General features: G+C 42.8%; 2 protein-coding genes and 1 pseudogene across 5 annotated transcripts; all 3 read right to left on the minus strand.

Annotated features, from left to right (window-relative positions):
- Positions 1-3932: 3932 nt before the first annotated feature.
- Positions 3933-14870, minus strand: LOC114082489 (phosphatidylinositol 4,5-bisphosphate 3-kinase catalytic subunit delta isoform-like). Of its 3 annotated transcripts, none has more exons than XM_027923688.2 (22): positions 14727-14870; positions 12944-13172; positions 12614-12846; positions 12031-12210; positions 11728-11790; positions 11256-11345; positions 9964-10185; positions 9227-9323; positions 9008-9138; positions 8575-8625; positions 8335-8502; positions 8127-8248; positions 7788-7931; positions 7539-7638; positions 7243-7421; positions 7031-7143; positions 6792-6870; positions 6153-6320; positions 5471-5594; positions 5154-5299; positions 4676-4808; positions 3933-4070 (listed from the first exon to the last, which is right to left on the minus strand). In XM_027923688.2, the coding sequence occupies exons 1-22, from the start codon at positions 14868-14870 to the stop codon at positions 3933-3935; spliced, it is 3054 nt and encodes a 1017-aa protein (XP_027779489.2). The 3 variants fall into 3 exon arrangements, with proteins under 3 accessions (XP_027779489.2, XP_027779488.2, XP_027779487.2); XM_027923687.2 differs by having other exon boundaries at positions 8335-8499; positions 11728-11877; XM_027923686.2 differs by having other exon boundaries at positions 11728-11877.
- A 16448-nt stretch (positions 14871-31318) lies between these two features.
- On the minus strand, positions 31319-31465 carry LOC114082490 (small nucleolar RNA SNORA70; annotated as a pseudogene).
- A 32534-nt stretch (positions 31466-63999) lies between these two features.
- LOC114082487 (glycerol kinase) lies at positions 64000-66254 on the minus strand. Of its 2 annotated transcripts, XM_027923685.2 has the most exons (3): positions 66047-66252; positions 64484-65895; positions 64000-64396 (listed from the first exon to the last, which is right to left on the minus strand). In XM_027923685.2, exons 1-3 carry the CDS (start codon positions 66196-66198, stop codon positions 64386-64388), a joined length of 1575 nt encoding a protein of 524 aa, XP_027779486.2. In that variant the 5' UTR covers positions 66199-66252; the 3' UTR covers positions 64000-64385. The 2 variants fall into 2 exon arrangements, with proteins under 2 accessions (XP_027779486.2, XP_027779485.2); XM_027923684.3 differs by having other exon boundaries at positions 64000-65895; positions 66047-66254.
- Positions 66255-72089: the final 5835 nt, after the last annotated feature.

Consider the following 72089-nt stretch of genomic DNA (forward strand, 5'->3'; position numbering starts at 1 on the left):
CACAACTTGGTGAGCTAGGATCCCCAAATCCAAGGGGGTAATCTGAGGCTCAGTGAGGCCTTACTGAAGTTCATACAACCTAGTAAGTGTAAGTGCAGAGATGAGCTGGCTTCAGGCTGGTGCTCCTCCCACTCCATGCAGTGACAGTGCTCCAAGGAGGGAACTGAGCAGCCCCATCCAGGAGCTCTCTGCATGCTTGGACTCCATGAAGAGGCCACTTCCAGTGAGGCCTAGGCCACTGTCCCTGGACAGTCTCCCTCATAGGTAGACATCTCCCTTCTGCTGCTGCTCCTGGATGGTGTACACAGGGTGACTTGGCCATGACCTGGACTCGCTCCTCCCTCTCTTTGCAGATCTACCAGGACCAGCACAGTGGTGAGGAGGAGGAGGAGGAGGAGGAAGAGCAGTGTGAGGCTGGAGAGGAGGAGGAGGAAGACATCACTATCGACCAGTGGGAGAGTTGTGAGGAGAAGGAGGGTGGCCCTGGGGACAGCCAGAATTTCAGCCAGCATCAGCAGCTGGAGTGGGAAAGCTCCACACTCAGCTACTGAGTGCAATCTGGACTCTTGCATCCCCACCTCAGAATGTCTGCTACCTGTCTCCCAGCCAGCGGGTCCTCCTTGTACAAAATCTCTTCAGCCAGCAGGTCTGAAGACCCCCATTGCTGATTATCCTCCCATGCCCAGTGTGTGGGACTGTAGGCTCCCACCATCTGCCCACCCCTGCTGGATCTCTTTTCCCCAAAGCCATGAGCTGACTCTTCCTCCCTGCCACCTCCTGACAGCTCAGGGTCTGCATCACTCCAGGCTCCTGCCATCCAGTGAGTTGCCCACCTCTTGCACCTCCAGAAAAGTTGCAGTGACTAGACTAGATGACAAAGAGTAAAACTTGGTAAACATTTTTTATTTTTCTTTTTGAAGGTCTTTATTTATTTTTTCCAAACTAGTGCTTTTACAAGTGGAAGAATGGGGTTAATATGTAGATGATCAACTGACTTTTTAATGCTTTGTAAATACATTGTTATTCTCTGTGTCCTTTGTGCTAGTGTACTCAGGACTAGGATGCGAATTGCAATGACCATGCTTCTGTTCCCTCTCCCTCGGGAAACTAGGAGGGGAGGCCTACTCACTCTGGTCTAGGCATGAGGCTATGTTAGATTTGGTGTGCTGTTTGGGACCAGAGTAGTGGTTTGTGTTTGAAGTCTGGAAATGGGTCTTTGTCTTTGGGGTTCTGCACACTTCTAGCGTCATGTTTGGGATGGGAGCTGTGGGGTCCCTGGCTTCTCATGCACTCCTCTCAGGACCAGAAGCTTCCTTTTCTGTCACCCAGGCTTTGTGTTCCTGTACTGAGGCTTCGTAAATGTCCATTTTCCTGCTGGTGAAGTTCTCTACAGTTCATTGAAACTGAAAGCTGTGGTGCAGATCCCTTGACCACTTGGTTTTGGAGATAGCAGTGGTTTCCTGAGGGATCTGCACTCATAATGGAGGAAGGCAGAGTGCTACAATGTTCCAAAACAGTCTGCATCTACCCCACCCCAGCCCCTGTGGGTTGCTCCTGCAGAATGCCCCTGCATTGGGGTCCGATGCTCACTCCAGTAGCCAGGAGTCCTGCTGCTCTGATCCATGGGAAGGTCAAGGAGCGAAAGAATTGGGGCTAGAGCCACAAAGAACTTTAATCTTCATGTACATGTCAGATGCTAGACTGTAACCCTGGGGGTCATCCTGCACACTGCCCCTGTGTCCTCACTGCCAGTCTTAAGGATGGCTGTGCTGTTGTGTGGCTGCCCATCCACATGCAGTCTGTGTAGATGCTTTCTAGACAATGGTAGAAGCTAACAGAGAGGGATGTCCTCATATGGTTTGTAGTGCCTTGGTGTTCCTGCCCAGATGCATGTATTGATGCTAGGTGGGAAAGTGTGTACACTACAGTAAAGTTCTGGTTCTAACTCCAGCTGGAGTGATGCCTGTTTACTGCCTTCTTTAAACCTTGTTTTCCCTTGATTTCTTTTTGAGCCAAGAACATAAGACCATAGAAAGGCTTTAATTTCTTTCCACTTGCCTTTCTGCCTTGTGACAAAAGACTGCAGACTCAACCCACATCAGTGATATTTAACTTGCAACATGAAATGATTGAAAACAAATAGAAGCTGTTCTCTCTGGGCAACAGACCATACACCCAGAAATCGCTGAGGTTGTGAAGGTCTGTAGCCCATGCCTTGAAGCATAATACATAGACATGTGTGTGGTTTTTCCTATTATAAAGGAGGCAGGTGGCCTGATTAAATTCAGCATTTATTTGGGAACAAAAGTGTCATCTCTGGCTATCGCAGATGAGATGGGTGATCTGGTGACACAACAGCTATTGAAAATGCAGAGAGCTGGCATCTGGAATTCCTTTTAAGCTGTGCACCTCTGCTGCTAAGGGCCAGAGTCTGCTGGCTCTGCCAAGTCTTGGGAGTCACCTGAGAGATCATCAGTGAGCCCAGAAGGTCCTGAGTGAGCTAACTGTGCATCAGGATTACCAGGGGCTTCTTCATATTTTTTTGTTTACACTGCTAGAGATCAAACCCAGGGCCTCATGCATACTCAGCACATGGTCTAAGACTGGGCTCTGGCCCCAGCCCACTGTGTGTTTCTAAAAGCCCAAGTCCTGGATGCTTCACTACTTCGGGCTTCAGAAAGCTGAAAGAGGCACAGGAACCTGCAGTAGGGACAGTTTCTCTTGTGTAGCCCTTTCGGATTACTGAGGCTAAGCTTGGACTATTTCAGAGTAAGTGCCCTCAGAGAGAAAGACCCCGCCTCACATGGCCCAAGATTATTCCCAGATGGTTCCTCAAAGGTGAGCCCTGGGGGGACATCAAGCCCCATCCCTCCCTTAAACCTGCCAGAGCAGGCAGCCTATTCACACATCACCACACAGAATCCCTCTGACCTTTCACCCTGACCAGGAGGAGCTCTGCCAAGCTCATTTTTTATACTATACATAGGGGAGACAGGCTCCTCTGCAGCTGTAGAGGTTCAGTAAATAGAGTGGTATTATTTTCTTACCTGAAGGTGAAAAAGGAGAGGGCATCCTCTACCTCAGAGTCACTTTATCAGTGAAGAAAAAGCATCCCTGTGTCTACAGGATACCCTGGCTTCTCTGGGATCTGCCCAGGACTTGGTCAATGGAGAACATGAAGGGCGGGCCACACAGGTGGCAGAAGGTGATCTGGGAATTGAGGTGTCCTAAGTGGACAGGAGGCCAAGTAAGTGCTAGGAGGGGAGCCTGGGAAACAAGGCTTCCCCAAGAGGAGGTCAGACTTTGCTGGGCAAGATCCACCAACTGGAAGACCTGGAATGCCCATCCAAAGACAAGAGCAAGGTACAACCTCAAGGTGCAAAACTCACAGTGCTTGGACACAGTGCAGCACCCCTCCTCTGCACGAGGGTGCATTTGCATTTATGGTGTTTTGTTCTTTTTGTTATTTTTCACTTGTAGATGGACAAATACCTTTATTTTTAATTTATTTTTATGTGGTGCTGAAGATTGAAACCAGCGCCTCACACGTGCGAGGCAAGCACTCTACTCCTGAGCTTACAACCACAGCCCTGGCTGTTTGGTTCTTTATTATAGTTTTTTTTATATGACAGCGGAATATATTACAATTCTTATTACACAAATAGAGCACAATTTTTCATATCTCTTGTTGTATACAAAATATATTTACACCAATTTGTGTCTTTGTACATCTACTTTGGATAATAATGTCCATCACGTTCCCCCATCATCTTTAAACATTTCCTGTCTGTCTAAATAACTAGTGTAAACAAAAGGCAATTGTGTTGTTCTTTCCCATGAGGTGTAGTTCAGGTGTAGGCCCCATCTAGGACAACCAAGGGTAGCTGTCCTCAGAACAGGTTTGTCAGCCTGTGGCGGCTCAGAGGTGGCCACTATTGCCGGTTGTCTTTGGTCAGGTTGTGTGCCAGCCAGTTCACTTTGGTCTTCCAGCTCTCCCTCAGGGCTTCATTGAACTTAAGCTGGAAGTGCTTCAGCCCCTCCTCCTCCGTCTTCCCCAGTGCCAGAGTGTCCTGGGACAGAATCATCACAACTGCATCAACATTCAGGGGTACTGACCCTGCTGCATCTGCAATCCCTTCTGCCTCCCTGTACTCCTGCCCCCTCAGGTTGTTGACATTCCTTCCTAAAAGAACTGCAAGCAGATGGTCAGGTGGCCTCACCTTAGCTGAGAGAAGGGCAGGAGAAGCTTTAGGGAATGCACCCCCTCCCACTCTGCCTCTCACCAACTGAAAAGACAGGAATGGAAAGTGTCTTGCAAACCTACAAGACACTATATCTCATGCATGAAAGACACTGAGGACACATGGGATGACCAAACAAGATCACAGTTCACCTTCAACTGGGCAGGACTAGGCCCAGGGAGTGCAACATTCTGGCCACTTCCCACCATACTGCACTGCTGGGCCTGGGATGGCATGAGGGCCCCCATCTGTGAGGTGAATCTCCTAGGTCCCTGAGCTGTTCGGGCAAGATGCACTCTGACCAGGATGAGCTCATTTTTTATACTATACATAGGGGAGGCAGGCTCCTCCACAGCTGTAGAGGTTCAGGCAGGCCTTGGGAAGTGTATGGTGGACCCTAGCCTCTAGTCTGGTGTGGCCCTGTGCTGGCATACCTTCAAGTACTGGATGTCTTTGGAGGAGCTGAGCTCAGGCAGGCCTGCTGCCCGCATCAGAGCAAAGAGTTGGAGGAAGAGGAGCCCATGGCGCCGCAGAATGCAGTAGGCCTGTTTACAGTAGCCTCGAAACCTGCAGAGGAGGAGGACATAGATAAAGCCCTGGGTCCTCCCTGCCACCCCCAGCCCCAAACAAGCAAGGGTTCTGCATGCAGCCAGCACCTGCCCTGAGTGTCTGCCCCTGGTCTGGTTATGGGTGTACCCAGATCCTCTAACCAATGCCCCTGCCTGGGCCTGCCTCCTACACCTCCCATGGACCTCCTGTTTGCACTGCCCAACAGGGTACTCTGGGGTTGAGGTGCACCTGCAGAGAAGGCAGCACCCCCAGGCTGGAGGCAGGAGTTAGTCTGAGGGCTATGTCCCCATCCCTGCCCCTGGCTGGACACTGTCCCCTCACTGGGGCCCTGGGCAACCTCACCTTTCAAACTTCTCATTATTACTAGTCTTGCCCTGCTGAATCACGTGGACAAAGTCATGGGTGAGGATGAATGGGACTCGCTCACGGTTGATTCCAAACTTGGTCTTGAAATTCCCCAGAAAGTGGCCAAAGTCAATATGAAATAGCTGAGGGGAATGAAGTGCAGCTACTGAATAGGCTTCACAAAGAGAGATTCTGTTTAGAGGAAGTCAGCAGGACTTGGGGCACTCTTCTGGGAGCTGTGGGCAGGGCAGAAAGGCCCCTGGGCCAGGCATGTAGGACAAGCTCACTGGGCAGCTGAACACAGTGCCCCTTACCTGCCCATTCTCACGGATCATGATGTTGTCACTGTGCCGGTCACGGATGCCCAGCACATATGTGGCCACACAGTAGCCGGCACAAGAGAGGGTGAACTCCTCAATGGCTCGATCCAGGGCTTCTCTGGGTGGGGAAGATTGAAAACCAGGGCTCCTTATATTTTCCCTCCTCTTGAATCTGGCCATGTGTTAATCAACAAGGAGGGCATTATTCTGGAGCATAGGTCACCATGCCCACCTTGAAATTGCCCGCTTCTTCCACACAATACCATGCAGAGAAGCCAAGGTCTATGTGTTAGATGAAGAGAGGCTGCATAAAGAGGCACAACTGACAGCCAAGTCCCTAGGTGTGTGACTGGGCCCTTGGTAGATGCTCTGGGCCCAGGCAATATCACAGATGCTAGCCATAGCACCAGCTATTTCAAACCACAGCAGAAACACTCAGCAGAACCCACTCAAGCTACATATTTGTGACTAAACACTGCGGTGGTTTTAACGCCCAAAGAGTTGAGTAGCATAACACAGCCATGAAAATGGACACACGGGAACAGTGACCTTCTCTGTCCTGCCCCAAATCAGATGTGGGCCAGTGCTCAGCTGAGCCAAGCAGCCATGGAAACTGTCGCAGGCCTTCCCTCACCTTTCACTCTATCGAGCCTCTCCCAGGAATAAGAAAGCCTACCCAGGGTTCTTGGACTTGAGCCAGTTGAGCAGGGCATCCCTGTTGAAGGCAGCTATGGCAGCCAGGTTGCTCTGGTTCAGCTGGATGTTGGCAATGGTGTCCGAGTGCTGCACCGCCTCAATGAGGCCCATGCAGTCACCAGTGGGAAGGCAGCCGTAGGGGGTCATCCTAGCACATGAGAGGAGGCACAGGCAGACACTGTGGTTAAGGACATTCTCTGGGGCTACTGGAACCCCCAAGAAATTGAGGCGCCCAACAGAACCAGAGGGGACACTACTCAAGTTCCTGAGGATGCGAGAGGGGGTGTGGGGCCCTGGGGAAGGTGCCTCAGAGACACAGAACTGGCACCCAAGATGCAGAGCACACCTTGGCTGGGCTCATGTTTTCTCTGAAGAGAATGAGTCAGCGGGCTTGGAAGAAGGTGGCACAGCTCCCCAAGGGGTAGGAAGCCCGGAAATAGGAGCTGAGCACCAGGAATGGCCTTACCCAAACCCCTCCAGCTGCCCTACCCCTCTTATGAGAAGAGCCCCTCTCACAGCCAACATGGAGGTGTCAGTTTAGACCAGGAACTCCTCCAGAGGCGCAGGCTCTGAGGCCTGTTAGAGATCCAAACAAACAGGTGATGGACAGAGGCCCCACCTTAGGTCCAGGCCTTCCTGCTTCCACAGGGCGTCCATGAGCTGGATCATCTGCAGAGTCAGCATGTCCTGGCGGAGGTCTGGAAGGGCAGGAGTTTCTAGTGGGTTATACACCCTGCAAGGCTCAGAGTATCTGAGCTCTGTCTTCTCAGGGAACCCCCTGGGGCCCTACCACAGAACAGTATGGGCCTAGGTGAGAAGGCCAAGGCCTCAGCATGTCCCCTGCCCAGCCTGGCTCACCATCCCCGTTCTTAAAGATGATGCCAACGCTGTCACCACTGCCTGCCTGCTCACTGCTGTACATGATCCACAGGGGTTTCATCTTGGAGTCCATGAAGGTGCACCTTTCCACACTGCAGGCAGAGGGCAGTGTTGGCCTGGGCGGTTGGGGGCTCAGGGTGGGGGAGGGGGCTTAGGGCCTGGCTCCAGGTGGGGCTAGGCTTGGGGCTCACCAGACTTCTGCCAGCATCGTGCTGGGGTCCAATGGGGACTGCAAGTGTGAAAGGGCTTCTAGGTAAGTATCCTGGCGCATGTACCAGTGCATCAGCTCCTTAGTTTGGGGCTTGGTGGTCTTCTGGGAGCTCACTTTCACAAAGTCGCTCAGGGCCTTCAGCTTGCTCAGTGCTTCTGCCTGGTGGGCAGAATGGAGTAGCAGCAGTGCACATGAGCCTGAGCCAGAACCAGGAGTATGACTGTGAAGGGGCCTGGAAGGGGAGCCCGCCTCAGGCACAGGCACTCTTAGCCTCACCTGCTTCATCAGCACCTTCATGTGGTGGGTGCTTCCCCTGAAGTAGGCCTCCATGATGAGGCCAAAATGCAAGGCCACGGACGGCACATGCATCTCAGAGCTGGAGGGAGAAGATGGGGCTGAGAATGGCCAGGAGTGGCACATAGACCCTCCCCAGCCCAGTAAACATGAGGTCAGCAGGCCAGGAGACCCTCATCCCCCATGGCCTTTCTAGGTTCCCAAGGAATCAGCAGGGGTGCATCCAGCTACCGAAGATGCCAGAAGAGGAAGTGGCCAATCTTTCGGTTGGCCAAAGCCCGGTCCAACAAGAATTGGGTCAGTTCACAGTCCAGGTAGGACTTGTACTTGAGGACCTGCACCAGCTGCAGCAAGCACTGGAAAAGCTCATCGTCGCTGTAGGGGAGGAAGGCTGGTTGAGTCTGGGGTTCTGAAACTCAGGACAGAGGTCTCCAGCTGGCAGGTGACTGGAAAGAGGGTGAGGCCAGCCTGGGCTCATCTCCACCCAGCACCCACTTCCAGGTTGCCAGGGCAAGCTGTCTTAGTGAGGAGCTGGCAGCCCGTGGGCCTCAGTGCCCAGCTGGGACTCACGTCAGTTTCCGCAGGGACCTGATGGCAAAGGAGCCCACGTGGCAGTCGGGGAAGCTGAAGTCCAGCAGCTCCAGGGCATTCAGGACAGGAAGCTCAGGCCAGGAGCACAGCAGGTAGAGCATCTGGAGGACGCTTTGCAGTCAGGTGGTGGGCGGCCCACTGCTATCTCTCTACTCCAGCTGTGCCCCTGGTGCCCCTCTCCACCCACCTGGGCCACATCCTCGTGCTTGTTCCACTTGGTCACGAGCAGCAGGTGGGCCAGAGCCTCTGGGAAGTGCTCCTGCACTTCATGCCGCATCTTCCACACCAGGTCCTTCTCATGCTCATAGAGCTCTCCTGACCCCCGCTGATCCAGGATTCCCTGCAGCTGCAGCTTCTAAGGGGCACAGGCAGAGTGAGGCCTCCAGCCCAGCACCTGGCTCCATGCCCCACCAGCACCCCAGCTCACCTCCTCCTTGGTGGTAGGCCCACGCTCCCCGTGACGTCCCAGCTCTAGAATCTGCAACAAGTGTACCTGCTGTGAGCTCCCCAGGCCTGGGCCAGCACTGGCAGGGCTCTAGGCAGGGCGTCTGCACCTCAGCACTACTGCCAACCACTCTTGCTGGTGAGAGCCCTCCTGCACACTGCAGGGCATTCAGTAGCATCTCCAGGCTCAGCCTGCCACAGGCCAGTAGCACCTCTCCCATTGGCTGTGACAGCAAAATGTCATCAGACATCACCAACATCCCCTGGTGGGCCACATAGCTACTGGAAGGCCTCAAATCAGCATGATGACCCAGCCCCCAGCAATGGGCAAGGCCTGGGGTGGCCAGGGACCCCCTCTGAGGACCTCCAGGAAAGCTCCTGGTTAGCGCTCAGCTTCCAGGAAGGACCTCACTGACCTTCTCCAGGGCAGGGTAGTACACAGGGTGAGGGGCCACCTCGGGCAGGTAGATGACCAGGGTGACAGCACTCTCTGTGTTGGGATTGCTATGCACGGTACCCATGGGGTTCAGCAGGTCTCCTTTCTCATCTGAAGGCAGGGAGAGATGTAGTTGTAGGGGAACCAGATCTGGATGTCTCACCCTCCAAGAGCCTCTCCCTGCTGGGCCTGGGTCCACCTGGGACAGAGGGCCACATGTAGAGGCAGAGCTCCCCAGTCTTGAGCTGGTCCTTGTAGTCAAACAGCATGAGGTTGGCCCAGGCGATTGGGCAGTCCTGGAGAAGGATACTATAGATCAGAGTGAGCCTCTTCTTGTTCATATGCAGAATGGAACCAGTCTCCAGGCCAACCAGGAGAGAAGATCCAGACTGCATGGAAGGTCTCCAAGTTAGACCCAGGAGGAGGGGAAGGACCCGGTATCTCTTTCCTGTCAGAATTTCAGTAATTAAGGCAGCAAGATCCCTTCCTGGCTGCCTGCATCTTCACACCCAGCATCCAGAGACACTTCAGTAAGCCCACCAGTCCCATAGCTGGCCCAGGTCAAGGGGCAAGTCACATCCTGGGTCTAGTGACTTGGGGCCCAGCCACACTCTACCCAGGCAGCCACTAACTCATCATTTCTGTCCCCCAGAGAACACTGTCCTTCCACCAAGGGAGCTTCCTCCAGGACCCCTAAGGACCACAGGTCTGGGCTAGATATTTCAAGTCAGGCAACTCATGAGCTGTTACTCAGGCAGCACAGGAAGCCAGACTAAGGAGCCAGACTAGGGCGGGCAGAAAGACTGGGGTCCCCAGGCTCTCCCAGGACCCCTGTCCTCAGGGTGCCTGCCTGTGGGAGCAGGATGGCAAGAGGCCCCAGAGAGGGGTTTCACTGGGTGTCTGAGGCCTGGGCCTCTCCCAGTCAGCCCAACCCACCACCTTCTTGGACTTTTTCTTGCTGGAGCGCGCCTTCTTGGCCTTCTCCATCACCGCATAGAGTGCAAAGCAGAGCCGGGACATGCGCGGCAGGTCACAGATGTTGATGTCAAACTCCAGATGCTGCTTCCACATGGGCTCTGAGCACACGCTCACCTCCAAGCTGGACATCGTCTTGCACAGCATCTCATTGCCATGGAAGAGCCCGGCCTGCACCACCAGCTGGGGAAGGGGTACAGGGCATGAGTGAGGGAGCGAAGGCCCCACCCCATCTAAAGTTCCAATCCTCTCCTTGAAGGTCCCCATTTACACAGGGGTCCAAATCTACTTCTTGCATTGAGAGTGGTCCAGCAGAGTGTAGGCTGGCAGCTCAGTGGTACAGGTGTCTTGGGGCATTGGTACCCCAGGCTGTACTGGGGCAATCCAGTCTCAGTACACTTGACTCTGTGGGTCAACTCAGAACCTCAGTTTCCTCATCAGAGTTCAGAAGTTCCAGGGTCCCTTCTGCTTCTAACAGCTCTGGCTACCTTCATGCCTAGCATCTAATGAGCCCCATATGGCTCGTAATACTGCCTGACCAGTCTCCAGTGCACCTGTTCCAGTTCCAACCTGCCAGCCCATCCCCAGAGCTACTCCCACCCAATCCTCCCCGACTCCTGCAGATGCACCCCCCTTCCCAGATTGTAAAGTAATGCCAAAAAAAGAGACCCAGACAAGACATGCTATGCTCTGTGGACCCAGACAGGCATCACCTCCCAGAAGTGGGACAATAAATCCACCTCTGCAGGTGGTTCTGAGTGCAGAGGAGCCATGAAAGTGCTTTTTGAAGAGACAACAGGGCACTGTTCCAAAAGCCCATGGGGGCTCAGCTTCCAGGGGGAACCATGTGCAGTGTCCTCCAGACTCTGGGCACCCCTGGATGGGTAACCCCTGGAAGCACCTCAGCCCAGCTACAGCCAGCTTCTATGGTGCCTTACACATCTCTGACTGGGCCTCCTACTTCAATGGGCTGTGCCTGATTCCACAAGCTCCATCAAAGTCAAATACCCACAAGTTGCTTGGCCCAGGTTTCCATTAATTGGCCTCCATGGCCTGCTGGCCTGCTCCCCTCCCCTCTTATTGTTTGGATGTGGCTTACAGCCAATCCAGGCAGAGATAATGAGTAATGTGTCCAGGTGACTTTTGTGTGACACCCTCCCACTCTTCTTTCTCTGCTGCCCATCCAGGCCACAGCACACCCTGTTTGTGCAAAAAAAAACACCTGTCCCCTTACCTGGTACCCGAGCCCCTACCTTCATCTGCTCATCAGCATTGATTTTGCTGCCCTGGATCAACTCAATGCAGAAAGGCTGCCCCAGCGACCACAGGGACACAGAGGAGGGCTAGAGAGGAGAGGAGCGGGGCTTAAATCCCACCTCATTCCCCTGGCTGCTGAAAGGCTGGGGAGAGGGGGAGAGGGTCACAACTTGGTGGCAAGGTTCAGAAACTTGTCACCAACACCATCCTTTACCAATCTGCCACACAGGGGCCCAGGGGCCCCAGTCCCCCTGAGATCTGCAGAGAAGTAGGCAATCTGGGATTGCAGTAGCTCAGATAGGACCCCACCCTGAGTGTCAGCTCAAGGCCCTGACTCTCCAAAAGGACTGCACCATCCAAAGTCCCCTGGATCAACGCCTAGCCCTGGTGCTGCCCAAGAGGCTCTAGGATTGGCCAAAAGGAGGGAGGAAGAGAAAGAGGGTAAGAGAGGGGAGGACACCATCTCACCTTCTTCATGGGAATGGGGGGCAGTTTGGTGTGTGGTTTCTGGACCTGAGGGGCTGGTTTGCTCTGCTCATCCCGCATGGCAAGGATGGAGGAGGAATGCACCATGGTCAGGTGGGGAGTCAGTCCACTGTGCAGGCAGCTGCATATGTACTGAGATGAGAGTGTAAAGTTGAACTGTCAATGGGTGGCATATCCATTCACTGGAACCAAGAGAGACCCACAGTACGGCTCTCCCACTCCTATGCTGGCCCCTTCTAGAGTGGTAGGGATCCCAGAGTGCAGAGGGCTCCTTGCAGGCCTCACCTTGAACTGACAGAGCAGGTAGCTGCCATAGAGGTACTCATGCCGCCCATTCACCTGCAGCACATAGTCCTCAGGCTGCTCCATTGTGAGGTGTTGGTACACCTTGGCCTTCTTCTGGAGGGCACAGGCCATCAGCGCTAGGGGCACATCCTTGGTGGACACCTGGATGATGAAGCTCTCCTGTGGGGAGGAGGGAGGGTTGGCATGCTGCTCTCAGGCCCATGGGCTTCTGGGGAAAAGGGGCAAGGCCACCTGCCTGCCTTTATTGTGTATCCCCAAGTGTGAGCCCCACAAGGGCAGGGCCTGGGTCATTCACCGGTGAAAGTAACAGCAGACACCCAGGAAATACTTGTCCAGTGAATTAAGGGACCAATTCAGCCTTGGTGAGCTTACCTGGTGGGATGCTTGACTACACCCCTTGCATGCCTGCATACCTGGCAAATGCTGTGTGATGCCAGTGAGAGAAGAGAAATTTGGGGGCCTGGGACACTGGAGTGTTTTATCAGTGGAAGGTCCCCATGGGCACAGCAGCCCATGTGCCGCAGGTGGGGCAACCTCCCTAGGACATGGGCTATGGGCTCACCCTGCTGCCCTCAAATTTGACATTGACCAGCAGGTCTGGGTTGGAGATTTGAGAGGTGTTGCTGTCCCCCCAGCTCCTGGTGGAGGGCTCCAGGTGAAGGGGAAAACTGTATTGCAACCAGGCCTCCCAGCCCAGCTGCTGCCGGCGGGCCGCCGCCTCCTCGCTGAACTGGCGCATCTTAGTGCGGAAGTCATTCACTTCTGGGTCTTGCAGGCAGTCAAACTCGTGGAGTCCTGTAGGGCAGGAGCAGGCTCAGTGCAGGTGCATGTGGCACCAGCCACCCAGGTGTGCCCTACCTTGCCGAGGCGGGGGCTAATCTGTGAGCCCTACCTTTGCCGATGAGGAGGCTGATCTGTGAGTTGATGAGCTTCTCCATGCGGTCACCCTGGCGGGTCACCAGGCGCAGCATGGGCAGGAAGGGCCGGACATCACACAGCCGCTGCTGCTCATCCTCTAGCTCCTGCTGCTCTGCGGTCTGGTTGACACAGGTGAACACGTAGGCCTCAGGGTCACTGAGCATGTAGAAGAGGGGCTCATTCTGGGCTTGGTCCCACAGCATCTGGGAGGAATGGTTATGGTCAGCCTTGCTGGCCATGACAGCTACTGGGAGGCAGGCAGAGGCCTCTAGTCTGGGGATCCCACTCTGCATGAGCCACATAGAGGGCAAAGGGAGACCCCAAGCATCGCTTCCTAGGACCCCTTTGGCCCTTGGGACCAACCAGCTAGTCAGCAAGCTTCCTGTCCCTGTGCTCTGTGAAGGACTTGATGTGTGGAGATTGGGGACTGAGCAGCCACACCCGCCTCAGACACATTATCTAGGGCTGCTTTCACCCCACCAAGTTGATGGTGGCCTTGAGCCGTGGCAGAGCTGAACCACTGTGACACATAATACGTAGCCCACAAAGCTTCATATCAATAAAAATATGAAGAAATCAAAACCACAATGAAGTGAGAGATGGGACCCCAGGGACAAGTCTGCTACTGTAGTGTTTCAACTTTAGGCACATTGTTTGAAGTTCTGTAAGCACATCAAGTGAACCATATAATGATGTTTACAGGAACTAGAATATGAACAAGATGTTACTGTGGTCACTCAGAAAAACAAGTCATGAAAGTTCATAATCAGAATTTAGTTAGAATGTAGTTAGATAACAGGAAATGGCTCAGGTAGTGCCTGTGGCTGTCTTCTATGGCAGGATCACAGGCAGGTCTCTTCCTTCTCATTCTTATTTTCCAAAATTTTATGGGCCATTATTATTATTGAATTCAGGGACATTCAACTACAGAGCCATACCCTCAGCCCTTTTGCCTATTTTATTTAGTGACAGGGTCTCACTTAATTGCTTCGAATCTCACTGCGTTGTTGAGGCTGGCTTTGAACTTGCAATCCTCCCGTCTCAGCCACCAGAACATTTGGGGACACACCCAGCTACTTTTGAAGTAGAAAAATTTAAGAAAGGATGGAAGGAAGGCAGAGAGAAATCTTCCAGGACATTAAAAAAGTCCCTCAAGTGTGGTCCATTGCTTCTATCATTTTTTTTTCCTGTTCTCAATAATAGCTTCTAAAATTGTGAAATAAATTCTTGCCCTCGGGCAGTCCAAGGCATGACCCATTAAACCCGAGTTTGTAAGTGGCACAAGGCCATTGAAAGCCACAGGACAGCATCTACCAAAGCAGATGTTCATTGCTTTGACTCAGTAATTCATCCTGAAATTTATTCAATGAACCTGAGGACCCTTTCCAAGGATGATGGGCACTATGTTGGCAACAGTTTTAAAGACAAATTCCTGCAAGGCCCTTATGTGGCTGGGAGCAGACTGTGGTCACTAAAGTGACAGACAGCATAATGTGAGTCAAACTTTCAAAGTTCCATTCCAGCACTGGAGGCTTAAGGGCAACTGAGGCTAGTAGCTGGCCCTCTGGTAACTAGGGAGTGGAACACATTGCCATAGGGTAAGCTGAATTCGGATAGTAAGTGGAGGTTAACCACACATTTTATACAAGTTCTTGACATTGTATATCTTTCAAAATTTACATCTGAGGTTCTCAAGTGTGAGGAACAATGCCTCTGTCTTTCTGAGCTCCCAGGGCTCCCAGGAGACCAGGCAGTACCTGCTTGATGGTGCTGAGGTTGGCATTGCGGGACACAGGGAAGCTCAGGTAGATCCCTGTGGGCAGAAGGAAGTCAACCACCACACTCTGATTCTTCTCCTCCTCGGTCCAGAATTCCATGGGACAGTCAATCCCCAGGGGCATTCTGCTTTGTTATTTCTCTGTGGCTACGAGACATGTAAAGGAAGCAAAGGCAGAGAGTCCTTTGAGAATAGTGTATGGGTGCCTTGGGCAGTGTGAAGCTCAGGGCTGAGGGCTCTCAGGTGGGCCCATGGTGTTCTCCTCCCACAGGGCCCCCACTGCCCAGGTAGCTGCTGCTCCTACTGCCCCAGATAACTGTCTGCACTCGGCTGCCTCTCACCCTGGTGGACACATCTGCCTCCCTCACCGTGGGCCCAGAACCATAGACCAAATAATTTTCCTCTGGAAAGTATGCATCAGGGAGACGCTACCATCATGGCCACCAGCTAGCAAGGACAGATGGCAGTGTGCCTGGGTGTACAACTCAGGATTCGCGAAAGGCCAAAGGCTATAACTGGACAAAATTTGTATTTTTATTTTTTGCACTGGGAATTTAAACCAGGGACACTCTAACACTGAACTACATCCCCCATCCTTTTTATTGATTTTTTCCTCCACAGGGATAGAACCCAGGGGAATGAAACTACTGAGCCCCATCCCCAGCCTATGTTTGTATTTATTTAGATACAAGGTTTCCATGAGGCATTTAGGGCCTTGATAAGTTTCTGAAACTCTCTTTGAACTTGAAATCCTCCTGTCTCAGCTTCCTAAGCAATTAGAGTAACCGGTGTGCACCCCAGTGTGTGTGTATTTGTGTGTGTGTGTGTGTGTGTGTGTAAGATTTGGTGAGATATATTGATTGAACTGAGCCCCCAACCTGCCTCCACCACATACATAACAAAACATTACAGAGAAATTTTGTCTTCCATACACTCCAGAACCAGGTCAGCCCCTCATTTCCCTCACCCCCAGCTTCCCCTCCAGGTCACCACCATCTGGAATCTGTTTATCTATAGCCTCCATCAGTGTTTTTACTACTAATTTGTATCCACAAAGAAGTCCTAATATTTTTGAATGCCTTCAACCTTCCTAAACTAGTGAATCTTCTGCAACCTGCTTTGGCCACACAATTTATGTTCCTTAGATCCATCCACATGGATGAATACATGTAGCAGTAGTACATTCATTTTAACTCCTGCAAGGTATTTCACTGTATAAAGAAAGCACCATATATTTGCCCTGATCATGGTGATAAACTGTGAAGGTTTGTTTCTATTTTCTTTAGTTGTTACAAAAAATGCTACAATGTATATTCCTATACTGGGTTCCTAGCCTGCACCTGGGAGCAGAGAGGAGGCTGGTCCAAGAGCAGTAAGTGAACCTCATGTTTGCTGTCAAGGACAAATATTCAAATTAAAAGGGAAAAGACAGGTAAAATTAAGGACAGAATGCATTTTATTTAGTCCAATGTATCCAAATTATCATCATGTTGACATGAAATCAACACAGGAAAAAATACTAGAGATATTCCAACTATTTTTAGTATTGAGCCTTTGAAATCTTTTGTATAGTTTATGCTTATTTCATTGCCAGTTTTTCTTTTTCTTTTTGTTTTCTGCCATTTCCCTTTCAGATTTTAATCAGAAATAACTGGCCTTGGATGGTGGTTTAGCTCAGTGCCAGAGCACTTACCTAACATGTTCAAGGCCCTGGGTTCTATCCCCAGCCCAACCTAAACAAATACCACAAGAACTATTTTGTCTACTCAAAATTTTCACGCTATTTACAGGTTAAAAATATTCACCAACCCAATTTTTTCCAAACAAATAAAGCTTTTCTGATAAATACCAGGTATCAATTTCTAAATTTCAATTAATGTAAATTAAATAAACTGTGTTTTTTTTTGGGGGGGGGGGATGGAGGTGCAATTCTGAGGATGGCACCCAGGGCTTTTTGCGTGTGAAACAATTGCTCTACTACTGAGCTGCCTCCCAAACAAACAGAATGTTTTGAAGTTCATTCCTCAACTGTGCACTATCTACATGTCAAGTGACCAAGAGTCCCATATAGTGAAACCTATGATAGGTATAAATCCATCATTCACTTGCTCAAGTACCCCCATGTTTTCCTCAAGGTGGTGCTGCCCATCGTGAGCTCATGCTTGATCTCCAAATTACCCTCAGCATTTACTATTGTCAAACTTACTCATTTTTGCCAATCTGATGGGTATGAAATTGGCTTACTTTGCTTAAATTGCTTCTCGCTGATAATTCACAAAATGTTTAGTTTCTGCAGAAAGCCTACTTATAACCTTGGCATGGGTCCTGTGGGGTTACTTATCTTATTCTTGTTAGTTTATAGAATCTATATATTCTACATTCTATTCCTTTGTGGATTAAATGAAGTGGAAATGTTTTCTTCGTACTCTTGAGTCATCTTTTCTCTTTGTATATGATCACTTTTTGGTGAAGAGAAGTTTTTATTATTAATGCAATAAAATATATCAATGTTTTTGGAGGAGGTCACTCAGTATTAGAGATAATTAGCATGCACAAGACCCTGGGTTCCATCCCCAGCACTACAAAAAAAGGAAAGCAATCCCATGAAACTTCCCTACCTACTGTAACATCACAGTCTCCTGTATTTAAATGACTTTTGAAAGTAGTTGAAAGGACATTTAGTTTTTGTTTGTTTTGAGAGAGTGCTTCACTATGTTGCCCAGGTTGAATGCAATCTTGCGATCCTCCTGCCTCAGCCTCCTGAGTAGTGGGGATGACAAGCATGTGTAGTGGTACCCAGCTATAGACATGTTTAATCTAAGAGTGATATTCTCTGGTGGCAGTGCCAGCTGGGGCCAGGCATCCTTAGTGGGATGCGCAAGTGGCTTGGAGCAGTGTGATTCACACATTGCCTTGTCATCCCAGGGCACTGCTGCTGGCAGATGATTCCTTGGATTGTGAAACCACATCCTATTTGAGGTTCCTCTTTCTTAGAATGGCCAGGCCAAACCCTTCCTTTATTATTCAAAACCTGGGGGACGATCAGGAATCCTGGAGAATATGTCTATGATGCCATATGTTCTTTGGCCAAGTGGGGAAGTCAGTGGGACACACTGGGTCAACTAATCTGGTGAGGCCAAGATGAGCACACAAGGGAAGCCCTACCAGGAGCTCTGAACAAAAGGCCTGGGTTCTGAGAAAATGCACTCCTGCTCCCCTGCCCTCAACACACTGGAAGTGAAGTCTTCAACCACACTTCCCCAGCTAGGTGGCAGGGAAATAATTCCACAGAAAGTGAAAAAGTGGAAGACCCATGAAGGCTTGTGCAGGATAGAGAGTGAACAGGAGACAGGACAGGAGAAAGCCAGATCTCCTTCCCTCTCTCTGTTCCCAGGACTCAGAATTCATCAGCCCAAAAGCCTCAACCCTCTGCTCTGGACAAAGCCTAGACCCATCACTCTCCCTCTCATAGATGTCAGCAAATTCAGGGACTTCAGAACTGTGCAAGAATGCAAACTGATATAACCACATTGGAACACTCTCTGGCAGAATCTATGAAAGGTGAACATACCTGTGCCCTGCACCAACACATCCACTCCTCAACAGATGGGCCCAGAGACACGTGAGAGTGACTGTGACATCACTGCTTGTGACAGCCCTGACAAACTCACATCAGCAGTAGGGTGGGGAAATAAACTGCGGTTATTCTTTCCAAGTATAATGTTATATCACAGGGAGGATGAATAATCTGCAAAGGCACACACAATGCCACAATGTAAATGAATTTCATAGACAGAAGGGTGAACAAAAGGATCCTGGAACCAAAACCATGTGCTCATGATTTCAAGCACATGGAGAATGACAAGGGAGAACCGCTCATATATGTTGGCAGCAGAGTCACCCCAGCTTGAGGGCCTGGGGGGCTTCTGGGTGTTGAAATAATTTAGTTTTTCTATCTGGAGACTTTTCACAAGTGCCTCACACATTGGTTCACATGGTTCAGATGGGCTGACTTCACTCCTAGCCACTAAGATGGCATGAGACACAGGCCCAGCCAATCAGAAGTCAGAGTTTCCCTCAACTGTGGGTCAGATGGGACACAGGAATGGAACTCAGGCCCAACCCATCCCTGGATGTCACCTCCCTGGCTCCAATAATCCCAGGAAGGGCATGTGAATATCAAGTCCATTGACTAGGTTTCAATGTCCAAACTTCCTTCTGGAGTAGCAGAAAAGATATACTATTGACATGAAGCTTCTAGGAACTGTCCACTGCCCTTAGGGGCAGAAACCGAGAAGAGACCCACATAGGAAAGCAGAACTCCAAATGGAAATGGAGAACACAAGCATGGGCATGAGGATGTCACTGAGTCCCTGGACCTGGCCATGTCTGTAGCTTGTCCCTTCTTCCTTTCCTGTCTCACTCTCTCCTCTCCAGAGAAGTTTCAGTTGGGTTTTCTGCCACTTGCCGTATCTTTCCATGAGTGCAGCCACATTTCCTTTATGGAAGTTTCTAGTGTCTAGAAAGTCTTCTTCTGGGAAGGTGCCCTGCCCCTGTGAGCCAACCTGTGTCCTCTGTACTGCCATCTAGAGGCAAACAGGCAATCCGCCTGACCACTGGCACTGATGGAAGACCTCATCTAGAGCATCTGGTTAGCTCAGAATTCAAACTTTGCCCAAAGTGTCTGGAAACAGTTTCATAATGAGAACAGGGAAAGGTAGTGGCAATGTGTGGCTGGAGAGAGGCCTCTAGGGACAAATTGTAGAAGAATGTTTCAGGTACCAAGCTCCTGCAGAGTCTAAAAGTGTGCCACAACACCTCCCTAGTCCCCAGAAAACTTTCTTGCTGGCCGCATCGCTGAGTTTGCTGCCAGCCCTCATGGCATTTGTCAATGTAAGCCACGTTCTTTACACCTGTCCAGGAACAATTGCCTGATTTATGAATTCAAGAACTCATGGTTATCTTTAATAGCTTCATCTCATAACTTGCATTCATGCATTACTGGGTTTTTTATTTTATATGTATCACTCAGTCTTGGATACATTCCTTAATTCCACTAGTAAGTATGAAGCCTGATTAAGTGCTAGGGATTGCAGGAGGAGCTGGGATTAGGGTGGTGATGGCCCTGAGAGAGCTCACACTCCACAGGGAGACACTGGTCCACAAGTACATAGGCAGGGAAGCAGAGTGCCCACACATGGCCCAAATGTAGGGGAGGACAGTGCCACATGGTGCTGTCATGGAGAGTAGCTGGGGGGCAGGGACACCACATGTAGTAGGCTAGGAAAGACCCCAATGGAGAGGACCTGGAGTGAGGGCCAGAGAGTGGAGGGGAGACGTGATAGAGATGGGGGTCAAGGTCATGAGGGACCAAATCCTGCACATCCTGGAAAACAGGTCAGCACCTGGGTTTCTGCTCTTAGTGAGATGGCTGACCTAGGAGGGTTTTTTGGAAAATCAATGATGGGATGTGACTTTCATCCAAGACAAAGCCACTGGCAGTGCTATGGAGGGACTGATGAGAATCAAGTCGAGGAGGCAGTGGGTGAGCATCAGTGAGTTTTCTTGACCCAGCACTGAACATCAAGCAGAATCCAACATGCTCCCAAGAGGAAAGGGTTCAGGTGGAGAGGAGCCATAGATAGCCGAGGGATTGGGCCTGGGAGTCTGCAGGGCTGATGGTCATTGCCTGCCCAGGGAAGCCGAGGGTGATACAGAGCCCTGGTGATGAGGCAACAGGTGGTCCACCTCAGACAGATGAAATCTGAACTGCTGATTGACACCAATAAAGACAGGTGTGCCCCTGTCAGAGGCCAAGTGACCCGGTCCAGAACCCATGGGAGCCATCTGTGGGGTTGCAGAGATTTAATCTGGACAAATGGAGACCCATGGGAGCGGGTGAGATGGCCTAGACAGAGGGTCAAAGAAGGCCAGGGGCACCCCAGGAGCAAGGGTGGCATCATTCCAGGATGAAACTTTAGCAATCCCTCCCTCCCAGGCCTCTGCCTTCCCAAGATGACTGTTCTGTCCAAGCCTGACATTCAGAGAGCATCAGGGAAGTAGCAGAGCACAGACTCAGTTCCTCCCACCTCTTGGCCACTAGGTCCAAAAAGGCAACTGAAGGACAGCAGAGATACTTGTGGGTCTCCATCTCAGGAAACCCTGTCATCCCTTCCTGTGTCCTGGAGTGTCCCTGTTGGCTGTTCTTTCTCTAGCCCAAGGCTAAGTAACATGTTGGGGTCTGACCTGGGCCTTACACAGGCCGCAAAGTAATCTCCACAAACATCTTAAGGAACACACTGTGGCCCATGGGCCTCACTGCCAGGAGCACGAATGCTTCTGTGCCTTCTGAGGGAGGGCAAGTAGGGACATACACCAAAACTGAACATCCTTCCTCCAGCTGAAGCTACAATCATTGACTGCCCCTCTAGGCTGACAGTCCCACTGCCTGGTGGCCTGGCTGAGCCCCGGATACCTGAGGGAATCCCTTTCTTTATCCTAAACCTCTGCCAGGGCTCTGGGCCAGAACCTTCCCAGTCTGGTAGACTCTACTGCTTTTCCCTGGCCATTTCAAACATGACTAACTGACCAGGCAGTGCCGCCCAGCCTCTGCTGATGTAAAGACAGGCTTTGGGACCTTCAGTTACACGTCCTGGGCAATGGATTTCCAGGGGAACACATGAGCCCTGAGAGAAAGAAGTGAAGATGTGTCCTGCCCATTTGTGTGACAAACATCTCCCTGAGGGAACCCCAGGCAATGTGTGCCATGTTCCCTCCATGTCGCCTATGGAGTATCCATGAGCTGCTCAAGCACAGGAGCCATGCCTGAGTCTGAACCCAATGACAAGATATCATCTCCCTTCTGGATACCAGAGCCAGAATTCACAACCCAACTAACCTGAGAAAAGGGGCCTCAGTCACAGAAACCTCAAGAAGGCAGAAATGCACACAGTCCAAGTGTCTACCCCAAACCCAAGCTGGGAGGATACAAGACCAACAGCCTCCTCAACCAAGGAGAAAGAGAAAACCCTGCAGAGGTACTTGTGAGGGACATGACCAATGATCGCGGAGGCCAGCCTGTTGCACCATGCTGAGCCAGCAGTGTCTGGGCTTGGCTCCTTGAGCTGGGTTCAATATATAGAGTCCCTTCTTAACTGAAATTGACACTTTTCCCATTGTCCAACCTCTGTGGACAAGTGAGTGGGCACTTCAGGGTCGGAAGGTGCTGTGCCCGGGGGCCCAGTTCCCAGCAGAACTCCTAGACACTCACCAGGAAGGTCCCAGAAACTGCCATCTGGCTCTGTCTACCAGAAAAAGCACAAAGACCCTTCAACCACCACAGCCTCCTGGAGACCCCAGGAGTAGCGGGATGGAGGAGGCTCCCTCCTTGGCCCAGTTCTTCAGCAGGCATTTCTGTGAGCACCTTCTAGTTTCCCACTAGGCGCTGCACAGGCACCACCCCTTCTCCTAGAGAAGTTGTAGTCTAATAGAAACAGACAAATTTTAAAAGGAAGGAAATGAATAAACAAGATGATTTCAAAGAAGAAAATGCCTAGAATGTGGAAAACAGAAAGGGTGGGCAGGAGACGGTCATCAGGGGAGGATACACTGAATAGGTGAGGCCCTGATGAGAGACAAGCTAACAAAGACCCAAGACATGGGAGTAACCATAGGGTTCCAGGCAGCAGGATGGGAGTGCAAAGGCCCCAAGACAGGTGACTGGGAACCGGGAGATGACAGCAAGCGTGTGATCCTGCAGGGCCCTGGTGCCACAGCCAGGATTCCAGGCTTTGCTATAACTGCAACGGGAGCCCATGGGAGGATTTTAGGCAGGGGTCAGACTTGGCCTGTTTGTTCCTCTACAAGGAAGATGGCTTTGGCTGCAGTAAGAGAAGTGGAAGAAAGGGGGTTCAGGATGGAAGCAGCAGAGGACAGCAAAACCCCAGGCAAAAGCAGACAGGGGAGAGATTAACCAGGGGAAGAAAGAACTCTGGCCCACAAGCCCAATACACCTGAATCCTCTACTTCAACAAGCAGAGGAGCAGATGTCCCAGAAGGCTGTACTTCTGCTGTCCTTACCAACTTCTTGACCTGAAGTACAAGTCAGGACAAATAAATAGTCCAGGGCCCCCCTAAAGGATATGTCTAGGTTAGATGTACTATTATTCTTAAACACAAGGCCTTGTGTTTTGTGGTCTCACGCACGTGAGGCTGAGCTACTTCCCAGCCCCAAGTCAGCAGCTTTATTTGCAACCAAGAATCAAGTGGTAACAGTTGGGCGCAAGGGTACACACCTGAAATCTCAGCTACTGGGGAAGCTAAGAAAGGAGGATCACAAGTTTGAAGATAGCCTTAGCAATATGGGGGATCCTGTCTCAAAATTACAGAAGTAATAAGTTGTAGGATGGAGCTCAGTGGTACAGTGTCCCTGAGTTCAATCCCCAACACTGGAAGAATAAAAACAAAAGTGGACTTTCACTCATTAAGCAGGGAGGAAGTTCAAAGATGATGAAATATCTGCTGCATTGTAAAAAAAATCATGATCCTGTTGAAGAGTATGTGGAAGACCTGGGCAAAGTGGTGCAAGCCTGTAATCCTAGAGGCTCAGGAGGCTTTGGCAGGAAGATGGTGAGTTCAAAGCCAGCCTCAGCTTCGGTGAGATGCCAAGTAACTCAGGGAGTCCAGTCTCTAAATAAAATACAAAAACTGGTAGGTATGTGGATGAGCGACCCCCTCTCCCCCACAAAATAAAAGAGTATGAGGAAAAATTCATAATTAGTAAAATGAAGACAAAGTAAATAAAAAGTTGAGAGAATTGCCAAGTCCAGGGAAAACACAAAGTGCAACAAGAAAAGACATACGACTGTGGTGCACTGAGTGGACACCACTGTGCGTGGCAAAACTGCTGCTATTTCATACAGACTCTGGATTCCAGATTGTACCCCTGACATTTCTGTGCCAGGATTTCAGCCTTGCAGTGTGTCAATGCTGCCACTCCAGAGCCAAGGATAGATCATCCTCCTCAGCCCTGTTCACTGTCTTAATGTTACACAGACACATCTCATCAATTGGGCCAAGCTACAAGTCCTGGCTATAAGAGAGGCCAAAATTTTGCAGTTCCCATGGTGGGGAGGTATTTGCTATGGATACAGTCTATCCCAAACTTATGTGCTGAAATCCTGGTACTCTGTGGTGATATTAAGTGGTGTGGCCTAAACTGGGAGCAATGGCACATGCCTCTAATCCCAGCTACTCTGGAGGCAGAGGCAGGAGGGTCACATTTTGAGACCAGCCTCGGCAACTTAGTGAGACCCTCTCTCAAAATATAAAGGGCTGGAGATTTAGCTCAGTGCTAGAGTGCTCCTGAGTTCAACCTCCAATACCCCCAACAAAAAGGAGTTGAGTCCTGGTGTGAGGCCCTTAAGTCATGGTGGTGCTTCCTTGAAGGGAATGCTGTTCTCCTGGAGTGAGTTCTCAGGAAAGAGTTGTAACAATATATGAGCGCAGCGCCTCCACCTCATGGTGACTTGCAGCTTTCTGATGTACCCTCTCCTTCTTACATGCATTTCTTCCATGATGCCATCTGCCATTAGTCCCTCACCAGAGGTTAAACTGATGGGGCTGTCCCATCTTGGATATTCAAGTTCTAAAACTGTGAACTCAATAAACCTCTTTGCTTCATAAGTATCTAGGTCCATGTATCTAATTATAAATACAGCCTACTATAGTGTTATTGTTTCTGCCTTCTCCTAAGACTATTCAACATACTAATAGCTGACCTATGCATGGAAAGCCATTTAACAGCTGGGCCTAATGAGAATGAGAGAAACTGCATCTACTTCTTTCCTCATTTACTCTCTGATGTTAGTAGAGAACATCCCCCTGAGGCTTCCTTGCAAAGAGATGCAAAGAGTGTTGGAGTTTTTGAAAATGCACATCTAACTGGGCACAGTGGTGCACACTTGTAATCCAGCAACTCAGGAGGCTGAGGCGGGTGGAATGCAAGTTCGAGGTCAGCCTGGGCAATTCAATGAGACCCTGTCTCAAAAATAAAATTAAAAAAGGCTGGGGGATGAGGCTCAAAGGTAAAACAACCTGATTCAATCCCCGGAACCAATCAATCAATTTCTCTCTCTCTCTCTCTCTCACACACACACACACACACACACACACACACACACACACACAAAGGAAGAAAGAAAGAAAGCAAAGAAAAGAAAATTCACATCTAAACCTGTATCTAATGTACTATTTTACTTAAATGATGAAAGAATTCTGAGTTTGAAATTCATTTTCCTTGGAATTTGAAACATCTATCCATTTTCGTATAGCTTTTAGTGCTTCTTTTGTTTTTGAAAAAGTCCATGGTAAATCTGTTCTTTGATCAGTATGTAGCATTTTTCCTTCTGGTGAGGTTACTTCTACTTCTGGAGGCATTTTGTTTCATTTTGTTTTTTGAGAAAGGGTCTCTCTACATTGCTCATGCTGGTCTTAACTCTCCAGCTTAAGTCATCCTCCTGCGTCAGCCTCCCAATTAATCGGGATCACAGGAGCATGATTGGCATGAGTCAAATGCCAAAGGCTGCAGCTCATTAACTGGCTCTGGAGCTCCTCTGTACAAATCCATCCCAGGAAGCTGCATCCTTCTCTTTGGAATTTGCCTGAAGTCTAGTCCACATCCTCGCTTGCTTGCTGAAGATTGGGTCATTTTCTTCTTTTGGGACTGCTATTCCTATGAAGAAGACCTTCTTTGGCTAGAGTGTCAGGGAGGTTGGACCTCCAAATTCTTAACTGCAAAAACATATTTCTCCTCCCTTCCTCCAAACACTGCTTTCTTCCCCAACTTACCTCTCCACAATGAGCCATGAAAGACCACTAGCAAAGTCCCTGCTGCCTGGCAGCTCAAATGTGCTTTGGTGGCAATGAGCATCATCCCACTCTTGCCTGACTCTGAGCTGCTTATTTGTTGGGGAAAAAAGAAAGAACAAAAAAACACATGTAAAACAGAATCTCAGAAACCTCCAGTGCAAGCTCTTACATGACTTTAGCCTAACTGCAACTTCTTCACCCCTGTTTCCCTTTTTGCATGCCACTCCCATTTTGAATGACTGGCCCTTCTCATGGCCTTTGCCAGTGCCATCCACTGCTCCCTTTGGTGGTACTAAAGCATACCACAGGAGTATTTCCAGACCCTGGAACAGGTCTGTACAAACGGATGACTCAGATGAATTTTTTAGTTAATTTTATTTATTTTTTGTTAATTTTATTTGGTTTTTTGAGAGGAAAGTAATTGATCAGAGCCATGTCTGGGTTCTAATTCCAGTTGGTAGCTGCAGAAAGTAGATTGAGAAACTTGAGAATTTGACTGACCATGTGGATCTGTTTTCAAAGCCCAATCTAAAGGAAAATTCATTCCTGTTGGGCTGGAGATGAAATGAAAGGATGTGAGGGAGGGTTCACCTGCTCACTGAATTTGTGGTGTTACTTCCTCCACCTTGGGAACTTCTGGAAATACTCTGATCACAAAGAGTGGAAAGAAACAGAGGAAGAGAGAAAAGACCTGACAAAACACCAGAGCTCCAACCCAACTGGGTGAATTCCAGAAGAAGAATCTGTCCCTTCTCCCAACCCTGGCCCTGGGCACAGCTACCTGCACAGTCAGCCTGGACCCCAGCAGGTGTGCTGGGGAGGGCTTCTTAAGAGCAAAAAACCTAAAACATGGCTTCTCTATGAGATGCAAGCAGAACCTTAGAAACCTACTAGAAGAGGCATGTGCTAAACCAGCATATTTTCCAGGGGCCAAGCTACAGCCTTCTGGGCTGCCAGCCCAGTCCCTGGAAGGATGCTCTAGGGACCCTGCTGCAAGAGCAGAGGAAAGTGGGGGTGGATGATCCCTTCCCTCAGCATTGAGGGAGGATAGCCAGGACTTCCCAAGACATTTCTGGGGGAGGAATTGGAGGCCAGTACTAAGGGATAAGGAACAAATAACTGCCACTGCTGATCAACAAAGAGAGAGAGAAATGTTGAAGATACCCAAATGTGGAGAGCAGTGACACTGAATGGGAGAGCAGTGTCTGAGATTGGGGTCTCTAATGACCTCATGGCTGTTGCACGCCTGGTGCCTGGGAATGTTCCTGTGCATTCAGCACAGGATGCTTAGCTGCTGTGGCAATGCCCTGTATGAGGAGGCTCTGTGCAAAAGTCTTATCGGCCTCAACCTTAAACTCAGGCACATAGCTCCAGGGCATAGAGGAACTGTCCTGCTACACAACCACAAAATTCCATTTCTGACGTTGCCTGTTTACCTGTCACTTTAAACAATAAATTTTCTTGAGCACTGCACAAAGCCCTTAACATTGCACATTGCAACTGTGGATTGCAACTGTAGAAAAGCTGCATAAATGTTTCTAGCCCAGTTACTGTCTGAGTACAAAGAATAAGGCTTGTGTAGTCTTTAACCTGAAAATTAGACATGTATAAATAAAGACTGCTGGCTAACTCTTTAAATATGCTTCTCCATCAGAGAGAAGCACTACAACTGATCCCAGCAATTAATCTACAAAATCTGCATGTGTGAGTATTTTATTTTCTATTCCCCATCGCCCCTGGACAGAACCTGCAAGAATAGTACATTGGCCATGGCACTAAAACACATAAGAATGGGCACAGGGAAATGAGAGGGATCACAGGAACGTGCTTTTAGAACAGGAAGGACATGGCAAAATATGTGATGGAACCAAGAAAAGGAAGAGACAAAGAAAGCAAGAAAAGAATTCATCCTCAAGAATTCAGGTCAGGAAATGAGGAGCTAGGGAAGAAATCATAAGAGGGTGTTCAGGGGAAAGACACCTTCTGGCAGGGAGCTGGCCCCAGTCTCTGGACCAGGTCTGCCCTCCTCTAACCCCGCCAGGTTCAAGGGCAAAGTTTAATAGGCAATGCTAGTGAGGTACTGAGCAGAGCAGGCTAGGTCCAGAATTGAGGTAGGGGAGGGGGCGACCCATGCAGAACTGCTTGATCCCTCTTGTCCCAAACAAGGCATCCTTGTCTGGAGACTGCTGAGGACCTGGCTCATCTCATCAAGGGCATTGGTCGAGACTCTGGGGATTCCATCACCTGGTAGGCAAAAAGGATTTGATCAGAGTAGGAGAGGAGAGCATTGCACTTGTCCAGACAGACAATAACACTGTGGTTGCAACCTCCTGCCTCCAGTTGTGACCTCCTGCACCTGTTGGTCTCCTCAGTAGGGTCGTATCCACTGAGGGGGATGTGCCAACCTCCCCCAGCCTCCAAACAGCAGATCTCCACGTTCTCCCGTTCCACACACCCCGGGCTGAAAAAGCCCAACATTGGGCATTATGTGGAAGAGGGTGCTGGGAACCCACAGAGACCCTCACAGTTGTGATTTCTACCAAGCGTTGGAGCCTGTGCCTGGGTTTGGTCTCCTTGGATATGCTTGCACACAGCAGGTGGGTCCTGGAGAGACCAGAGGTTGCCAACATTAGTGTTGGGATGGAGACCACAGGGCCTGAGGGCAGGCCTTCAGGGAGAAGTGCAAGCAAGTAAGAGGGCTTCAGAGGAAGCAGATGGCCCAGGATAGGTGGCCCAGGACAGATGTCCTGGGGCAGGGGTGGGACCAGAGCCCACCCACTTCTGGTATCACCAGCAAATGCTCACACCCTCAACTAAGCAAAGTGCTGACCAAACAAAGTAACTCAGTCTTCCAAGACCCCAGTTGCTCAGGGTCGGGCCTTTGGAGTTCTTTATTCAAATCCCAATACCCAGAGCAGGAGCAAGACCTGGGATTCAATGCACAATGATCCTGATCTTGGTCTTAGTGCCTTAAACCAGTGGACAGAGGTGCCATTTGCATAGTGTGTAAAATATATATATCAGGAAATGATATGGGAAATTCTTATGGGAAATTTTCCCATAAGAAAATTTACTAAAATAGTGCCTGAAACATAAAAAAATTAGTTATTTTTAAATTATAAGTTTAAATTCCACCCCCATGGTACCTTCCATCATACTCACATCATCTCTGCCATCCTGTTTTAAATTACAGGCAACATCCGGGCAGTGCTTTCCTTCCAGGGACTTCAATGATTCTATGTAGAGTCAACTTTGCACTCTTCCTTCTACCATCTCTACCTTCCCATTCCCAATGTATGGGATTCTCTCCAACTGTCCTAAATGTTCTCCAGTATTGTGCATCTTCAAGTGCAAAACCTCAATAGTTCCCTACTACCTACCTACCACAGGATTAGGGGATCCTTTTCCATCCAGAGAAAATGGCCACAAGGAAGCTCCCACCAAAGCCACAAAGTTTGAAGGAGAAGATGGAGTTTAACCTGTTCTTTGAGGGAAGGGTAAGAATGCAACAGGCAGAAATTAAGAGAAAAAGGCAAAGTAAATGCTATGAGAAAAAGGGCAGTGTATTCCACATCACTTCACGGGTATTGACAAGTAAAAAAGAAATAGGAATACTGATTATAGCCAACTAAAGGGAATGTGGAAAAAGGAATGAGTGAAAAGAGAGGGAGAGAAACACTTACAGGATACAGAAAAAAGAAATTTAAATAGATACAAAGGGAGAATGAGTGACTAAAAATGCCAAAATGAAATTAGAAAAGTGGACTAGAAAAAACAAGATACATACATAAACAGGCTTCTCCCCAATTGTTTTTATGTTCTTCTTTTTGCAGAAATGGGGATTGAATCAAGGAGTGCTCTACAACTTAGCTACATCTCCAACCTTTGTTCTTGTTGTTATTGATTTACATTGAGACAGGGTCTTGCTAAATTGCAGAGACTGGCCTCAAACTAGCGATTCTCCTGTCTTAGTTTCCTGCATCACTGTGATAACAAGCATGCACCTCCATACCCGATAGAATTGCCACCTTGTTTGCAAAATTTTAAATGAGCAGAAGTACTCCTTAATGTTTAGCTTAGGAGATAATGACATCAAGGTGCACAGCAGGTAGGCAGATTTGAGAGTTTCCAACTCCGGATTAGAATATCAATAAAACTAAAAGACCTGATATTTCAAAGGAAAGAGTCCTTTGCTGGTTCTGACTTAACAATACCCTATCACCCACTACTTCCTCCCCAAGGCTTAGCTCCAGGAATTGCTCCAGCAAACAGCAAGTTTTTCCCCCTCACCCTATTTCCCAAAGGACTCACCCACACTCTAAGCTCAATCATCTCCTGTGCTGAACATGATCACACCATTTCACAAGAGCATCACTTTCCAAATAACTGCAAATCTCTGACAACCATGACTGCTCCATGTGTCATTTGTCTCTCTAAAGGAATTTAGGGTACTAGTAAAGCAAAATGAGCTCTCTAAAATACTTGCTAAATGATATTACCTCAGCTCTTCAAACCTGATCCTAGGTAGAGGCCTACTGATATGATTACACTATGATGCATCCTTCTCCATAAGTGAGAATCTTCAAATACTTATTGACTAAGAGTAGGAACAGCAGTTATGATAAACCATCCATTCAGTCCTACAAGTGATGAAGGACATAGAGCAGGTTTTATATGGGACAATCACTATGTATAAGGTGATTCTGAATTATTTCAATGATATTAAGATTGCGGAAATTGTGCCTAAAATAATTGAGTTTTGTTATAAATGATGAAAATTCAAATTATGTAATTAAAACAACTTTATAAAATACATTACTGCATATTAGCTCAATTTAAAATTTGTCAAGTTTGATTACTGAAGACATTTGTGTATATATGTAAGCACTTGATCAATTACACTAATGCATAATTATTAAAAATACTAGGGATGAGCTAACAGAAAAATACAGGTTCTTCAGTTTCAAATCAAATCATACCTGACATACAAGAAAAAGGCAGTTTATGTTGCTGCTAAAATGGGAAAGACTATGAATCTTTCATAATAAAGGTGGTGACAATCCCAGCTTACACTTGTTATTAACCATGTGCCAAGCATTATTAACTGAGTATTAACCTGTTTTCTTATCTGCAATATGGTATATTATATATCTCATAAGGTTGTGTGAGGATTAAACCAGAAATGCAAAACTTCAGGAGTTGCAATAGGTAAGTGATCAATAAATAGTTCCTATTGTTACCATTTGGGACAGTGCAACCAGGTACCCAGGTTTATTGTGACCACCCCAAATAAGATTGAGGCTGGTAGAGAGAGACGCGTCAAGTACAAGACCCACTACTTTTGCAGGGAACGAACACAAAAGTGTATTTGACCTTATGACCTTAGGGCTTTGTTATTAAGAGCCCACATTCTCAAATCATAGGTATTAGATATGAAATTCAATTTTAGAGTCAAATAAAAATGTTATCTTGACTTTGAAAGAAAAATAGAAAGTACCATGGGCTATGGTGAATGAGGAAACCCAAGTTACAACTTAAGGTAGCTATTACTACTAATGCCCTCATTCTGAAGCTTGGAGAGTTGCAAATGATGGCATGGCCAATATCTTCTTTGACCAGAGTGTTATAAGACTTCTCAAAAACAACATAAATACTAGTCTGGAGACCAGAGCACAAAAATAGATAAGAGAAATAGGGAGAGGATGATGTATACAAGGTCCCTTAGAGCAACGCAAACAACACAAACGAGGAATGAGTTGTATACATAACCAGGGAATCTGCTTTGGAGGTCACTGTATGCTGAGCTTCCATCAGAAAGATGATAAGTGAAGTGGGCTTAAGTAGCTGTGGCTAATTTAACTAGATGTGAAACAGTATGTCTTCAAAATGTAATGGAAGGTTTGGAGCATATAATGTGGAAAAAGGAGATTCAGATAACATAACCTTATAAATGACTAATCATTCTGTGAGTTTTCCCCACCAAAGATGGCTATTTATCTTCACAATAAAGAGTCATGCTGCATCTTGAAAACAAAAAGAACTATTAATTAAGTATGATAACCATCCATAACAACAATCCTTAGAATAAATTTTTAAAGTTAGAAGAGCCTTTTCACATGAATAATAGCTCCTTAAAATCCCCTGGATTTTTCTACTACAATGTGGCCACAAGAAGCCTCAAATTTTTTTTTTAATTTATCATTTTAAGACTTATATACAGCAGAATCAAATGTAAGTTATTGGAAAAAAAAATGTACCATGGTCTACGGTGAATGAGGAAACCCAAGTTCCAACTTAAGGCAGCTACTACTATGCTGTAGAACTGCCACAGGGAAGGCTGGCCCAAGAAGGAAGCCTACTAATATTAAAAGAAGCTAGAGACCTGCATTCTTATTTAAAAGTATAATTTCAAAACCTAACTCCCACATAAATATTAAGGAGGCTAAAACAAAAAACTCTTGGCAAGCCATTTTCCAAGACCCTGGGCTTACAAATTCTATGCCCAACCACACTAGCATTTTAATGGCATTCATAATCTTCTCAAGTCCTAATTTTTCCCTACAATTTTGCTTTGTGAAATTTGCCTCAGCTTATGGAAGCAGAACAAATGAAACATAAAAATGTTAAAAAAATACACTTTCTGTATTTTCATTTTCTTGACCCGATTTAGGAATATTCCCAAAACAGGCACTGGAGAGTAAATCAAAGTAGTACTATAAGTAAAACTCAAACTCCTTAACAATAAGTTTTATTTCAATTAAAATATTTCTATAACAACTTCTGATCAGAAATACATTAACTGAGAATAACTCACTTGTAATGAAAAGAAGACTGTTAAGGCTAGTAAATATTTTTTCTTTATTTCTTTTCTTTTCAATTTTTTTCCTGGTACCAGGGATTGAATCCAAAGTACTCAACCACCTGTCCACATCCCCAGCCACCCCCGCCCCCCGTTTATAAATTTTGAGACAGTGTCTTGCTAGGTTGCAGAGGCTACCTTTGAAATTGTGATCCTCTTGATTCAGCCTTTTGAGCAGCTGGGATTACAGGTGTGTGCCACCCTGTGCAGCAATCCTTGCTTTTTACAAACCATTGTATCTTGTATTTTTAAAAGAATTCTTGAACCTTTAGAATCCTTAGCCAAGGACAATGAAAGAAAAACACTATCCTATGGTTTCTGATCGATGCTTTAACTTGGATTTAGCTCATCATCAGTGTAGTATGTTTGTTATATTCTCCTTAATACCTCTTCTGATGTTATACTGACAGTTTGACCAAATGAATTAAAAAATATCCTGAAGTAATATTTGACTATTTTATAAATTTACAATCACTAGTGCTTAAGGTATTGTTTATAATATTAGCTATTTTACAGGTCCCCATCTAAAACAATCTACTGATGGAAAAAACAAATGCTGCCAATGGTTATACTTCCTCTCCTCCACAGCTTCAACAGTGCCTGAAGACTCCTTCCAAGTTGCAGATTATATGCATACTAAACATTTTTCCCTATCTTATTTTTGATGACTCTAAAGTCACTGACCCTGTCTTCTGGGTTCTCATTTTGGGATGTCCACCTCCACTTGCCTCCTTAACTGCCAATTTACTTCAGCCAGGATCCAGGAAAATATCTGAGTATTTGCCTGAGTTTTGAAGATGCAGGTGTTCTAACAATCAATGCTTATCCTGGAGGCCCAAAGAAAGCTAGTATAGCAATAACCGCATGGGTCAATTAAGGTATTTAGGCATTTGTTTCTTATCTGTCTCATGGGACAATGCTATCATTAAATACATTATCATACTTAATTTGCTAAAGTGTGCAATGCACAGACAATAGAAAATAATGGTGCTATTGGCTAATACTGGTTATCCCACTCCTATCAGTGATACTACCAACAACAACAACCATTTAGCATCTAAATCAGAGGCAGCTATTTCCTACTTGAGCAGAAAGGACTTTAAATCGAAATATCACAAAAGACACAGGAGTCTGTTTGAACTACTACAACCCAGCACTATTAGGAGTTTGTAATAACCACCGTAATAATTCATTTTATCTTTCAATGCAATATCACTTACAAAGTCCGAGGAGTCACAAAATCAAGGATCCTCTACATTGTGAATACACAATGGAAAAATGAGATGCAGAAAGAGAATGTGAGGAGGGGGCACGCATATTTTAAAATAACCCTATTTCCACTTAGCATGTGCAACAACAACAACAAAATAAATCCCAAACTCCAGCAGCACAAACGGATGTTTCCTAAGGAAAACAAAAGGCTAGAGATTGTGCGGAAAGCTTAAGGAAAGTAAGTCTGGATGTCTGTAAAGGATCATTCTCAAACAAACGCCATGGGAACTAGTCAGATCCCACCCCACCCCATCATTCCCGAATCCCAATCTCCAAACCCTGACGAAAAGTTGAGAGAGAATCCGACGCAGCACAGATCCTGTGGCACACCACAGCACTAGCAAAGAAACGCGGGAACACAATGCAGAAGCAGCTTACTATTCCCAGGTGGGAAAACAGGAGGAGGCACCAGCTGGCCGCAGCCCCCTGGGGAGTTCGGCGCAGCTCCACGACTGGGAGGCAACGTCCTGGGGAAAGGGAGGAGGTCCGGTGTGCGGGCTCATAGGGACCCAGCCGGCATCGCGAGACAAACGCCCCACACTCACAATTCTGCCATCCACGCTCCTTCCTGCAGCTCCCTCCAGTTCTCCTTAGTCGCTCCACCCTGTGGGTCCACGGAACCCGCCAAGCAACAGCACCCACAATGTCAAGGAAACCTCTAGAGTGCGCCTGGACCGCCTCACGTCCACCCTTGGGACAGAGCCGCGACCCGCCTTCTGCTCATGCGCACAGGGGTGCAGCGAGTGCACTCCACCAGCAGGATCCAGGTCGGAGCCAGGAGGGAACTAGGTAGGGCGCTAACCCCAGTGCTCCGGACAGAAAGGCATTGCCTTACCCCGACTGCGGTGTGGCGCGTCCAATCCGCGGAAAAGTCCGAAACTGGGCGTGGGGCACTGCCTTACCCCGCCTGCGTGCGGCTGGTCCACCCCGCCAAAAGTCCGAAACTGGGCGTGGGGCGGTGCTTTACCCCGCCTCCGGTGCGGGGAAAGTCTGAAACTGGGCATGGGGGGGTGCCGCTGGTCCAACCCGTGAAATGTCCCAACCTGGGCGTGGGGCGCTGCCTTACCCCGCCCCCCGTGTGCAGCTGCTCCAACCCCCCGAAAAGTCCGAAGCTGGGCGTGAGGCACAGTGGGACCCGCCTTCACTGAAAAATGGCTGGCACCAGGGTTTTATCGCCAGATGGTTGGTATTTAACAATCGCTCAAGCTCATTGTTAAGATGATTCTTGCGATAAGTCTCTGTGTCCTCTTCTTCAATTCCTTGCATTTCCCAAATGTCCCTCTTTGTTTTCATGTTTCATTGATTTTTTTAAATATATTTTTTAGTTGTAGATAGGCACAATGTGTTCATTTGTTTATTTATTTATTTTTATGTGGTGCTGAGGATGGAACCCAGTGCCTCACTCATGCAAGGCAAGCCCTTTACCACGGAGCCACAACACCAGCCCTGTTTCATTGATTTTGTTGTAATTAAAGGGAGCAGATGTTGATAGCATTGATAATACTGATTGACCCTTCTGAAGGATAATAAAATGAGAAGGTGCAGAAGGAACATTATGGAGTACCCTTTCTGTTACCTAAAGCGTGGTCTTTGTCCCCATTGCCTATCCAATAAAGATGGCAGGGTTTGAGAAAAATGGGGAAAAAAAAAGAGTTTTATTGTTTTGCTAGCTAAGGAGAAACATGGCGGACTCCTGTCCCAGAGGGTGTGATTCTCTCTGCCTTGGGGAATACAGGGCTGTTAAGAGGAAAACGGAGGTTAGCATTCAAATATGATGTGTAGATATAATTAGGGGGCATCTATTGGGTGTCCTTGACAGCTGTTGCTGGAATTCCTAGATTTGGGATAATGTAGGTTTTTATGGATACTAGTTTTCATGCAAGCTACTAGTTTTCATGTAAGAACTGCTTCTGCTTTACTCCCTAAGTTTTGCAACCTTGCAGTTTCACTTTCATTTATTTCCAAGTTCTTTGCAATTTTTTTAGTAGAATTTCCTCGTTGAACATGGAAACCTACATTGTAAAAGAAAAGCATTCTCAACCCAATAATCTACCCTTCTAACTTACAAAAAAGGAAAAGGCAAACCAGAAATCTAAGGAAAACAAAGGAAGGAAAAATAAAGTGAGAATAGACATTAATAAAATACAAAATAGAACTTCAAAAAAATACAGATAAAACCAAACATTTTAAAAAAAAACCTTTTGAGAGGAACAATGAGTATCTAAATAATCAATATATCTAAGATGAAATCACTGGAAAAACACTGAGATAAATAAAAAATAAAAAGATTTAAATTACTAAGTTTAGAATGACTCATGACCAATGTCTCAGAAGCACTCTACCATTGAGGGTGAAGGGTACCCCTTCACTTTGGTATTTTATTTTGAGACCAGGTATTACTTGAGAGCAGACTAGCCTCAAGTTTGTGATCCTCCTGCTTCAGATTCTCAATGAGGTGAGACTACAGGCATATACCCACGTGTCCTGGAAAACCAATGTTATTTTGATACCAACCACCCCAAAAGACCTTTAATTATGGGGAAAATGACTATCAACAAATGTGTTTTATAAATACTGTCTCAAAAAAATGGGGGTAGCAAGGCTGGGGATGTGGCTCAGTAATTAAGTACCCCTGGGTTCAATCCTTGGTAACAAAACACAAAAAATAGCAAAAATAAAATAAAATGTTGAGTCACCACTGTATAAATGGAAGTTTAGTTCAGTACATACTGTACTCTTCTCCATTGCAACAGTGTATTATTTGTTAAGATCTATCTTTACTCCTAAAGTAACATCTGGCTTTGTTTCAATTTTAGACTGGCTGACCCTGTCTCTGACCCAGGGAGAACACGAGGCAATGAACTGGCCCCTCAGCAGCTGTTAATTTGAAGGACATACTAGACATTTCTAAACCATAAAAGTGTATTATAAATATAAATTTTCTATCAGATAGTAGCAATTTGGCCAGATAGATAGAGCAATGGGAACTGATATAGCATCAAAGCTAAGAGGGCAGGCTAAGGTTGGACAGACTTGGGTTAGATTTCAGCATTTTACTATTTCTGTGATCATGAGCACATTACCTAGTTGTTCTAGATACTGTGGTATCCTGTACAGAATCCTCTTCTAAAGGCTACACATCCTTCTTGCAGCTGCTGGGAATATCAGCCAGTGTTAGAATACACTAGGATTGTTCTTTTGGCATTAGGAAATTTCTTGCTGAAGGCTTTAGCATGCAGACATTGGCTATGGACCCAGGGGGAAGTTTCTTAGTTCTGATCACTTAAAATACAAGCTCTACTTCCAGCAATAGGCAGGCAGCTTGAATATACTGATTTGCCATTGTATAGGGGCGATTGAAGCACAAATAAGTGTTCAAATTATTTTTTTCACCTAAAACAACTGATATAATTAATGCTATAACTTTTAAATTTGTTTCATCATTGACTGGATATAACATGCCAAAGATCAAGAGGATGAGCATGCAGAAAAAGGGATGCCTTCAGCCTTCACAGAAACAACACTGTATTTCACATTTACCTTTGCTTGGTTCAAGATGCACCCAATGAACTATGAACCTCTAATAGCCATGGAGGTAAGAAGATTTCCAAAGACCAGATAATAATGTAGCCTGATAAAATCTGGAGGACATCAAATTTGCAGAATACCTCAAGCATGACTTAAGATTTAAAGCCTCTTAAAGAAGCACTTCAAATTATGCCAAGTGGTGTATGCCCAGTTGCACTGAGAATGTTTCAGTTCTTAAGGAGAAAGGGTATTAAGAGTTTCTGTCATGCCGAACAATAGATAATGTTTCATTCCTTTATATTCTATAATGAGTGTGTGTCATCCCAGCCTTTCTCTGACTGTAATTCATGCATTCTTAAAAACTTATTAGAATGCATTGAATCAGAGCACTGCAGACAACAAAAATAGAGACAGCATTTGACAGCAAACCAAATAATGTTAGTTTTTGTTTTGTTTTTGTATTTTTCCCCATGGCACATGTAAATAAAATGTCAGACACCCGTAACTATTTATGTAAAATTATTCATAAAGGGAGGTGATGTCTCAGGCTCTGGTAAGTTACTACCACAGCGAATTAAATCACTGCTACATGTTGCCTGTGAAGGGTTGTTCCTTCCCTAAGTGTCATGTCACATTAGCAAACATTTCAATTCATATTGTTCACCATTAAACATGAGACTCATGTAAATTGCCATAATTAAAATGCAGGTCTTTCACAGCAAAAATATTAAGGCTTTTCCATGGTCAACTTCATTTTTCTCCATGGGAAAAAGATATGAGAGTAAGATGTAGGATAATTGTCCTGGAAATTTGGAGGTTGGATCTTAGAGAATTATCGATGAACAAGTCACATCTGTTGGATAAGGAGGGTAGAACATCACAATCTCCTAAAGAAGTTAGGAAAGACTACACAGGTTTCCCAATTATCTACAGAGCCACATAATAGAATGTTGATGTGAATTGAGGAGATGCTGGGGAGATGCAGAGGTGATACCTTGACTTCTTTCTCAATACTCGGAATTAGGGATTTTCCTTTTCTCTTCCAATTTTCAAGTAGAGTAACAATGATCAAGGCCACAGCCAAATGTAGCCTGTTACAGGATATGTTTTCAATAACTAGTCTTATTTTCAGTCTATTCAAAAACAATGTCCTAAGTATTGCCTTATTTGTTTTTATAGCAGGGATCTTTAAGTTCATTGTCCTAGTATCTTAATATTACCAAAATTTTGAGGTAAAGTGAGAATTTAGTGTCAGTATTTGAAAAGTCAACTCTGTGTCCTTAAAATTAGTATTTAATTTGTAATTTAAAAAATAACAGTTCTAACATTACTGGAACCCAAATCATACTGATTAAAAATGTACAAATGAAAATTGTATATATATGATATAAAAATAATTTATGTTCAATTTCCAAAGTTATTGGAAATTTTAGAGAGTGTTAATTCGCTTGCTTCTGGGCTAATAATGGTTTTCTCCAAATACAACAAAAGAAAAAGTCCCCCTTGCTTTTTTTCAACTCTTTAAAATACATTTATTTATTTATTTGTTTATTTATTTACTTATCAATTATGTGGTGCTGAGGATTGAACCCAGGGCCTCAAGTGTGCTAGGAGAGTGCTCGACCACTGAGTCACAACCACAGCACCATCCCTTACTTTTAAACTTCCAGTAAAATGGTACAAAATTTAACCAAGAAATACAGGGACAAATATTCCTGTCTTAGACATACAATTTTGAGATTAGGATTTCATTGAGACTATAACTTTCAGAGATACTTTATCCACAACAAAAGTGTTTTATATATAACAGAACAAATGAAAGTTAAAGTTATAGTTCCTAGTAAGAGAAATTAATTCTAAATATTATAAGCAGTAATGAAATGTATCAAATGTTATTGGTAGCACAAGAGTCTTCAGGAGGAGCAGAATATCAGTTTTGAAGGTCATAAGGCCCAGAGATATGTGCAAATGCTACCAGAAGATGGGTCCCAATGGAGTCACCAAATGGCATCATCACGGCAGCTCACGGCTGACCCAGAAAGTTTTTGGAAGCTTGTCTTTGTTCTGAGGTGTTGCATGATTGTGTCTTATTAGAATATCCTGTGTCACTCACTGGTTCCAACTTAAGTGGGAGGTAGGAGAAGGTGTCTGACTCTGTCACAGGAAGGCCTGGAATCAAAAGTTGGAGAATTTCCCAGCACAGGAAGAGTGTTCAAAAAAGGCAGGCAACCCCAGTAGGTTAACAATCTACCCCAGGGGGACTTGAATCAAGTGACTTTCCTCCTAACATCCTTACACCCTTTCCTTCTCTCTAAGAAGTATAATAATACCTGGTAATACTGAAATGATTTACCTCCAACAACTTAAGAATCTTTTAGTGTTCAATCACCTTTACAATTCTAGGTCAATTTTTAGACAGTGATTTAATAGGACAGAGCAAAGCCCATTTAGCTGCAGAAGAAGAAATTAAAAACTTCAGGTATTCCAGACCTTTTAAGTGGAATTTAAGCTCTTCTGCATCTGCCCCACCTCACTTTTTTTCCAAAAGAGTTTTGCTTTTCTTCTTTTTATTTTTACTTAGGGGAGTGATAATGGTCTACTAATAGTAATCTTTCAGATCTCTTGTCAATTGATATTTCCATAATTCACAAAAAAAAACTTTTAAAAGAAAAATATAAGTGAGTGAAGGAACACTGAATTAGGTTAATATGCTTGTAAAAGTTATTTGAAAAAGTAAATGATAACAATTCTTGTTATTATAATACACAATAGAAATGATTAAAGCACAATAAAATGTATTTATTAACCAAATCATCAGAAATTCAGAGATACTATGAATTGTATAGAGTTGTATATGATAAATGAACTAGAAATTTGACGGCCTTAGTTTGGGTTCCCCACTGACAGACAAGGATTCAAATAAAAGCAAGAATACAAGAGACAAGAAAGGCATGGAGAGCAATGACAGAGAGTGGGAGAGCAGTGACTGAGATTGGGGGTCTCTAATGACTTCATGTCTGTGGCATGTCTGCTGCCTGGTGGTGGCCCACCAAGAGAGGCTCTATGCAAGAGTCCTAATCAGCTTTGGCCTTATTCTCAGGTGCATAACTCCTAGGGATAGAGGAATTCTGAGCATGCAGGACAACCACAATATCTCACCAGTACTGCTACTCCTGAGCATGCCTGCTTAACAGTAACTTTAGACACTGGGCTTCTTGACTGCTGTCCAAGGCTCCTAATGTTGAACATTGCAACTGTGGCAAAGCTACATAGATGGTTCTTGTCCTGTAACTTTCTTGAGCATAAAGCTTAATGCTTCTATAGTCTTTAACTTGATGAAGACACATATATAAATAAAACTTGCTGGAAAAGCCATTTAGATACTGCTTCTTCATCAGGGAGAAGCACTACACATGAAACCAGCTATTTTTCTAAGCAACTGAATTCACAATAGCTAAGCTATGGAACCAACCAAGGTGTACTTCAACAGATGAATGCGTAAAGAAAATGTTTTACATATATATGATGGAATATTATCCATAAATAAGAACGAAATTATGACATTTGCCAGTAAATGGATGGAACGGAGACTATCATGCTAAGTAATAAGCCAATTATAAAAAGCCAAAGGCTGAATGCTCTATCTCTGATATGCAGATACTGACTCACAATAGGAGGCATGGATGAGTGGAGGTCCACAGGACAGGGGGAACTGGGGAAAGAGTTGGGGATGGGAATGGGAAATACAGTATAATGAATATAGTATAATGAATCAGACATAATTTTCCTACGTTCATATATGAATACATGGCCAGTGTAACTCTACATCATATAGAACGACAAAAATAGGAATTTGTACTCCATGTATATATGATATGTCAAAATACATTCTACTATCATATATAACTAAAAAGAACAAATTTAAAAAAAATTAAAAATCTTGCATTCTATGCTTGGTTAACATTTCTCAGGGGGTTAATATTCAACACTGGAGGAACTTGGACTTGTTCCTGATATCCAAGACTGGCATAAAAACCATTGGCTTTGTCCAAATGAGAGAGATGTAGAAGGGCATAGCCAGGCAGGGCAAGATGCCAAGTGAAGAAGTCATGGGTGGGTGCAGACCAGAGGAGCATGGAGAAGGTCCTCCAATGAGATCAACTTCTGGGTTGATGAGAAGTGCTTATGAGCACAAGAAGGGAACCTAGTAAGATAGTTACTTCCGTATTCATTCATCTAAGTGGGGTATCCAAGAAAACAACTAAAATAGAGGCATGGACAACTGTGAGGGCAAAAATGAACAACAGAGAGAAAAGCATGGAGAGCAGAGAAGATAAGAAAAGGAGAAATTCCAGAATCTAGAAAAAGAACACTCCAAAATTTCTGACTCTAGACCACTCTCTTCAGAGAAGTCTATTGTGTCACTTGCAATAAGTCTCTGTGTCCTGTTCTTCAGTTCCTTGCTGCACAGAGTCCATGAACCCAAGACGTCAAGGGAGTAACACATATAGCACAGTAGTATCCTTTGGAAGGACATAACTGGAGTGGAGTGAGTTTAGGAGGAAGTTGAGATGAAAAATGTAATCACAACTATTTTCACTTAATTGGTGGGGACAGTGCACATTTTGGTGTGCATTTGTATTCCCAAATGTTTGGGGGGGGGGAGTGTTACTTATTATAGTCCTACCAGTCTCATATCATTTTGAAATTCTAATCTAGGATCTTTGGAGCTACTCTATTTTTTGAGAGAAAACATATATCTGAAAGTGCACAAAATACACTGATCTTAAAAGTGCAGCACCATGGTTGTTTACCTATGCATACACCTACTTAATCATGGTTTATACCAAGAAAGAAGGAAATGTAGTTGGGATCATTTTCTGATGATACACATTTTCTGATGATTGTCACTGCCCACAAGAAGAAAGAGAATCTCAACCTTATGAATTCCAGCAACAGCTGTCAAGGACACCCAATAGATGCCCATTAATTATATCTACCTATCATATTTGAATGCTAGCCCCCATTTTCTTCTTAACAGCCATGTATTCCCCAAGGTAGAGTGAATCACACCCTCTGGGACAGGAGACCATCATGTATCTCCTTAGCTGGCAAAACAATAAAACTCTTTTCCCCATTTTTCTCAAACCCTGCCATCATTATTGGGTAGGCAATGGGGACAAAGACCACACTTTAGGTAGCAGAAAGGGTACTCCATAATGTTCCTTCTGCACCTTCTCATTTTAATATCCCTCAGAAGGGTCAATCAGTATTTTCAGTGCTATCAGCATCTGCTCCCTTTAATTACAACAAAATCAATGAAACAGGGCTGGTGTCCCAGGGCTGGTCTAAAGGTCCCCTGGGTGTGGAGGGGGTAAAAGCTCCCCCCACACACACCCAGGTCAGAGGGGCCTCCTCTCGGAGGGGGGAGTGCCCTCTCCCCAGGATGTGGGGGGAACTCCCCCCCCCACACCCAGGTCAGAGGGCATCACCCCTGGATGGGGGAGTGACCATCTGCCCTGGGTGCGGTGGGGAGCTTCCCCCAAAACCCAGGTCTTACCGGCCTCCCCCCTGGAAGCAGGAGTGCCCTTCTGCATTGGGTGTGCTTGGGAGCTCCCCCTACACCCAGGTTAGAGGAGCCTCGTCCCTGGCGGGGGGAGTGCACCTCTGCCCTGGGTGTGCTGGGTAACACCCCCAAACACCCAGGTTACAGGGGCCTCTCCCCTGGAGGGGGAGTGCCCCTCTCCCTGGGTGTGCTGGGGAACTCCCCCAACACCCAGGTTAAGGGGCCTCGCCCCTGGAGGGGGGCGTGCCCTCTAGCCTGGGTGCGGAGGGGGGGAGCCCCCCACACACCCTGGTTAGAGGGGCCTCCCCCCTGGATGGTGGAGTGCCCTCTCACCTAGGTGGCGAGGGGGGGGAGCTCCCCCCCACCGACGCCCAGGTTAGAGGGGCCTCCCCCCTGGAGGGGGAAGTGCCCTATCCCCTGAGTGCTGAGGGGGGGAGTGCCCTCTCCCCTGGGTGTGGAGGGGGGAACTCAACCCCTCACCAGTTTTGAGGGGGCCTCCCCCCCAGAGTGGGGAGTGCCCTCTGCCCTGGGTGCGGGTGGGTGGAGCTACCCCCCACCCACCCTCACACCCAGGTCCGAGGGGCCTCCCTGCCTCGAGGGGGGAGTGCCCACTCCCCTGGGTGCGGGGGGGGAGTTCCCCCCCACACACACACACACCCAGGTCCGAGGGGCCTCCCCCCCCCCCCAGGGGGAGTGCCCTATCCCCTGGGTGTGGGGGGAGTTCCCCCCCCCCCCCACACCCAGGTCTGAGGACGAAGCGGATGAGTTAAGGCCTGGAAGGCAGTCAACCAAGATGGGCTGTCCTCTCAGGTACTGTGCTGGCCCTGGGCCTGAGGATGGCAGGCCGGGCGTGGCAGCGGAGAGTGTCTGGGGAGGCGTAGTAGCTGCAGCACAAAAGCGGCTTTAGTAAAAGCAGGAATAAAGGTAAATGATTCTAAGACATACTTATAATGGCAGAATCTCTAAAAAAAAAATAAACACTTAGAATTCCATGAACTTAAATATTTTGGATCTTTCCTCTTCTCTCTGGCTACGCTAAAAATACTCATTGCATTGAAGCAAGATTGACACACATTATGTCCTTTATTTAGGATGAATTAAATGAAATTACCTGGCACATCTGACACTGTGGTTTGAATGTGTTCTCTCCACAGTTAAGGAGTTAGTAGGATGATGGTCTTAGAAAAGGCTACGTAGGCTGTGGATGTAGCTCAGTGGCAGAGCTCTTGGTTTGTGTGTGTGTGCAGCTTGGCTTCAATCATCAGCCCAGGTTGGGCAAGCTGCACACTGTGTGAGAATGCAGCATCCCCCCCCAACCCTCCCCCAGGGAAGAAGTAGTCTTTTCCAGGTTACCCAACCTGCCATCACATGGATCTTAGACTTCCCCACCTCCAGAACCAGGAGAAAATACATTTCTGTTCTTATAAGTTATTCATTTGTGGTATTCTGTTCTTGTAGCACAAGTGGAATAAGTCAGAGTTAGTTAATGAAGTGTTCTACACTTGATATTGAATGTGGTTTATACACAGCAGTCTCCCCTGCCCCTATCTGAGGTTTCACTTCCCATGGTTTCATTTACCCCCTCCATGGTCAAGCTGTGGTTGAAATACCAGTATGTCTTCACTATTTCCAGAGAGATTAGAGCATTTGAGAAAATCCTTTATTACAGCCTATTGTTATGTTTCTTTATTGAGTTGTTATTAATTTCTTTTATTGAGTTATTGTTATAACTAATTTATAAGTTAAACTTTATCGTAGGTATGCATATACAGGAAAAAACATCACATGTATGGCATATGTGTGCACACCATGCTCTGGATAAGTTTGACATAAATTTTAGACCTGCAATTTTGCTTATAAATAATATATATTTATAAATTATATATATATATATATATATGTATATATATATATACATATTTATAATATATATACATAATATATATTTTTTATTATGTTTATTATATATATATATATATATATATATACACACATATACATAAAAGGTAAGTTTTTAAAAACCCACTATCATTAGCTGATCTAAAATTGAATTATCATTCTTTAATCCATAAAAGCCAATCAATATTCAATTTCCTTGCTTGTCTCTCTCAATGTTTCTTAACAAGCATATGTTGCAGTTGTTTAAGATATCTGATAAATCTCTTTTGATCTATAGGTTTTTCATCCTTCTTGCTTTTTTTTGCCTTATCCCCTCCTTTGTTAAGTGAAGAAGTTGAGTGTTTTACTGTAGATTTTTTTTATCATTCTATATTTTGTTCATTTTTTTCCTGTGTGCTCATTCACCATGTTTCTCTTCCCTCTGAGTTTCCTGTAAACTATGAGTTAGGTCTTGAGCCTTGATGAAACTTGGCTTATTTTGTAGGGTAGGAAGGTGAAATACTTGGTGGTGTTTGGTTCTGTGGGGAATTTATTGGGAGAGTCTGGTTGTCCCTTTCTTATATTAATCATTCATGATGGTCAGGATTTATTGATATCTGTGATTTGGTGTTGCTCCCATTGATTGTCTGATTAACTGAGTTACAGATATTTAAGACTTCTTTTAGTTTACATGACTAGACAGCACATGAAAATCATTTTAAGTATACACAGTCAGAATTAAGTTTCATACTGTTTAGAATGTGTGTAATCATTCTAGAAAATTAGAAAAAACATATTGATAAAATTTGTTTTCAAAATACCAGCATCTTCTGCTGTGTGTATATATTTTTGTTTGTTTGTTTGTTTTGTTGTTATTTTCAGAAAGGATATTAGGACCTCTCTAAGTTGCTGAAGCTGGCCTTGAACTTGCAATCCTTCTGTCTCGGCCTCCTAAACTGCTAGGATTACAGGCGTGCCCCTCTGCACCCAGCATTGTATATTATTTTGATTACACTAAGAGGAAGGTATTTTTGTTGTTTCCTTGCTTGGATTTTAATTTTATCCCTGCTAATTATTTTGGGTATACAGAATAATTAAGGGTTTTGTATTGTAACTTGAAGTTTGAGATTTTTTGAAGAGAGATGATCAGAATCATAAAACTAAATGAAGGACCTCTTATAGAAGGATTTATTTTCCTTTTCTACTTTACTAACAACCTTGAGAGAAATACAAAGTAAATATGACAGTTTCACCAAAAGTACCCAGTCTTACTGTGTTTGAATTGTGTTCCTTTCAATGAGAAATATGCCTGCCTGAGATTTGTACTCCTGGTGTATGGTGTAATTTTTCAAAAGTCCTTGAGCTAATCTAGTTCTTCTCTAAAGTGATTTCTTGCCCATCTTTCTCTTTTTGTATGTGTGACTTTGTGTAAGAGTTTGACAAAGCTTGGCTATTGGTGGTCAGATGCAGTAGATATCACATTTAATAAGTCATCATTGGGATAACGTTTGAATAGCATTCTTTTCTTTTTCCTTTTAAGACTTTTAAGAACCCAGTTTAAGTGATGCAGAAGAAAAGAAGGTTCAGAATGCAGAGAAGGACATAGGAAAGGGGTGGTGAGGAAGGAGTGGAGAGGCAAGAAAGCACACACACACACAAGAACATTTACCCCCACATATTAACTTAAAGGAAGGTGTTCTTCCAACACACTGAAGGAAAAGGCAAGCCATCTTCTGAACCTTCTATTTGTCCTTCAAACTAAGACATGTTCTTCTGAGTCCCATCTGAGCTTTACACAGCTCAGATGACCTGAGGAATCTTGGGCAGTGAGTGATTCTTCCACATTCTGTGGTTGACTTAGGTATCATTTGGACTGAGTGAATAGATGAGAACATTCGACTTCTAATGTCTCATCTCATCCTCCTTAGTCTAAATGTGTTCCCAATGTTTGTTTTTTAGGTGGTGGAGATAAGCATGGAGGTCCCTTTTAACATTTTCAGCCTGCAGCAATCACGACAGTATACGGCAGGAGGGTCTCTGGAGAATCATTTTATATCTATTCTAAATTCCTAGGTAAGTTGTGTGAGGCTTGTGGCTGTCACTCTTTTCATAGTTCCAAGAGATGTGGCACTATGCTTTTATGACATAGCCAAGTGGTAGCTGTGACCTTAAATGGTCTTCATTTCCAATTTTCAGCTTGTGTAAAATATTCTGGGGACCAGGACTAGAAGTTAGGCAATGTGTGTTGATAATGGATTTGGGAATCTCATTTACCTGAGACTTTACGATCCCAGCCACCTGAATTAGAAATCCAGCAGTCACCAGTGATATGTCCATCAACAAGACTTGGTGAAATGCATGGATAGACATTGAGTGATATTTTTGATTATGCATTTCTGTTCTCATGCTGATCTTCTGTTCTTTACAAACATTGTCTTGTTTTGTAGCATGAAGTTTGTGGGGGCAAAAAAAATCCTCATCAGCTAATATCCTCTACATCAGCTTGGGAACCCCATTACATCTGAGACTCTGTTAGTGATAGGGAAATTTTTCATGTGGATGCTGAAGAAGGCCAAGGACAAGTAATGCTGTATTTTCTGAAGAGCCTTGAAGTGAGGAGCATTGCATTGTAGGAACAGTTGTATGTGTAAACCTGAGGAGATTAGATTCTTCACTTTTACTCTAAGAACAGAGGAGATTTCCCTCTCATTAAAAATCTTCATTTAGTTGTTCCAGGCATTTCTTGGAATAAAGAATCCAAAAATATAGCCATGCCTGGACCAAGAGATTGGGTGTGACAATTGGAGGCATGCTTCCCTGTAAAGAAAGGGGAACTCCTTGTGTTTCTTTATTCAGGAAACATGCAATCTGAAGGAGAGCATAGATGATGTCTTCAGTAGAGTAAGGAGGCATTTCTCAAGAGACTCAATTTGAACATGTGAAAGAAGACTTAGCAGAAGAGGAACTTGTGTAGATAGTAATGTTAAGGGATGCATTAGGCAGAAAAATAAGTGAAGTAGTCAATAAAAATGTAATGGTTTTTTATAAGTTGAGATAAATGTAAGTGATCAGCCACAGTTGGTGGTTTGTGATGCTTCTCATCTGTTTAATGACACCAACCAGGGAAGACAACTATGCCCTTTAGTATCAAATGTTTGCAGTGGCTTATGGAACTCTTGATGATTTAACATGTTAAGGTTACTCTTGTACATTTCTATTAAGTATCCTTCATGGGAAAACTACCATTGTATATCACCAGTGACTAAATAAATAGAGCCTCCTTACATATATGGAAAGCAGTTTCTCTTTTCTCATATTCTGGTACTTCTTTGGACTGCTTAACAGTGGAAATTATAGGTTGGGGAAAAGGGCTTATTAGTTATTTACAACTGACTGTCTTTTATAAATAATAATATAGTTTATATCTACAACTTCCTCAGTTCTTGTGTGCCAGATTCAGTGCTGTTGAAAAAGAAATAGAAAAATAAGGATGATCTTGAAAACAAACAAACTACAAACAACTTCTCTTGCCAACAAAAGTGGTACTATCCAGTTGGTTAATCAAAAATTAAAGTTGAGGCTGGGGGTATAGCTCAGTGGTGGAACATGTGCTTAGCATGCACAAGGCCTTGGGTTCTACCCTAGCACCAAAATAGATGAATGAATGAGTGAATGTTAAATTTTGTATCCATCTAGGTGATTTAAAAATATTTACATAATTGGAATGCTATATATAACTTTGACAATATTCTCTGTAGTTTTCAAATCAAAGTTGATAGTAAATATAAAAAAAAATATTTTCTAATTCCTTGATCTTAAATAAATGGTTCAAGTACATTTTGGATCACTTAGATGAGCAACTTTAAAAAAAATAGCTTTATGGAAAATTTTAAGCATACACACATTAGAATAGTGTAATAAGGAGTCACTTCATTTGTAAATTCATCTGAGACAGTGTGGAGCTCCCATATCTACATGAGGAGGACCTGAGAATCTGACTGAGTGACCTGGAACCATTGGTTTATCTGGATTGGTTTCTCATATGTGAAATGTGATAACTGTTTTAGTGAACTTTGTAACTACTTTGACTAAAAGAGCCAACAAGGACAAATTTAGATGAGGAAAAGTTTATTTGGAGCTCACAGTTTCATAGATCTCTGTGCATTTACAGCAGGCTCCATTCCTTGGGAATTTATGTGAGGCAAAACATTGGTGGGAGAATTGGTCAGAGGCCAGGAATCAGAGAGCTAAGCCCAACTCAAAAGACATATATCCCAAAGGCACATCGCCAGAGACCCACCTCCTGCAGCCATAACCTACCTGCCTACAGTTACCAAATCATTAATCTATATCAAGGGATTAATTCACTGATTGTGTTAAGGCTCTTATAACTCAGTAATATATAACCTCTAAACCTTCTTGCATTGTCTCACACATGAGCTATTGAGGGACATCTAATATTGAAAGTGTAACAGATACTGCACACTATAGCTTGGGGTCCCCTGTTTGTTGAGAAGGATTCTTCATGCACACAGCACAGTGCCCCAGTGTAGGAACTGCTTCAGTAGTAGTATCATGATCTTCTCTCCTTTGTGCTCTCTTCCTTCCTTCAGCCATGCTTTCTAGAAGCAGATTATGTTGATTTCTTCTGCACACCTTCTCAAGTGTCTGTGTCCCATAGTCAAATGTAAGTGTGACCTGAGTAGCTCTGTGTTGTTTGAGTGCTATTATTTGGGACATGTCCCCATTCCCTTTTGAAATAATAGTTGGATAACAGAGTGGATCCACAGGGTTGATGTGCGAAGACATTTCTATCACCTGTGTAAGAGGACCTAGTAGCAGCAGTAGTTCTTGCTGGTATTATTGGGATTCCTGCACAATGATGAAAGTAACATGGTTATTGCACCTGTTGTTTGAGTGTTTTATGGTAGTTATATGGATAAACCACTCTGACCCTAATGTCATTGATTATTCATTGATTGATTTGAGTACACTCACATGTAGGGTACTTTCTTCATCTTGGAACTGAAGAAAGTAAAATTTCTTACTTTTAGAGATCTGACTTACTAGGGGACATTAGTTTAATCTGACTTTTCTTTATCTTACAAATAAGTTGGTACTCTTAGGTAAAACTTTTAGAAGACTGGTTAATTGCTTCACCCCTCCCCTGACCCAGGAAATGGCAAGGCCTTCCTGAGGTGGATGGTGCAAGGCAACCCACCTCCAGGGGAGTGCATCATGTTTCTGGGAATTGAATGGTTTTTGTTTGGCTTTATTTTTATTGGAATATTACTCACCTCTCATGTGACCATGGAGTCTAGGGGAATTAACGTTGCTCTCTAGGTAAACATAACAATCCTGGAAAATAGGTCAGCTTGCAACAACTGCAATTTTGCAGCCAATTCTCATAAACAGTTAAGCATTATAGCAAAACTCCCTAAGAAATAAACAGTTAAGGAAGTTTATGAAAAGCTTGTTAAATTTAATCTAAATAAGCTTAAGTAAATACTCCTGAAAGTCCAAAGGCCCTTCCTGATAAAGTAGGTCATAAGGAAAAGAATAATAAAAAATATAGGCCTAGGCCAACAGTCATGGGACCCTGTGGGCCAGCCTACATGATTGGAGGTAGGTTTTGGCATCCCCTCATAGTCCCGGACCAGAGCCAACTTCCACCTTGCCTCCTTGGTCCTGGGCAAGAAAATATGATCCCGATGTAAGGTTGATAGTAAATGTTAGTCTTAAATGTTAATGTTAATAATAAATGGGTACGCTATAGAGATTTAAGTAACTGGGAATGAAGCATACTTTTAGTCTTTCTTTACCAAGCAAAAATTAATTTAGTTCATTTTTCTTCAACTTGGGAGACTAAATGCCGTGAAGTAGACCCTATACCCTGGCTTAGAAGAAAAACACAAACTATTCAAAGCCCTCCAAAGAACTGCCACCACCAGCTCCACACCATGTCCATTCCAGTGCTGTTTGAGAACTGGTTTGCACCCACTGAGACTGTCCACAGTCTAAAAAGGACAGGAACTTATCTCTGTCATGATGAGGACAAGAGGGTGGTATTCTTCTTTCTTTTAACAGTCAACCCTCAATTTTGAATGAGATGCTACTTCTCCCTGAATTATGGGAGTCTCTCTTGAGAAATTGATTTACAATTGTGTAATTACTCCCTCTGATAGACTAACATTAGCATCTGTTAAAAACCAGTAACTGAACAAAGGGAGACAGAACTAATTGCATATTTTAAGTTACTGTGTCTATTCATCCAACAATTCCACAGACTCAATGCCAAGTTATAAGGTTGAAGCAACACAAAAGATATGCTATGAAATTCTAAATTTAGAGATTTATCAAGCACAGAATTTTATGTGCTACACTTGCAGATATTTTTATTTCCTAGTAATCCCAGCAACAGTACTAACAGACAATAGTTTGTCATCACCTAGAAATGAATATACTCATTTTATCATCATCATAATTTAAACATGATGCCACCTGTCCATTCTGGCTCCAATAAATAGGAATGATAAAAAATGGAGTATGTCTAGAACACACACACACACAAAGTTTATTGGAAAAGTGAGAATACATACAAAAACTTCTTTTTTGAATTCTTGTGAAGAAACATTTAAATATTCTGCCATTAAATAAATTACAAATCAAATCAGTGTGCACATAACCGAAATTCTGAAAATGGACTGTCTTTTTAAGTAAAACATTCATCAAATGACACAGATAGGTGAGAAATGAAGGATTTGCTGGTCAAACATACTCACTAGTGCAATGACCCTTCTGAAAGTTAAGGAGAGACTTTAGTAGTTACGTATAGGAATCACAAGAATACAGGAAGCTCTTACTTGGTAGTAAGAAATTTTTCATAATCTCCCTTCTCTTGTACTTCAAGCCTTTGAAAGTTAATTCAAACAACAATGGCATAAAAGTGATAACACAACTGTTTTTCAGAGCATCTTAAATGTGCAGAAGTAACTTTGGGAATTATGGAGTGCTCTCAGTTTCAAACTGGAACTCTTTCAGGAGACAGATGCAGGCAGGTGGTTGGTTAAAGTTCTGTCATCAGTGGAGGCCCAGGCCAAGGGTTTAGAACCCTGGCCACCACTTATATGCTGGAAACACTGTGTACATTCCACAGCAGTTTTGAATTTCATGGATTGATGATTACAAAGAATAGTTAAGGTTATAAATGATCAGTGTCTCTGTGCCCAATAACTTAAAGAAAACTCAAATGTCCACTGTTACTGTGACAGGGACAAGCACTATGTGCAATAGGCTGGTGTATAGGGAGGTGCTCATGCCACCTCAGGGAGCCAGAGAAAGCTTCCCTGATGAACCTAAGTCTGTCTTGGGTTCTAAACTAGATAAAAGGTGTAAAACGTCATTTTGAATTTAAAAAATGTACCAGTTAAGAACTTCTACCTAGAAAGATACATGGTACCCAAAAGATACATTTTATTTGACATTTATCCATCTCACAGAAATCTATGACTAGAAATATAAAAGTAGGGCAAATGGGTAGCAAAAAAATATCAACTAGGAACTCTTTGATTTTAAGCAGTCCATGTATGAGTGTGCATGTTCACATGTGTATGTTTAATTAGCACTTTGACAGCCCATGTTGAATTTGAAGTGTGTTTTCCCCACATTCTCTCCTCATTCCCGGTCAGCTGCTGGGTCAATAACTTCCCTACTCTTTCTTTGAACACAGAAGTGCTCACCAGGTAAACTCATCTGCCTGCCTAGTGACTACCTGTGATTGCCCATAGTGAAGAGGCCAGAGAAGGCTTATGGTGGGCTAGAAATATCTACTTCACAAATTCAGTCATCCTTGAAGGACTCTGGAATAAGGAACCCATAATAATGAGGAATATACCTTTTAATTGGCAGAAAAGCTTAGGGAGATCTTTTAGGTGAGTAACCTTGTACAAGTTTGTGCATAACTCAGTTTTTTTTTTTTCACTTTTGGAACTGGGGATTTAACCCAGGGGCACTTTTCCACTGAGTTTTATCCCTAGCTGTTTTTCTTGCTTATTTGTTTGATTTTGAGACTGGGTCTTGCTTAATTGTTTAGGGCAGAATTTTCTGAAGCTAGCCTTGATCTTGCAATCCTCCTATCTCAGCCTTGCAAGTTGCTGGGATGACTAAATCCACCATACCCAGCATAACTTGGTTTCTTAAAATGTGGATAAACAAAGTAGCAATCACATAGTACAAGGAAATGATAATAATTATAATAGCAGAAGCTAACACTAGAATGCTTACTATGGGTCATGAACAATCAGATGAAATAAATCCCAGCAAAATCAAAACATTTTTTATCTCAGTGGTTTAATATAGAATAACATTTCAATATAATTCCCTTTCAAACAAAATATCAAAACATAATCTTTATTTTGTAGAATTTGGCAAAGATTAAAATAGTTAGAAACAATTTAACATAAATAGTTCTACTGCCCATCAACAGTGATGTCCAAAAGATCCCTCTCTAGACCTAGAATGACTCATAGTCTACCAGCTAGATCTGTTCCATGTATTAGTCCTCAACATACATGAAAAACAATATAAAGATGTGGAAATGTTATGCTGCCTTTTCTTTATCTCATACAAAATGTATACACATCTGTATGGCTTAATCAGCCTTTGTTCATTGTCCTAAATTCATAGACAAGTTCAAATAATTAAGTGACAATCTACATCATTGTTTATCAACTCTTTATGGTTTATAGCCAAAGAATAAAAACAGTTTTTAACAACAGAATTTAAAAGATAGGGTAAAGTCAACCAGATATACTAAATACCATAAAAGATTTAGGAGGATTGCAAGATTGAGTCCAGCCTGGGGAATTTAGTGAGACCTGGTATGAAAATAAAATATAAAAAGGACTGAAAATGGTGCAAAATTGTGAAAATACACCACGATCCACCTTTAGTTCAGCTGCTGGTACAGTCCTTTTATACATATTGGATCCTCAGCCCAAGTCAGGGCTGTCTCTCTCTCTCTCTCTCTCTCTCTCTCCTACATTTTCCTTGAATGTGTATCTACCTTCCTAAATAAGCCTTGGACAATGTCTGTTTAAAAGGAAAAGAACTGGGGGTATAGTCCTGAGTTCAATCCCCACCAACCCACCCCCAAAAGGCAAACCAAGTTCTGAGATTGTGTGTATAGGATGAAAGAGAAAAGCCTCATAATTGTGTATAAGAATGGCCTCAGAATTTCTTGCAAGATTTAGCCCCTACCAATAATAAGTACCATCTTTAAGTGCCAAGCTGTCCATCACCTTAATACATTGTATTACAGAAACGTCCAACCCTATTAAAGGATTTTAGTTTCCATTATCAGCTTCATTGTGAAAATCTCTGAGAATATACACAGCCAAATTCTAATCTATTTTAGCCTTCACACCCCTTTGAATCCACATATCCCTCACCATCCCTCACACAGCTGTCTCGAAAGACTCAGACAGCTTGGAAGTCACATCCTCACTGAAGTCTTTCTTGGATTCTCCTAAAAGAGGTAATACATTACCATCACTTTATATGGATAGAATTTGTTACCTGTTATGGATTTCTTTTTCTCAAGCTTATAAGCTTCTAAAAGACAGTAACTGTACCCCATTCATCTTTATCATCTCAATAAATAGTTGCTGAAGGAATGATGAGTTTATAGTTTATTTCATGGGAAATCTTTTTATAATGAGGATTTTGAAATTATTTTAGTAATATAGTATATGTTGTTGGCATAATTCCAGATGATGAAAGCAAGTCAATATCTTTTACCTGAGGAATCACAAGGAAATAATGGTCCAGAATTTATTGCCTACAAAATTTCCTTACAATGCCTCTGCTGAATTTCATCAGTAAGAAATATGTATTTTTGTTTGCTTGAATACTTTACATATTTGCTGCTTCCTGAGAGTATACTTTTTCAAATGCTTTATTGATTACCTAAGAACAATTAATGAAAGGGCTCTGGAAAAGAATTGAGAGCCCACATGTAGAAAGTGTATTATTAATTTGTAAGTAAATCAGTATGGTAATCTCTATGTCAATGTGAAAAAGTTGGAATACATTTTTCAAATATCTATAGAGTACTAGCTTGGAGATTTTTAAATTGATGTTTATGAAATATTACTTCTGAAAAATCAAAAATATTTTGCAAATTATTGAACAGAGTTTATGTCAGAGTTATGTTTTATGTACTAATATAAGTAGAAAAATCTCACTTTCTAATATCTGATTTTTTTCTGCTTTACAGCACATTGCATGAGAGCCCTTCTTTGCACACATCCTTCCTGAGTCTTTGATGTGGTCTTTTGACCCTGAACCCTTTGAGCACCTGCTTAACTTTTACTTCATAAGCCCATTAAATTGTGCTGATAACTGATGTTCTTTGCCCCTCAGGATCTTAATCAACTCAACATCAGTTATCTTAATCTCCTTTCTCTTTCTCATAACACAGTCTGTGTTTCTCAAAGCATGGCCCTTGGAACAGTAGCATAACCAAACTGGAGTTGTGTTAGAAAGACAAATTCTCAAGGTCCACCCTATTCAGGTTAAATCTCAGACCTAACAGAGAGTGAAGCAGCAGTCTGTGCTTAACCAGGCTCTGCAGGTCATTCAGACACACTGAACTTTTAGATCTACCAGGACTAAGTATGGCCACACCATGGATCATGTACATCATCATCAGTAGGAAACTTTTTACTCCAAAATATCTCTTCTTCATTTTCTTGCCATCACTTATTTTCAGGCCCTTAAATTTGCTAAACTAATATTTGCTATGATCTGGAGGTTAGATTATCTACTGGCCTTGCTCTTACCCACTCTAGATCCCTTCCATGATGCCTATTAGCTGGCAAATGTCACTTAATTGGTTTCCTCCAACATAGACTTTTGGCAAAAATCTATGAGATTGAGAAATACAAGCTATTTTCTTTCTCTAGGCACTTGTTGCTTGTTTGTAAATGAACTTTCCTTTTAAATTTCTAATATTTCTAACATCCACTCCCTTTTTTCAAGATTGACATATCTACTTAATCTTTCACACTGTGGGCTGATGGCCTTGTCTCTGGAAAAAGAACAAATATACACAAACAAGTTCCCTCAATTTCCAACTGCTGGTCTTTAAACCACCTCCACAGAGATTTTGTCTAACACTAAAGTAAAGGTGAGTCTCATTCTGCAAGTTCTGATACTCTCCTTGTGACTACATTAACCTTCCTCCTCAGCAATAGCAGGGGAATGCAGGGTCTCTAGGAGGAGAAGTCCAAGGCCACATATTGACAGAGAGGGTAACAAGATGAGTGATGACAATGACATAGGTGAGAAATAGATCCACGGTGAGCCTGAGAAGAAGCTGCTTTTTGGTGGCTGTTTGTAGATCACTGGATTTGGAAGAGAGGTGAGAAGGGAAAAATGAAAGTAGGGCATTAAGAAAATAGTAATAGGGATGCAAGAGTGTGCCTGCTCCACAATTAAAAGAAATGTTTCTATGCAGCAGAGGATGAGAGTGGCAGACCACTGGTTATTCACTGCCACCCTCTGTATATGGCTGATTTTCTCTTCTGTAAAGCCAAGTATAGGATAGATCCACTCCACAGGCTGCTCCTGGCACACATTTTTCCAACATTTCCATCAGAACCAAAAGGATTTCTTCCCAGATCCAGTTCAATGCCATCAGGATTCTGATTGGTCCTGTTTGTTTTGTGTCCAGACCTAAGGCTACAGAAAGAGGGAGAAGACAGTCTTAAGATTGACAGTCCACAGGACAAACACAGGATGGTTGGAGAAGCTCTTCTTAACTCTCCCACAAAAGTTATGTACATTGAACTCTCTGGTTAGGAGGAACTCATATATAGGGACACAGAAACAGTATCACCTAAATGTAGTGTCTTGGATGGAAACTAAGGCATCTCTCTAACACTGTATATGTGAGTGTTTTATATATGTGTGTATACGCTATGTATTTTATATGTATGTGTATGTATACATGTATCAATGCATGCCTTGAGTGGGTATGCACATGTGTGGGTTTATATAGACATACAAGTGTGCTTACCTAGGTATGGGTAAATAGTTGTTGAAGTGTGTCATAGGACACATACTCTGGAAGCAGAGGCTGATATTGTCTGTGTATAACATGCTCATTGGTGATCTGCACTCATGAAAGGAAGAGAAAAGAAGTTGTGTTTGGCAATAGAAGAAGTGAAATTTCAATGTAGCTTGACAGTGCCTGTATAAGACAGTAGAGAGTTCTGAAACAAGTGTCACTAGTAAGTGTTATCTTACTCAGATGGAAAGGTCTAGACCAAAGTGCCCAGGCCTTGATCTTCCTACTTCATTCATCATTGGATGTGGGCTGCCCAGAAAGGCATGATGCTGGGGGAAATGCTCTCTGCAATTGAGGTAGAGACTGATGGTAAAGGCTGCCATTTGCACTCCTTTGTATTAGGCAGCATACCTCCTTGAAAGAGAAATCCAGAAGCTGTCTCTGCATGGCTACAATACCTGAGTAGAGGAAGCAGTTCTGTCGAATGCCTTCTCAGGCCACACTACCACGTGTTTGTGCCAGTCCAGAAGCAATAAACCTAAGTGGAGGATGCCTGGGCTCAGATTAGTCTCCAGTGACTCCAGGAAAAGTAAATTCCTAGTTCTAGTATGAGTAGGTATAATAAATTCAAAATGACTACATTTAAAAAATATATCTATCATCAAGAACTGCAGTATGTATCACCTTTCCCCAAATGCATTGGCCTTTGAGTGATTTGGTCTCTGGGTTATATCAGAAGTACTGTGCTAACTCTAGGTATGACTTCAAAAGTAATTACTCTCTAGAAGCATTGTGCTACTGACTATGTCCAACTGCACTGATGGAGAGAACACACAGAGGAACTCCAAGAGTATGGGGAGATGGAGAAGGGCCCATGTGAGCCCCACCACCAGCCATCCTCACCAAGCTGCCTGGCACGTGAGTGATGCCTACACACCAGCTAAGTACCACCAGGTAAACAGCTGATGCCCATTAGCCAAGCCCTGCTGAACACTGACAAAATGGGGTGACATGATAAAATTCAGTTGTTTAATCTCCCTACATTTTCAGGTCACTACAGATATGCAGGAACAGATGACTATAAATGTGGGCAGAAATAGAGCCAAAGATGGGCATGGAAAATTCTGGATCAGTAAAGATGTAAGGGTCTCAGTGCAAGGACAGCCCCGTGAGGGTCAAGATGGGTATAAATTAATAAACATGAAGTTGGTGGGTAGATTAGAGGGCACATATGGCACATACCTGACTTCTGCTGAGAAGGACACCACTGGCTTCCAGACTCCTAGAGATGTAATGAATGAGATGAAAAGATGGAATTAGTAGCTGAGAGAAAATAAAACTGGCTTGGCAATGGAAAATTTTGGGAAAACTAGAGCAATAATCCCAAGACAAATGAGAAACATGAATAACAGGGTCACCAAAATGAGCCCCTGAAAGTCAGATGGACAGAATTGTGACAGTCACATCACCAGCTTTCTGAGAATTCATAGTGGAATGAAACCATACAAATATAAAGAATGTGGCAAAGTTTTAATATTAGGCCAAACACTATAGGGTACAGGAGAACTCACACTGGAGAGAAACCATACAAATATAAAGAATGTGGCAAGAATTTTAATCAAATATCAAACTTTATAATTCACCAAAGAATTCATACTGGAGAAAAAAGAAACAAATATCAATATTGTGGCAAAATTTTTTTACTCAGACACAATAGCTATCTCAATATCAGAGAATTCCCACCGAAGAGATGTGATACAAATGTAAGAATGTGTCAAATCTTTTAATCAAATTTTATTCCTTGGTAAACACCAGAGAATTCATACTATAGAGAAACCATACAAATGTAAAGAATGTAGCAAAGGTTTTAAAAAAAGATCACATTTTATTCAAAACCAGAGAATTCATACTGGACAGAAACCTTACAAATATAAAGAATGTGACAAATATTTTAATGTTAGGCACACTTATTGTGCACCAGAGAATTCTCACTGGAGAGCAACCATAGAAATGTAAGGAATGTGGCAAAGAATTTACTGTTCAGAACAGCTTTGATGTGCACCAAAGAAATCACACTAGAGAAAAACCATACAAATGTAAAGAATGTGGCAAAAGTTTAGTGTTAGGCAAAGGCTTATTGTTCACAATCGTATTCATAATGGAGAGACACCATATAAATGTAAAGAATGTGACAACGATTTTAATGAAACATCATACCTTAATAAAAATCAAAGAACTCATACTGGAGAAAAACCATAAAAATGTAAAGAATGTTTCAGGGCTTTTATTTGAAGTGTAGGCCTTAGTCAACACAGGGGAATTCACACTGGAAAGGTTATACAAAGGTAAAGAATGTGGGGAAAATTCTATGTACAATTCAAGTGTTATCAAGCATGAGAGGATTCATACTTGCGCAAATCTTTACAAATCATGTGGGATGCATTGCTTTTGTTTGAAATTGATTTGAATATGCACATTTTCCAATCAATGGTCCACTTTAGGACTAAGTATCATTGGAGCTTTAATTGTGCATGCATATGTGTGTTTATGTGTGAAAATGGATATGTTTGCTTATGCCTCTGATATGGAGACATACTAGTTTCCCTGTTCTCTCCTTGAGAAGATAAAACAGACATACCAGTTTCCCTATTCTTTCTCTGTGAGACAGAAATACTGCCAGCCTTGCTTGTTTCCTAAGAAATAAACTTGCCTTCCATAAGATCAAGGGATGCTTACTATATCAGTCAAGATTAAAACCACCCCAAGTGTGTGGCCATGTTTCTATCCTTTAAAAGGTAACACTCAAGGAGGATTTGGGTCTGATTTTCATCCTTGCTGATGCTGTTCCTCTCTTTTTGCAGAGCATCCTTGTCAGATCCTGATAATAAACCTGCTTCTTATCCCAGGTGTGTGTGTGTGTGATTATTCCTGCACAACATTTCTTTCCCCAAAAGTCCCCTTGAGGTACACTGAAAAATTTCTCCAAAATACATGCTTTCTGATTTTAAATCATGTTATTCTAATTGTATAGTCTGTACTGTCTTGGTACTCATGGAACATATGAATTTCTCACTTGTGGTTTATAACACATTGCTTTTATTACTGTTCAGGTAATTTAAGAATAATTTTAATGAAATAAAAAAAGTATTCAGAAATTAGTTTGATTTCACAGGAAAATAAATACAATGGATCAATAAATTTATGAAGAAAGGTTCAATATATTTAGCAATTAGAGTAATGCAAATCAAACCTACCCTAAAATTTTATGCCACTCCATTCAGAATGGCAATCATCAAGAATATAGGCAACAATAAATGTTGGCAAGTATGTGGGGGTATAGGTACACTTATGTATTGATATGGGACTTCAAATTGTTAGAACAACTGTGGATAGCAGTATGCAGCTTCTGCAGAATACATAGAATGGAATCACCTTTACACCAAGCCATTTGTTCCTTGGTTTAAAGCCAAAGGACTTAAAATCAGCATACTATAGTGATGCAGTCATGTCAATGTTTATAGCAGCTCAATTCACTGTAGCTAATCTATGGAACCAAACTAGGTGTCCTTCAATAGATGAATGAATAAAGAAAATGTGGAATATATATTCAATGGAGTATTACTCAGCTTGAAAGAAGAATGAAGTCATAATATTTGCTGATATATGGGTGGACATGGGGAATATTACCTTCAGTGAAACAAGCAAATCCTGTGAAATCAAAACACAAATGTTTTCTCTAATATATAAATGCTAATTTTCAACAAGGTTGGGAGGCACTACAGAAGAATGTGTTTACTTCAGATAAGGTAGAGGAGAGTGGGGTAAGGTGAGAGGATATGGACTAAGGAAGATTAGTATTATGTAACAGTATAATTATATATTATATATATTAATATATATAATCATATATATATATATATATATATATATGAGATTAAACAACATGTAGAAGAAGAAAAATAAGAAAATATAACCCATGAATGTATGATATTTCAATATGCATAAAAGCATTCTACTGTCATGTATTACTAATGAAAACAAATAAGATATTTCTTTAGAAATATAAAAAATAGTTTAAAATGGTTTCAAATGAGAATAACATAAATTTTAAAAGTTTACTTTCTTATTTTCTTATCTATTGGAAAATCCTGTCATTTCAAATTGTTCCTCTAATTTATTGAGCATCTTATTATTTAGTCAACTTATTGAGCCATCTTGTTTAGGAGAAATACGCATAGGCTTCATTAGTCAAGAGGTTTTTTAGTTTTATGAAATTTAAAAAACACAAAACAATTTAGTGTATGTATTAGGTGGTCTTTAACTGAGAAAAAAAATTGTTATAGAATAAGCTAATTGCTCCATGGGGGGAAAAGGAACCAGGTTATCCTTTCTCAGTCCCTACCATAAAGTTCTCTATTGAAGGCTCCTATCCCTTAAAGATACAGTCAGAAAGCACCAGTGGTAAAGGCAGAGTGGAAATGAGGGTAAATATTCACTCCCCCTGAAGAACCTTTGCATTATACAGAAGTAGCCCTCTGGATAGAAGAATTACTATCTTCTGAGAGAACAACTAAGAACCCACAGTGAGTGAAGTGCAGGTTATATTTCATCCTAAACTTACATCCCTTCAACAATGCTTCTTTGTGCAGAAACAGTCTATATGAGCATCCATAAGGACTTGCTGATTGTGTGGGTACTATGTACTAGATGTTTTCACCGAGCCTGTCTCTTCAGATGACTTAGAGTGCTGGCTAGTCTGTTTTTCTGGTACTTAATGGACTGATCATAATTAAACCTCATAGAATTTGTAGTATTAAATAATAGCATATTTCAAACAAAGGCATTTTACCCATAGCCTTCCCATTTTATTTTTGTAACATCTGCTATATTTAAGAAAAGAAAAACATTCAAACAAAATTTTAATCAAATTATATAGCTTTGAAAAGGAAACAAAATATCTAGATCAATGTCCTAAAATTAAATTATTTTAAAGAGCTCCATTTCCAACTGGACAAATTTGGAATACTTGTGTGTCAATGAGAAAGAATTACTGCTTTGTTGGTTTTATTATAGACTGTTTGTGCCACACATGGGCCATGCAACAACAGTAGACCCTATTATCCCACTTACAATATACATTTCTGCCAAATGTGGTAAATGTTGTGATTTAAATGTCTTGGATGCTGTTGGTATGGTGGCATATTAAGTGCTTTTGGAATATTCTGAATTTAAAATATACTGCCAGGTTGTATTAATTAGATAATATATACAAGGTAATCATAAAAATAGAAAATTTTTGAGAAATATGTCTGTTTTGATTGCCAGAGCCTCATGCAAATAAAAGTTTAATTTTACATGTTAACTTTTTTTCTGGACAGTTTAGACATTTTGCTTACAAATAAAACTAAGAGATTGGTAATCACATTACCCAACACTTAATGTTTGTAAGACAATGTAGTAGGGCCTTTACTTGAATTCATTCCATGTAGTCTTTAAAACAATGCTATGAGGTAGGTATTCATCACCATCCTAATGTCCGTTTTACAAACGGGGAACTGAAGTTTTAATGCACAGAATAACTTATTCATGATGCCTCAGATAGAAAATGGCACAGAGTCAATCATGAACTCAGGACTTGTCAGTCTTAGGATTTGAGCTCTCTACTACTTCTGGTACATTCCTTTCTTAATTAATGTTAACAATGAAAATTAAAAGATGGTCTTCTATTGTAAAGTAGATTCAAATTCTCAATAATACTAACTTAGTGATTTGTACAAAAACCAAAACTCCTCCTCCAGGATTCAAATTAGTGGAAATGAAAAATTGGGGCTAAACATGTGCAAATACATTTACATAAATATAAACAAATTACATTAAAAATAGTTTGGTTTGGCTAAATTTAAGCAACACATTGTATTTTTCCTTTGTGTAGAGATAAATTAATAATAGACCACTCCAAACATGGAATTATAAAAAAATACTCATCTGTTAAGTCAAATGATGTTTAAACAGCAATTATATTTAAATGCTTAATTTGAAAGCCTTACATCTCATGCATTCAAATGTATTTATTAACAAACTACACTAATTGGTATATACAGTTTCATGTGGCTATTCGTTAATATAGAAATTGCAATACAAATTCATTGAAATCACAAAAACTTAGCAAGGAAAGACACTGGGTGTTATAGGACATATTTTTATTTCTGCAAAATAAAAATCAAGATCTTGACCAGTGTTACTTCTTTAGAAGACATCCATTGTTCTTAGAAACCAAATTATTAATGATTTTATTATGGAAAAACTGAAGGAGCTAAAAATAGGAAAATATTATTTCCCTCTTGAATAAAAATTTGAAAATCACAAAGACTAGAGGCATGAGCTATGTGAATTTCCCTTCTGAAGGATGTGTCACTAGTTAATGAGATCAGCAGTCATAATCAGAGAGTGATGGTTTATAGTATGGTTCCATTATTGCCCATTCCTTCTCCTTATCTCTTTTCTATAATTGACATAAAGATGCTCATGGCATTTGTAAATAGCAAATATCTCAAACTGATGATGAGTGCATAATATAATATACCGACGATCCAAAATGGAAAGCTGGAAACATAGGTTGGATCCAATAAAATGACATTTTTTTTAAGTACATTTTCTTTTATTGACATAGGAGATATACTTAAATTTTAAATATTGGCTCTTTAAGAAAAATTTCTCTTGGTTAAATAATATGCATAACCGTTGCCCAAACATGTATACAGCTGTTTCCCCCAAACTATTTATATACATAGTAGTCCACTTAAAACCAGCCATGTTAACCTGCTAAATACAATGTGCTCCTAAATTTATAAATGGGCTACCAGTAGTATATAAAATATATAGGCATGTATGTTATACATATAAAGTAAAAAAATATAAAAAGGAAAGATGGAAGAAATAAGAAAAAGAAAACATCCTTTCCTATAAGATCCAGACAAAAAGTCACTCTAATTAGTCAGACAATGTAAAATACTGAAGCATTTCAGTTTTGGCAAATACTTTTCAGAAAAATATCCAAACTATGAGATACTAAATTGTCGTCTTAATAATTTTAGTAGAATTTTACATTTAAACATTCAATGAAGATGTGGTTTTCTAATATATAGAAAAGAAAACTTGGCAAACCAAAAAAATCACTCTTTTTAACAGGTTAGTATTAACCCCTTAATCAGGCATGTAAGGTGCAGATAATCAAAATCCTGGTCCGTTAGAATCTGAATATGTTTGATGAAAGACTCCAATGGATAGGATCTGAATTCTTCCTAAATCTTAGAGGGAATGGGGCAGGATGTTATGACAATGGAGGGGGTCAGCCCCAAATGTAGCTGGCCCAACCTTAACTGTCAGTGTTAAAAAACACACCAAATATTTCTGTAGCATTCTTTCTGTGGCATTTTCTTTACCTCAAGCCACAGGTCTACTTGGAGGATCATGCAGCAAGTGGCTTATAAATAAAATCAGAGTCTATGAATAGTGTCATCACATTAAGAGACAGAATTGCTGGATTCTCTCATTACATAAAAAGCTTGCATCTTGGGAATCCATGAGTTGGTATTATTTATGGGATACCTGAGATGTACCTTGCTCCGATTAACATTGCCATGCTACTCACTATAAAAATGCCCAAGGGCAGACTACAGAAGATACTAGGGTCACCACTTTCCGGAGACTGAGTTGTAACCCAACCCATTGACTTCATCACAGCTTTCTTCCACGTAGAATAACGAATTTCACTTTCCTCAGCATTGATCTGAGGTTCAAACCGCTCCATCGTGACAGCTGACAAATCCTCAGGTTCAAGACTCCAAACGCCAACTCCTTCTGCAGCCCCTGCTGCCATTGCAGCACCGAGTGCAGTTGTTTCAGGCATGGAGGGCTTCACTACTGGAATATACAGGATATCCGCTTGCAGCTGCATAAGAATTTTGTTGCTGGTCATTCCTCCATCTACCTGCAAATGGCTGAGTGGAATTCCACAGTCGCGATTCATGGCATCCAAAATCTCTCGGGTTTGAAAACAAACAGCTTCTAGTGCAGCAAAAGCGATATGGCATTTATTGGTGAATTGAGTAAGTCCACAGATTATCCCTCTTGCACTAGGTTCCCAATAAGGTGCATATAACCCTGAAAATGCCGGAACAAAGTAGCAGCCATAAGAAGTACCTACTTCTTTAGCGAGTTTTCCAATTTCCTCTGAGGACTTGATAATACCAAGATTGTCTCGTAGCCAGCGAATAACAGCTCCAGCTATAGCTACAGAACCTTCCAATGCATAATATACTGGTTTGTCTCTGCCAAGTTTGTAAGCCACTGTGGTCAGAAGGCCATGTTCAGAAAATACACACTTATGGCCTGTATTACATAGTAAGAAACATCCTGTACCATACGTGTTTTTGGCTTGTCCATCCTGGAAACACATTTGTCCCACCAAAGCAGCAGACTGGTCCCCCAGACACCCAGATATTGGCACACCTTCCAAGGCCCCAGCTTTCATTAGGCCATAGATCTCAGAAGAACTCCGAACATTGGGAAGAATTTCCATTGGAATTCCAAAAAAATCGCAGAGCTCTTTATCCCATTCCAAAGAATGAATGTTGAAAAGCATTGTCCTACTTGCATTCGTTACATCAGTACAGTGGACGCCTCCATTGACTCCTCCTGTCAAACTCCAAATAAGCCATGAATCAATGGTCCCAAAAAGAGCTCTATTTTCTTCAACAGCCTTTTGAACTTTTCTCACATTGTCAAGGAGCCAACGAAGTTTCACTGCACTGAAGTAAGTGCTAAGTGGAAGGCCTGTCTTGGACTTGACAAAGTTATTATTTCCTGGAATTCTTTTATAAAGATTTTCAACGGTAGACTGGGTTCTTAGATCAAGCCACACCACAGCATTGTAGAGAGGCTCTCCTGTTAACTTGTCCCAGACTACAGTGGTTTCCCTCTGGTTGCTGACGCCAATAGCCTTTATGTTGGAAATATCAATATTGAGCTGTCCAAGTTTCTCACATGTTTTCTCTATGCATTCATAGACAGACTGCAGAATTTCCTTAGGATCTTGTTCCACCCATCTAAAGTTATTACTTTTTTTCTTGACTAATACCAATCCCTCAAGTCTTCTCAGGAGGGTGCCCGGGGAAGGTTACTTTACAAATCTACAGGGAAGGGTAAAATGAACCAATAAACACAATTTGTCTTCACAAATCAAATTAGGAAACATACCCTTCTCTTGGGAACTCCTGTTTTATTACTACTTGATGATGACTAAGTAGTTCAGCTGTTTTTGAATTGAAAACCAAAAAGCGTGTCGAGCTGGTACCCTGGTCCACTGCCCCCACCAACGGCCCCAAAACTGCTTTCTTCGCCGCTGCCATGAAACCAGCTTCAAGTCCGCCGGCTATCGCGGCCGGTTTCCCAGGTGACCGCGGTGGGCGGGGGAGGGGCGGGCGGAAAGACCGGAGACTAAGACCACGAGCGTCTGCTGAACACTAAAAAATGACATTTTTTTAAAAAAGAAAGAAAACTGGTATTTACATTTAAGAAGTCAAGCAAAGTAAATCATGAAGATGTGTCTAAAAAGTAAGCAGACTAAAAAAACTCTAAGAGTCAAATAACAGCTACACATGAGTTCAAAAAGCCAAACACAATTTTATGTTTCTATAAATAAGTATGTATTATCTGAAAAAGGATACCCTGAGTCATTTTCTGTGAATACAATACTAAATAGAATACTGAAAGTAATATGTGAAAGATTTTTTTTTTTTTGTAATCAAATTGGTTGGTACAAACACCAGGTTAATTTAAGTAGGTTTAATTTTAGCAGGAATACTCAGAGCCTCTATGGTAGCTATTGCTTCTCAAATGTGTTTGACCTTGGAAAACTACTTCTTGCAGAGAACTAATTGAGAATAGCATTAAAACCAACATCCTTGGGGAAACACTAAAAGGACAATGAATTTTGTAAATGGTACTCTGTATAAAAACAGAACATCAGAAAAGTGTCCATATAAACCCCAATTTTTCTGCTACCCTAGGAGTCTGTAGTGCTTGATTACCTACATCTGATACATAGTTCTATTTTCCCATGGTACCTTGAGCAGAGTTTCTGCTGAGCAAAATTTTGCTAAAGTACTACCATAGGTGAGTTATTAGATGCCATACACCAAGATGGGTGACCATGTTTTTAACACAGTGATAGGGTGTTGGAGGTTACTGAGCTCTGGAGCCACTCCAGTGCTGATCAGTCACTGGATTGTGTACATACATAAGAAAGGTGTATGGTGTTTTTAAAGGCTATTTGTCAAGCAATTTAAAATTCTAATAATATCACTATTTAAGGAAATTTAAGTTTGTGTTTTCACAATTATTTACACTTATAGTTGTGAAAATGCATCATATTACTGATATTTCATCATCACTTTAGCTTTCTTCTACTAAAATATAACACTAAAATCTTTAAAATATTTTTAGGTGTAGTTGGACACAATATCTTTATTTTTATTTTTTATTTTTATGTGGTGCTCAGGATTGAACCCAGCCTTTCGCATGTATTAGGTGAGTTCTTTACCAATGAGCCACAACCCCAGCCCTGATATGACCTTTAAATTTTTTAATTGGACTAATTTCATATTGTCTTTGTTTTGTTGTTCCTCAAATAACACCTTAGGCTCTGTTTAGCCCAATATTTAGAGAGTGCATCCATACATAACTATTTGTTGTATGACAGAATAAATAATTGAATGGATAAGTGTCAATGTTGAAATTTGCTTTTAAGTAGCATTAGCAGACAAATTGATATGCATTGTTCATTGTATTTAGTTAGGAAGAACAAAATAAGGGAATATTGCCTAAACCTGCAGTAAAAACAACTGAATTTCATATTTGTGAGATAAGCAATTTCAAGTATAAGGGCAACATCAAGGACCAGAAAAACATCATCCAAACAACTAGTAGCATGTTCATCTCTATATCCTTAAAAATGGTGTGCCGATATGCCTATATAATACCTAATTCTTAGGATTCTAATTCTTAGACAATTTTGCTTAGAAAGCTGAAGTCAGGGTATTGTTCTGCAGGTCTGGCAATCAGAGAAAGTTATTACACACTATCTTTTGCCCAAGAAAATTGATAATGAAATTTTTTATTCAATTCATGTATATAGTAACATTGATTATAGATTAATTAGGGACTAAAAACTAGTTGTACCAACATTTTAATTCCATGTCAGTGCAAGATTATAAATTAATTTATTCAAATGAAATACTGTAGTATATTGATTTACAAAATGGCTAATTAGCCCATCTAGAACTTGTAGGAGACGAATGGACTTTCCACTTAATATTTAAAGACATTAATGAATAAACAATCACCAAGAAGTTATTTCAAGGATGTAAACATTTATTTCAAGCCCTAATCAATACTAAAATAGATCTAATTTCAGTCTCAGTCCTTCCAAATCACTGCATAGCAGCAGAAAGCTCAGTACTTAATAAGTAGTTCTGAGAGTTGCTCCATTTTCTTCAGTTGAGTAAGGAGTAAAGGTTTTTGAAAGGATTGGGGGGGAGTTGTTTGCCTGTTTTCCATTGTCTATCCCAACCAGTACCCTAACCTTTGTTGAACAGATCTGGACAGAATCATTAACATACCCAAGGAGTTGCCATTAGAACAATATTTTTTGTCTGAGGTATAAGCTCATTTAGATGATGCACCTATTGTGTGAGAATTACTCTCTTTTATATATTGAAACCATTCTCTAAATGATGACCTTATATCTTTTCTGAATTGTACAACAGGAAAGAGATGGAAATACTTTTCAAGACATCAGTTATCAGAGAGTGAAGCTTGTAAATTGGGGCCCTAACAAAGTAATCAGAATGACATCACATACCAGGAAGCAGTTCTGCCCTCTCCAGCAGTACCCCTCAGAGACCGAGTGGCCCCCAAAAAGCAGCTTCCAATTAATATGAATTCTATCAGTCACATCCCCTCTTTTTAGTGATGCATTTCATGTGTCTAGAAGCCAAAGTTGACAAGAGTGCTTTATCATATCAGAAATTTTTCAATTGTTAATGAATCCTTGTATAAAATATTATCAGAGCCATAAACAACTCAAAAACAAAATCTAAGAAAACCACAGAAGCACTCATCACACTTCTGCGAATGGCATGACCCAGGATAACAAAACCACTGTGGACTTCAAAATTATTTTTAATAAACTTTTTTGAGTATTATACTCCATATCAATATTTATTACTTCAACTAATGACTGACTGTTCAGGAATAAAGAAGGCAAAAAGCAATCTGTCTCAGTTCAATTGTTCAAGGTAATTACTTCCAGGTTGAATATGGGATTTATTTCAACTTGGCTCACAAGGAAATCAGCTTACAATTTGCCAATGTACACATCTAATTAGAAGTCCTCTTCCTCTTTATCATATATGTATCTCCACATTCAGACTGATATGTAGGATAGGCCTAGAGAGAGTTGGAATTAGCATAAATACTATATTGTGTTATTTATTTTTTTTTTTGAATTAATAAGTAGAATGATATGTAAACACTCTCAAAATTAAGGCAGAAACTGAATATACATTAAAAGTTAACTTTACAAAGGGGGAAGTAGAAATATCTTGCCTCAGATGATGACTTTGAAAAGCCAAGAAGAACAATGGAATCCTAAGAATTAGGTATTATATAGGCATATCGGCAGAATGAGGCCAAGTCACATTGGGTTATGTTGTACCAATTTAAGGAATAGTAAAAGTAAAATGCAAGAAGCTCAGCTCCTGGCCTAAAGCCATAGAATCAAGGAAGGTTGAAATTTAGGATCAACACTCCAATATATCTAGTCATAAAATATTTCTAGTCTTAACATTTCAAAACAGCACACCTGTTTTGGACTTTATACTACAGTATACAATTTGATCAGTTCATAAATCTGACTATACCCAAAGTGCACAATACTTAGAAATAAAACTGTATGTGTTCTGGTGACCATTTCTGGGCTGTTAGAGCTATGTGTTGGATTGTTTGCTTACATTTATTCTTAAAAGTCTAGGACTTAGCTTAATATATTTTGAGTAAATATTTTGTTTTCTAGGACTACGTTTTAGCCTCCTACTCTGAGTAATTTTGCAAAGTAGGCAATTTTCTGCTTGTGTGGCAGCTTTTGTTTCAGAATTAAATAATGTGAATTTAGATTGTTTTATTTTAAACCCAAACTTATTATTTACTCTTTTTTAAATATTTATTTGTACAATTTAATTATTGAGAATAGTGGGTTTCATTGTGGAATATTTGTACATATGAATAAGGATTATTATTTGAATGTGATTAATAAGAATATTAACAAATTTGACTTATTTGTACACAATGATCATAAACTCCTAATTGGCAGTGGAGTCCACTTAAGATCTCTATACAAAACTCTGTCATTGTAGTACTCGGAAAATGTCCTTTAGTAGTAGGAACTCAATTCCCCATCTTTAATACCAAATGTGTAGTGTTAACATAAATATTCAATAAGCTAATTGTGTTACTCAGTTTTTTTTTTCCACTGTGAACAAAATACCTGACATGTAAAAGTTATAAGAAGAATAGTTTCTTTTGGCTCACAGTTTCAGAGGTTTCAATTCATTGAAAGCTCCCTCCATTGCTTTGGGCCCACGGTAAACAGAACATCAGGCTGGAATGCTATGGCAAAGAAAAGCTGCTCAGCTGGACATCCAGGAAACAGGTAGATGAACATCCAGGAAAGAGAGGGGAAGGGGTGGTAGAGAGAAGAGAGAGAGAAAGGAAAGGGCCATGGACCAGATATAGCATTCCAAGACATATCTCTAATTAGAACCCACATTCTATAGATTCTACCACCTTCTAATAATTCCATCAAATTATGAGCCCTGTCCTGGTTCAGTCATAGGACGAGTTTTTCCCAATCTTACAGCTCTAAAACAGGTGGCACAAAAAGCCATGGCATGGTTCGGTCATGAAACCGGGCTTGTCCCATCTGACAGCCCTTAAACAGCTGGTACAGAATGCATGGCGTGGTTCTGTCATGGGAGCAATATTGTCTCATCTAGCAGCTCTAAAACAGGTGGCACCAGGTTTGTCCATATTACAGCTCTAAAAAGGTAGCACAGGAAGCCATGGCCTGGTTTGGACATAGGACCAGGCTTGTCCCATGTTACAGCTATAAATCAGGTGGCACAGAAGGACCTGCTCTATTTTGGTCATGGGATTAGGTCTGACATATCTTACAGCACTAAAATAGGTGATTCAGGAGGCTCTAGCTTAATTCAGTCATGAGACCAGGCTTGTCCCATCTTGCAGCTGTAAATCATGTGACACAATTTGCCCTAGCCCATTTCAGTCATGGGATCAGGCTCTTCCAACTTACACCTCTACAGCAGATGGCAGAGGAAGTTCATGCCTAGTTTGGTCATGGGACTAGTTTTGTCCCATCTTACAGCTCTAAAACAGGTGGCAGGAGGCCCTGGCTTTGTTCAGTCATGGGACCATATGCCTCCCATTTTAGAGCACTAATACAGATGGTACAAGAGGCTCTGGTTTATTTTGGTAATGGGAACAGGCTTGTGCCATCTTACTGCTCTCAAGCAGGTGGCACAAGAGGCCCTGGCCTTATTTGGTCATGGGACCAAGTTTGTCCCAACTTATAGCTCTGAAACAGTTGGCACAGGATGTCCTGGCCAAGATGGATTATGTGACTAGATTTGTCTTAAGTTAGAGCTCTAAAACAGGTGGCACAGAAGGCCCTGGCCTGATTCATTTATGGGACCAGGTGTCTAAAACTTACAGCTCTAATACAGGTGGTACACAAGACTCTGGTCTATTTCGGTTATGGGTCCAGGCCTGTCCCATCTTATATCTCTAAAACAGTTGGCACAGTAGGTCTTGGTCTAGTTTGGTCATGGGACCAGACATCTTCACTCTTACAGCTCTAAAACAGGTGGAACAGGAGGCCCTGGTCTGGTTTGTTCATGAGACCAGGTTTGTACCATTTTACATCTCTAAAACTGGTGTCAAAGAATGTCCTGACCTTGTTTGATCATGGAACCATGTTTGTCCCATCTTACAGCTCTGAAACTGGTGGTATAGGAGGACCTGGTCTGGTTTGGTCTTTGGACTAGGTTTGTCCCATCTTACAACTCTAATACAGGTGGTATAGGAGGCCCTGGTCTGATTCGGTGATGATACCAGGCTTGTCCCCTCTTATAGCTCTAAAACATGTGGTACAGTAGGCCATGGT

This window comes from Marmota flaviventris, chromosome 17 (genome assembly GCF_047511675.1).
Source record: "Marmota flaviventris isolate mMarFla1 chromosome 17, mMarFla1.hap1, whole genome shotgun sequence".
Classification (NCBI taxonomy): domain Eukaryota; kingdom Metazoa; phylum Chordata; class Mammalia; order Rodentia; family Sciuridae; genus Marmota; species Marmota flaviventris.

What these genes read in the sequence shown, in the direction of transcription:
- LOC114082489 (XM_027923686.2), bottom strand. Translation starts at nt 14,870, where the DNA reads ATGCCCCTGGGGATTGACTGTCCCATGGAATTCTGGACCGAGGAGGAG. An exon ending in AGGTCCCTGCGGAAACTGAC is followed by an intron (nt 7,932 to 8,126) that starts GTGAGTCCCAGC and finishes CCTCCCCTACAG; the next exon opens with CGACGATGAGCTTTTCCAGT. An exon ending in ACGATGCTGGCAGAAGTCTG is followed by an intron (nt 7,144 to 7,242) that starts GTGAGCCCCAAG and finishes CTCTGCCTGCAG; the next exon opens with TGTGGAAAGGTGCACCTTCA.
- LOC114082487 (XM_027923684.3), bottom strand. Translation starts at nt 66,198, where the DNA reads ATGGCAGCGGCGAAGAAAGCAGTTTTGGGGCCGTTGGTGGGGGCAGTG. An exon ending in CAGGAGTTCCCAAGAGAAGG is followed by an intron (nt 65,896 to 66,046) that starts GTATGTTTCCTA and finishes TAATAACTTTAG; the next exon opens with ATGGGTGGAACAAGATCCTA.